We start from the raw sequence: 72,089 nt of genomic DNA on the forward strand, positions 1-72,089 counted from the left end.
GATTTTCGCGCATGGTTTTGGATGTGATGGTTTTCGGTCCATGGTATTGGATGGTTCGGCATGTATAAATATGTATTTAACATTGAAAAGGAAATAATGAAAAATCAAGCTAGTAGTCCTGGTTTTGTGATCCAGGGGAAAATCTATGTGTATATGTGTTTTATGTGTTATGCTCTCGCATTGTTTATTTTCTATGTTTTAGAATTTGTATCCAGGTAATTTCTGTATGGGGTTAGAACCTACATTTGGTATCAGAGTTGTTTTGGCTTCAAGGGGATGCCTTTGTTGCTGAGGGGTTTTGCTCGAGCCTATGGTAGACCCTGTTCAGTGGGAGATCTGTGAAATTGATTCTAGTGGTGAAAGAAGATGGCAAGCAATGGAAAGATAGAGATCGAGAAATTTAATGGTCAAAGTTTTGAGTTATGGAAACTCAAGATGGAGGATCTGTTGGTGGATAATGATCAGTGGATCACAATAGATCCAAGTACTAAACCAACGGGAGTGTCCGATGAAGAATGGAAGAAGTTGGATCGAAAGGAAAAGAGCACAATATGATTATGTGTCTCAGATTCAGTATTGATGAATGTATCAGGGGAAGCTACGGCTAAGGCTTTGTGGGACAAGTTAGGGACTTTGTACCAATCTAAGTCTCTGGTGAATAAACTGTTCCTGCGAAAAATCTTGTATAACCTAAGAAAGAAAGATGGAGACTCAGTGACAGAGCATCTGAATGCATTTAATACTGTGGTAAGTCAGTTATCGTCTGTTGATATCAAAATTTTAGATGGAGATAAGTGCATTAGTTTTTTGTGTTCTCTACCATATTCATGGGATAGTCTGGTTATTGCAATAGGTAGCAATGCAACTGCCTTACAGTTTGATGAAATAGTCTCATCCTTGCTGATGGAGGAGATGAAACGAAAAAATATGGAGAGCTAGAATGGTGATGCCTTGTCTGTATGAGGACGGTCCCAAAATAGAAACAAAAATAAGTCATCGAGTGGGAGATCTAAATCTAGAGGGAGATATAAATCTCCAGGAAAACGTGTAAAGTTGTTGTGCTGGAAATGCAGAAAAGAAGGGCACTACAAAAGGGACTGTAAATCTAAAGCTCCTGAAAAATGAAAGGGATCTGATGATGCTCCTTCTGCAGAGGTGAAAACCACCTCAGATAAAGGTGGGGATGTGTACTTGGCTTCTTCAAGCACACATGTAGATCATGAGACATGGTTTATTGACTCAGGTGCATCCTTCCACTTCACTCCCCATAGAGAGTGGTTCTGGGAGTATGAGAAATACGATGGTGGTGATGTCTTCTTAGGGGAAGATAAGAAGGCTAGAATCATTGATTGTGGAAAGGTAAAGTTGAAGTTGCAAGGTGGAAGGGTTAGAACACTTCCGGGTGTTCTACATATTCCTTCATTGGCCAGAAATCTAATTTCTATAAGCAAGCTGGATGATGTAGGTGTAAAACAGTGTTTGAGAAGGATACCTGCAAGGTGGTTCAGGGAGCACTAGTGTTGATGCGGGGAGTTCTGTTTGGAACTCTATACAAGTTGCAAAGTAGCACTATTGTTGATGGGTGCAACAGTTCTGTGGTTCCTAATAGAGGAGCATAAAATCTAGTGGTCTCTGGAGAGAAGACCGTGCTCTGGCATCAAAGACTTGGACATATTGGAGAGAAGGTCCTTCGAATACTTCATCGTAAAGGCATTGTAGAAGGTATGAGTAATCGCTCTCTGGATTTTTATTTCTGTGAAAATTTTGTATATGGGAAGAATAATTGGGTGAGTTTCCCCTCTGGTAGTAAGAGGGAGAAACATATATTAGAGCTGGTGCACAGTGATGTGTTTGGACCTGTGAAGGTTCCATCGCTGGGTAAATCTGTGTACTATGTATCATTTATGGATGACTTCTCAAGGAATACATGGATATATTTCCTTAAGAAGAAATCTGAAGTCTTTGATAGGTTTAAAGAATTTAAGGCTCTGGTGGAATACCAGTCAGAGAAGAAGATAAAGGTGCTGAGGATAGATAACAGTGAAGAATTTTTTAGTAAGGAATTTGAAGAATTCTGTAAGAAGTGTGGTATAGCATGGCAGAAGAATACTCCATATACACCTCAGAAAAATGGAGTTGTAGAAAGAATGAACAAGACGTTGATGGAAAGGGCAAGAATCATGCTCAGTGGTGCCAGGTTAGGACAGGAATTTTGGGCAGAGGCAGTGGAGACAGGATGTTACCTGGTCAATAGATCACCTTCATCAGTGTTGGAGGATAAGACTCCACAAGAGGTATGGATTGGTAAGAAACCCTCTATTTCACATCTGATGGTATTTGGATGTGATGCATATGTACATGTTCCAAAGGAGAAATGAACCAAGTTAGATAGTAAATCTGAAAAGTGCATCTTTATTGGGTTTAAGGATGGTTTAAAGGGTTATAAGCTTTGGAACCCAGTAACAAGGAAGGTTGTGTACAACCGAGATGTTGTGTTCAGGGAGGTGAAAGATGTTATTAAACATGAAGTCCAACCAAAGGAACCTAAGAAGATAGAGTTTGAGCTAAAGGAGAAAGAATCAGACTCTACAGTAGAGGAGGAATCAGAGGATGAGGAGCCACAAACTCTAGGTGTGAGAAGATCAATTCGAGGAAGAAGGCAGCCAGAAAGTTATAGTCCATTTGCTTTCTGTTCAAATTTTGCTTCATCTATTACTGATGATGATCCCAGAACTGTAAAGGAAGTAGTAGATTCAAAGGATGGAAAACTCTGGAAAGAGGCCATGGTTGATGAAATGGCATCCTTGCACAAAAATGAGGCTTGAGATCTGGTGGAGTTGTCGGCTGGAAGGAAACCCATTGGAAAAAAGTGGGTGTTCAAGAAGAAGACAAATGCATAAGGAAAGGTGGAGAAATACAAAGCTTGGTTGGTAGCAAAAGGTTATTCCCCGATGCTGGGAATTGATTTTGGTGACATTTTTTCTCCTGTTGCCAAGGTAGCTTCTATTAGATTAGTTTTATCTGTTTCTGTTGCTTTTGATTTTGAGGTAGAACAGATGGATGTCAAGACAAAATTTCTTCATGGGGATCTGGAAGAGGAGATCTATATGAAGCAACCTGGAGGCTTTGCAGTGAAGGATAAGAAAGAACTGGTATGCAAGCTAAAGAAATCTCTGTATGGGTTAAAACAGTCACCAAGGATGTGGTATCAGAAATTAGATACATTTATATGGGGACTTGGCTTCACAAGAAGCAAAGAAAATCACTGTATGTATTTTGAATTAATTGGTGACCGTGTTATTTATCTGATCCTCTATGTGGATGATATGTTGCTGGTTGGAAATGACAAAGAAATTATCTAGGATTTGAAGACCCAATCGTCCTCCAAATTCGACATGAAAGATCTTTGTGCTTCAAACTATATTTTGGGCATGGAAATTAAAAGAGATCGGGAAAAGAGGAAGCTCTAGTTAAACCAGAGGAAGTATGTCGAGATAATATTGCAGAGGTTTAATATGCAGGATATTAAACCGATGAAGGTTCATATTCCTGTAGGTGTAAAGTTATTTGCTGAACAGTGTCCCAAGAAACAAGAAGAGTAAGAGGATATGTCTTGTGTTCCATATGCAAGTGCAGCCGGTAGCCTGATGTAAGCGATGGTCTATACTAGACTAGACATTACACATGTAGTGGGAGTATTGAGCAAGTTTATTTCAAAACCAGGGAAGGAACATTGGACAGTAGTGAAGTGGGTTTTTAGGTATTTGCGTGGCACTAGTGATTATGGTTTGTGCTACCAAGGAAGACCAGGATTGGACAGAGTTTTGGACATCTGTGGCTTTGTTGATGTGGATTGGGCTGGAGATCTGAATCAGAGAAGATCTACAAGTGGGTATGTGTTTAACCTATTTGGAGGTGCAGTCAGTTGGATGAGTAAGAAACAATCTGTAGTGGCACTATAGACTACAGAGGTAGAATGCATGGCAGCCACTCATGCAAGCAAGGGAGCAGTTTGGTTGCAAAGATTGTGTTCAAGTATGGGGTTAGTACAAAGAGCTATAAGGATAGACTGTGATAGCCAATGTGCAATTTTCTTGGCAAAGAACCTGGCCTACCATTCAAAGACAAAGCACATTGATGTTCACTATCACTTTGTGAGGGATATGATAGAAGACAAAAAGGTGTTGCTGGTAAAGGTGGACACTTTGAAGAATACTGCAGATGCATTAACAAAATCTGTGAGCTCTGAGAAGTTCTCTTGGTGTAGAGAAACAATGGGCATTGTAGGGCTAGATAAATGACTAAGCTCTCTTGTGGCCCCCTGTGGAAAGAAAACAATAAGTGGCAGAATGTTGGGTTGTGTTATATTCTTTCCACGATTAGCTCACGTAGTTAACTAAGGGGTTAGAAGGGGGGCGGAGCCCCCCTTCGTTGCGCCGATTGCGTACTAGGAGGAGTCATAGGGAGTTTGTGGGGTGCAAGTAATCCCACTCTATGGGGTCTGGGGCAGTGCCCTGGAAAATTTTGGTTTTGGGCCCAATGTTAGGTTGGGCAGACCTACCTATGGTTGTGTGCATGATTTTCGCAAATGGTTTTGGACGCGATGGTTCTCGGTCGATGGTTTTGGATGCGATGGTTTTCGGTCCATGGTGTTGGATGCTTCAGCATGTATAAATATGTATTTTAATATTGAAAGGAAAATAATGAAAAATCAAGCTGGTAGTCCCAGCTTTGGGATCTAGGGGAAAATCTCTGTGTATGTGTTTTATGTGTTATGCTCTCACATTGTTTATTTTCTGTGTTTTAGAATTCATATGTAGGTAATTTCTGTATGGGGTTAAAACCTACATGGAAAGGCCTTCCACATCATTTTCCAACCTTCTGCTACCTTTTTCCACCATTTGGACACCTCTAAAACCTTCAAAACACCTTTACATGAGAACTAGGACATCTTGTAGTAATTCCTATACTAACTACAAGAAACCCTATAGCAGTTCTTATAGTAGTAATTCTTGTACTAACTATAGGAAACCCTGTAGCGGTTCTTATCGTACCACAAGAAACCCTGTAGTAGTTCCTATAGTACTATAGGAAACCTTGTTTAAACCTGTTTTGAGCAGAAATGATAGTCTGAGCCTAGGGTAGGCCCTCAGCTTGACTTCCATGCATTTCTCCCATTTCTATAAATCTTTTAGTCCTTACAAAAAAGCTAGAAAGAGATTAGAGACCTCTTGTAAAGCCTATTTTCACCACTACAGTTTGATTTCTATTTTGATGTTGAATGCCTTCTTTCCTTCTGTTGTCTTCTTCTTCTTTTTTCTAGCCTAGATGATTTCCTAATGGCCTTGGAGTTCTATGTTCTGATTAGGTCTCTCTTAGGCACTGCCATTTTTTGTTTTAGCACAATTTGTTCCTTTATTCTTTCTTGTAGCAACATTTTTCCTTTCTGTAGTAGTCATTCCCTCTGTTTCAGGGTCTTCTAACTGTATGGGAGTGATGAGAAATGATGTAGAGGGGTTGGAGGATGATGCTAGGGCTCAGAGGGAGTAGTGTAGGTTTGTGAAAATGGAGAGGCTATGCTCCATGTGTTTTTTCAAGAAATTTTTAGGGTGAGACAAAGCGTAGGCTTTGTTCATGAAAAATATTAATTTTTTTCTTAGGAAATTGGATGGATGAATGATGGATAGATAGTAGATATGAGGTGGATGGAGGGCTTGGAGTGTTGTGGTGACTTGACCTTTGCAGAAATTTCTTCTTTTAACTACTGTCGCCATTCCTTGAAAGCATCACCCTTCCTAATTCGGATTTTCCACATTGCATGACTAAAGGAGTGAGCTGCAATTAACTAGTTGAAGGTGGCTGAGACTTCTGACACATCCTTAGCTTATAAAGCCTCATCTCTCGTGCATTGACAACAAATTTCTACCTATAATATGCTCAATAGAAGAGGTCAAGAATATTGCATATTGTACCTACCTGATTGTTGTTGGAGAGACATGTATATTGCTGCTGAGATGATCAATCCATGGTCCTCTGGAGTTGATAAGTTTATTTGTTTGCTTCTGCACAGGTCTTCATAGCTTGGTGATTATAAACCTTTGTTTTCTGGTTACCATGAGTGTTGGGTTTTGTTATATTCTTTCCATGTAGTTAACAGGGGGTTTGAGAAAATTTTGGTTTTGGACCTTATGTTAGGTTGGGCGGACCCACCTATGTTTTTGTGCATGATTTTTGCACATGTTTTTTGGACGCGATGGTTTTCGGTCCATGGTATTGGATGCTTTGGCATGTATAAATATGTATTATAACATTGAAAGGAACATAATGAAAAATCAAGCTAGTAGTTCAAGTTTTGGGATCCAGGGGAAAATCTTTGTGTATATGTGTTTTATGTGTTCTGCTCTTGCATTATTTATTTTCTGTGTTTTAGAATTCGTATGCAGGTAATTTTTGTACGGGGTTAAAACCTACATTTGGTATCAGAGTAGATTTGGCTTCAAGGGGACGCCTTTGCTACTGAGGGGTTTCGCTCGAGCCTGTGGCAGACCCTATTCAGTGGGAGATCTGCGAGATCAATTTTGGTGGTGAAAGAAGATGGCGAGCAGTGGAAAGATAGAGATCGAGAAATTTAATGGTCATAGTTTTGAGTTGTGGAAACTCAAGATGGAGGATTTGTTGGTCGATAAAGATTAGTGGATCACGGTAGATCCAAGTACTAAACCAACGGGAGTGTCCAATGAAGAATGGAAGAAGTTGGATCAGAAGGCAAAGAGCACAATACGATTGTGTGTCTCAGATTCAGTATTACTGAATGTATCAGGGGAAGCTACAGCAAAGGTTTTGTGGGACAAGTTAGGGACTTTGTACTAATCTAAGTCTCTGGTGAATAAACTATTCTTGCAGAAAAATTTGTATAACCTGAGGATGAAAGACGAAGACTCGGTGCTAGAGCATCTGAACGCATTTAATACTATGGTAAGTCAATTAGCATCTGCTGATATTAAAATTTCAGATGAAGATAAGTGCATCAGTTTGTTGTGTTCTCTACCAGATTCGTGGGATAGTCTAGTTATTGCAATAGGTAGCAATGCAACTGCCTTATAGTTTGATGAAGTAGTGTCATCCTTGCTGACGGAGGAGATGAGATGGAAAAATATGGAGAGCCAAAATGGTGATGCCTTGTCTGTACAAGGACAGTCCCAGAACAGAAACAAAAATAAGTCATCGAGTGGGAGATCTAAATCCAGAGGGAGATCTAAATCTTCAGGAAAACCTATAAAGGTGGTGTGTTGGAAATGCAGAAAGGAAGGCCACTTCAAAAGAGACTGTAAATCTAAAGCTCCTGACAAAGGAAAGGGATCTGATTAGGCTCCTTCTGCAGAGGCAAAAACCACCTCAGATGAAGGTGGGGATGTGTACTTGGCTTCTTCAAGTACACATGTAGATCATGAGGCATGGTTGATTGACTCAGTTGCATCCTTTCACTTCACTCCCCATAGAGAGTGGTTCTGTGAGTATGAGAAATGTGATGGTGGTGATATCTTCTTGGGGGATGACAGGAAGGCTAGAATCATTGGTCGTGGAAAAGTCAAGTTGAAACTGCAAGGTGGAAGGGTTAGAACACTTCTAGGTGTTCTGCATCTTCCTGCATTAGCCAGAAATCTGATTTTTGTTAGTAAGATGGATGATGCAGGTGTAAAAACTGTGTTCAAGAAGGATACCTGCAAGATGGTTTGGGGAGCACTGGTATTGATGCGAGGAGTTTGGATTGGAACTCTGTACAAGCTGCAAGGTAGCACTTTTGTTGATGGGTGAAACAGTTCCGTGGTTCCTAAAAGTTGAGCAGAAAATTTAGTGGTGTCTGGAGAAAAGACCATGCGGTGGCATCAAAGGCTTGGACATATTGGAGAGAAGGGCCTTCGGATACTGCATGGTAAAAGTATGGTAGAAGGTATGAGTAATAGCTCTTGGGATTTTGATTTCTGTGAAAGTTGTGTATATGGGAAGCAGAATCAAGTGAGTTTCCCCTCTCGTAGTAAGAGGGTGGAACAGATATTAGAACTTGTGCACAATGGTGTGTTTAGACCTATGAAGGTTCCATCACTGTGTAAGTCTGTGTACTATGTATCATTTATAGATGACTTCTCAAGGAATACATGGATATATTTCCTTAAGAAGAAATCTGAAGCCTTTGAGAGGTTTAAATAATTTAAGGCTCTTGTGGAAAATCAGATAGAGAAGAAGATAAAGGTGTTGAGGACAGATAATGGTGGAGAGTTTTACAGCAAGGAATTTGAAGAATTCTGTAAGAAGTGTGGTATAGTACGATAGAAGACTACTCCATATACACTTCAGCAAAATGGATTTGCAGAAAGAATGAATAAGATGTTGATGGAAAGGGCAAGAAGCATGCTTAGTAGTGCCAGGTTAGGATAGGAATTCTAGGCAGAGGTGATGGATACTGCATGTTACCTGGTCAACAGGTCACCTTCATCAACATTGGAGGATAAGACTCCACAAGAGGTATGGACTGGTAAGAAACCCTCTCTTTCGCATCTGAGGGTATTTGGATGTGATGCATATGTACATGTTCCAAAGGAGAAAAGAACCAAGTTGGATAGTAAATTTGAAAAGTGCATCTTAATTGGGTATAAGTATGGTTTAAAGGGTTATAAGCATTGGAACCCAGTAATAAGGAAGGTTATGTACAGTCAAGATGTGGTGTTCAAAGAGGTGAAAGATGTTATTAAACATGAAGTCCAGCCAAAGGAACCTGAGAAGATAGAGTTTGAGCTAAAGGAGGAAGAATCAGACTCTACAGTAGATGAGGAGTCAGAAGATGAAGAGCCACAAACTCCGACTGTGAGAAGATCAGTTCGAGAAAGAAGGCAGCCAAAAGGTATAGTCCATCTACTTTCTATTCAAATTTTGCTTTGTATGTTACTAATGATGATCCCAAAACTGTGAAGGAAGTAGTGGATTCAGAGGATGGAAAACACTGGAAAGAGGCCATGGTGGATGAAATGGCATCTTTGCACAAAAATGAGCCTTGGGATCTGGTGGAGTTTCCAGCTAGAAGGAAACCCATTAGCAGCAAATGGGTGTTCAAAAAGAAGACAAATGTAGAAGGAAAAGTGGAGAAATACAAAGCTCGGTTAGTAGCAAAAGGTTATTCCCAGGTGCCGGGAATTAATTTTGGTGATATTTTTTCTCCTGTTGCCAAGGTAACTTCTATTAGATTACTTTTATCTGTTGTTGCTGCTTTTGATTTTGAGGTAGAATAGATGGATGTGAAGACAACATTTCTTCATGGGGATATAGAAGAGGAGATCTACATGAAGCAACCTAAAGGCTTTGCGGTGAAAGGTAAGAAAGAACTGGTATGTAAGTTAAAGAAGTCTCTATATGGGTTAAAACAGTCACCAACGATGTGGTATCAGAAATTTGATACATTTATACGTGGACTTGGCTTCACTAGAAGCAAAGCAGATCACTGTGTGTATTTTAAATTAATTGGTGATCGTGTTATTTATCTGATCTTGTATGTGGATGATATGTTGTTGGTTGGAAATGATAGAGAAGTTATCGAGGATTTGAAGACCCAATTGTCCTCTAAATTCGACATGAAAGATCTTGGTGCTACAAACTATATTTTGGGCATGGAAATTAAAAGATATCGAGCAAAGAGGAAGCTCTGGCTAAACTAGAGGAAGTATGTCGAGACAATATTATAAAGGTTTAATATGCAGGATAGTAAACTGATGAAGGTTCCTATTCCTGTAGGTGTGAGGTTATCTGCTGAACAGTGTCCCAAGACACAAGAAGAGGAAGAGGACATGTCCCATGTTCCATATGCAAGTGCAATCGGTAGCCTGATGTATGCAATGGTCTATACTAGACCAAACATTGCACATGCAGTGGGAGTATTGAGCAAGTTTATGTCAAAACCAAGGAAGGAGCACTGGACAGCAATGAAGTTGGTTTTCAGGTATTTGCGTGGCACTAGTGATTAGGGTTTGTGCTACCAAGAAAGACCAGGATTGGACAAAGTGTTGGATATTCATGGCTTTGTTGATGTAGACTGGGCTGGAGATCTGGATCAAAGAAGATCTACAAGTGGGTATGTGTTTAACATGTTTGGAGGTGTAGTCAGTTGGATGAGTAAGAAACAATCTGTAGTGGCACTGTCAACTACAGAGGCAGAATACATGGCAGCCACTCATGCAAGCAAGGAAGCAGTTTGGTTGCAGAGATTGTGTTCAAGTATGGGGTTAGTACAGGAAGCTATAAGGATAGACTGTGACAGCCAAAGTGCAATTTTCTTGGCAAAGAACCCTGCATATCATTCAAAGACAAAGCACATTGATGTTCAGTATCACTTTGTGAGGAATATGATAGAAGACAAAAAGGTGTTGCTGGTAAAGGTGGACACTTTGAAGAATATTGTAGATGCATTGAAAAAATCTATGAGCTCTGACAAGTTATCTTGGTGTAGAGAGACAATGGGCATTTCAGGGCTGGAAAAATGACTATGCTTTCTTGTGGCCCCTATGGAAAGAAAACAACAAGTGGGAGAATATTGGGTTTTGTTATATTCTTTCCACGTAGTTAACAGGGGGTTTGAGGGGCACTCGTAACCCCACTTTATGGGGTCCGAGGCAGCGCCGTGGAAAATTTTAGTTTTGGACCCTATGTTAGGTTTGGCAGACCCACCTATGGTTTTGTGCATGATTTTTGCACATTTTTTTTGGATGCGATGGTTTTCGGTCCATGGTATTGGACGCGATGGTTTTCGGTCCATGGTATTGGATGCTTCGACATGTATAAATATGTATTATAACATTGAAAGGAACATAATGAAAAATCAAGCTGGTAGTCCCAGTTTTGAGATCCAGGGGAAAATCTCTGTGTATATGTGTTTTATGTGTTCTGCTCTCACATTATTTATTTTCTGTGTTTTAGAATTTGTATGTTGAATTCATATGCAGGTAATTTCTATACGGGGTTAAAACCTACAATGAGGAAGCTATCTTAGTCAAATCCGACCTTCTTGGAGTGTTGGGCTTGTCCATGGGCTATGTTCACCTTCCCTATACTATATTCCACCATTAGGCACATTTCCCACACTTTATTTCACCTTCTATAGCTTCCTATAGCTTTCAGCCTGTTACCTGTAGTAAAATAGGACTCCTGTAGTACTACAGGAAACCCTGTAGCAGCCTTGTTTTTTCCATATATCCCAAATGGTAGAATGGATTGACCTGAAATTTTCTAAGCATGTTTCCCTCATCCTTATGCACCTCCCCATAAAACAAATTTGGCCAATGGATGCACGAATCTCGAGAAAAAATAAAAATGGCTGAAGTTAATGGAGGTCAATGTCTTGGAAACCATGCACTGGAATTTGCTAAAATTTCTTGGGCATGTTACCATCATCCAGATACATCTCCCCATGAAACAACTTTGTAAATGGATGAACGCATATCCAAAAAATTCAAAAATGGTTGTAGGTGATGGAGGTCGATTTATCGATAACTATGCACTAGAATTTGCTAAAATTTCTTGAGCATGTTACTATCATCCATATGCATCTCCACCTGAAACAGATTGACAAATGGATCCATGGTTTTCAAGATATGACAAAAATAATTTTTTGCTCTATGTATCTATGTTTCGTGTAGTAAAACAGAGCATTCCTATAGTATTTTAGGACAACACGGAAATTGAATGGGAAAAGCTTGGGAATGATGGGTGGATGGTGGAAATAGATGAGGGTGATGGATTGACATGGCCCTGGTCCTTCCGAAGAATCTCAGCAAAGGAGGATAAAGTCCAAGTTTGACTTCCTTTGACTAGAATTTTGACCATTTTTTTTTGTGTCAACTTGTTTTTGTTGCTTGCAGATGTTGGAGAGTCAATACATTCATCAGAGCGATACATGGAGCAAAGATTTTTTATTTTTTCCTCTTTTTTTTCTAGGCCTACTTGCCGCCTCAATGAGGTTTTCAACTAGTAGATCTACCTAGGCACCTCAAAGGAGGTTTTCACCTAGAATATTTTATTTTTCTCTTTTTTTCTCTTTTTTCCAACTCATTGACTGTCTCATGGAGGTTTTCAATCAATGAGCCAATATCAGGTGCCTCAAAGGAGGTTTTGACATGAGATTTTAGTTTTTCTCTTATTTTTCATTTTTCATTTCTTTTCCTATCCTACTCTACTTGAAAAAAAAAATCATTTTCAAGTGTAGGAATACTTCCAATGGAGCCACTTGCATAATTGGATAATAGATAAAATCATATGTAGGCTTGAACATATTCTTTGACATGTACTTGAATGTAAGAGACCAAATTCTTTGACTTTGATGAAACTTAGTATTGGTGAAACTTAGTGACTGTCTGGAACCATATTTCAATATAATTGTGATGCCCCTAGTCCACTTGTTGATTTGGATAACCTTGGATGTCTTCTTCTTCCATCAAATTCAGATCTTCTTCTTTTTGCTAATTATTCTCTTGAACACATGGAGGATTTTGTGGTAACCATGAGGGAGCTTTCTCAATCTCTGATTTTGATGTCTACTCTTCATCAAGTTCAACCCATGATTCTTTGGTCTTCTCTTCTGAATCTTATTCTTCTAGATGTGGTCCTTCAATGATATCAAGAGAATCTCTTTTTTGTAATACTCTTCCTATGTTAAGATGAATACCATTTAGATCAAGAGGACATGTTTGGAAGTGTTGTACCTCAACATTGTAAGTGAGCTGAGCTACTTCATTATGTGGGTTTGGAAATGGTGGTAATGGTAGTTGAGGGGGAGTGGATATTTGAGATGGATGTGGTTGGGATTGTGGTTGGGATTGTGGTTGTGGTGTAGGTGGATGGTAAGGAGAACATGGAGTTGAGTATGTAGGATATTGAGGAAAATATTGAGGATATTTTGGATGGCTTCCATAAGTTCCTTGCCAACCTTGTTGCCAAGATTAGTTTTTGGGTTGAGATGGACAAGGCTGCCAAGGAAAGGGTGTGTTCTAATTACTTTGAGATAGATATGCATAAGATTGAAATTGTGAATTAGGGTCTTGCTTGATATTAGGTTGGATAGATTGCCATAGTCCTCTTGGAGCTATATAACATAGTTTCATTAGCAATTGACTTGCTCCATTGTCCTTCAATGTTTCTGGAAACAATCTCAAATTTTGAGCGTTTATTAACCATAAGATCTACAAAGGATTTCAAATTCAAAGAGGAAGGTTTCCAGATCCTTTGACCTTAGACCATGAAATTTGGTCAGAAAAGATGGAGGGATGTTCTTCATATGCACACCGACATTAGTATGTTGAATGGGGAATCCAAGAAGATCTTCTTCATTTTCATCATCTCCATCCATTTATTCTACCTCCTTTGTCACCTCTTCTTCTTCTACCTGCAAAAATGAACGGTGATTTGGCTCTTTATTTTTTGAAAATAATGCTAATGAAATTCAATTTTATGTGTTTGAAATGAAATATGCCTAATGTAAATTTTTTGTTTATGTAGAAAGTAAAAGAAAAGAATCAACTAGGGAAGAAAAAAATGCATACTTTGACACCTCCCCGGCAACAACGCCAAAATGTTACCAGCCTCGGTATTGCAACAAGAATGTTGCAACTCCTAAGGCTACCAACTTTAATTATAAACTCGGGGTTTGTACAAAATTAAGAGGTATCAAAACTATATGTGCAGCATACAATGTGTCTTTATTTCACTGTCATGATGTAATGGAGTGCATGTAATGAAATCAAATCCTAAACTAATTACAGAAAATGAAATGCTCGAAATGGAAACCTTAACCTATTGCAAGAAAGAAAATACAAGGAAAGAAAACTATTCTAATTGCATAAAGTTAAATGCAACCATTACATATCAAAGAGTTTATATCCATTAACATTGTTCATTGGATGTGGAAATCAAGAAAATCATCATTGTATTATCCATTTCATAAATTTGTCCATTAACCCAAATCGTTGAAATGTTTTGCATGGGTAAAGAGCCAAGTCCTAAGCGGTCTTTACTCTTTCCTAATAATCGATTTAGAGCCTAGGGGTCTTGACTCAATCATAAGGGACAATAACCAAGCTTCTTGAGAGAATATAGGAAAGTATATACATGTTGGAAAGCTGCTACAAGGTTTCTTGTCATTTACTACAAGAAACAACATATTTTCTATAGGGATTTATAATTTGCCGAATGAAAAACCAAATCAAATCAAAATTGGATAGGAATTTTTTTTTTGTTGACTAGGATGTCTTAGGTCTCCATTCCAAGTTGAATCACTAAAAAGTACCTTTGTCAACCCATGCTAAAAAATGGAAGAAAATTACTAGTCTAAAATCTCGAAATTTGAGACCTAGTGAGCTAGTAAATCTATCAAATTCCTAACCTAATCAAGTGAAAATGTAATGGGGTATTTTTCTATTATATAGAATTTTTTCGTGATCTAATTCAAGTGGAATAAACTCGATTGAAGCTCATTACCATGCTCTAAAAAATAACAGAAATTTATTGTTATTTCTCACAAGGGACTTTAAGAAATCTAGATTTGGGAATAAATAAACTAATCCAAGTATCTCAATGATTACTATGACCTTGAAAAGCTGTTCAAATTATTAAATGATGTTTGTGATCATACAAATAAATTACCTCAACCATTTAACCCAATCCTAAAACAAGAAATCATTAATACTAAATGAAAAAAAAAAAACAAGAACAAGAGATGCATGTGAATAAGAAGTGAAAAGAAGAAAAGTAAATGAATCAAAAGGGTTCTCAGGCTCCTGGGATGGCCAAGCCCAAGGAAACTCAGATTCTTATGAAGGAGACCAAGATTTAGAAGCTGATCATTTCAGAAATCTTCATTATTTCCATCAATACAATTACATCCCTACAAGAAGTGACAGTGGAGCTGCAAAAATACGAGTTCTCTCCATAAGAAGACTAATAAAAATATATCCCTAGAGAAAAATTCGACTTGGTACTTATAAAAAATGATTAGGAATCATTCCCCATGAAAGGAGGAAGCCTTCCCCACTAAAATCCCTTGATTAGTGGATCTGGTTCCCAATACTAGGAATCTACATTAAATGACAGGGAACACATTCCTAAATTTTCTCAATCATTGGAGCTCCACAATATGTGGTATAATTCCATAATATATTGTTGATTTATTATTTAATATTGATCCTCCTGTAGTAGGGAGCAGGTCCCTAGATTATCTCCTACTCCAAATCCATAATCCGTCTATATTCTCACAATATTCCACAAAAATAAATAATATTAGGCACAAATATGCAATTATCCATATAACTTCCTAATGCACATATTAAAGTTAAAAATACATTATCTAATGCAAAAAGAGAGGTTTAATGTGTTGAAGGATGGTCAGATGGCCCTTAATTTATGTCCAATTTAGAGGCATGGCCTTAATTTGTGTCTAATTTAGAGGCCCATCAGTAGGTTCTCCCCATCATAATTAAAGTTCCCTGGAGGTTTGCTCTAGTTTTCTTCCAAAGCCTTAGCATAAGGTGTGCATCGTTGGTATTATATCACATTCATTTTGTAAGAAATATTAAGATTTTCTCTATTAAACTTATAAACTTCTTTGCCATGAATTGTGTCTTCAATGGGTGCTTCAAAAGTATCTCGCAAACCTTCTACATTATATCCAATTGGTCTTTAGTTCATGTAATACGCTGAAAATTGAAGAGAATACATTGAGGTAGGCTATAGTGCCAACATTGGCTTTGTCAGGTGGGAAGCTAAATACATATACAGTTATTTTCTTGTCATCGTGCAAACATGCAAGCAATAATATATCGCATCAATGAAAATTGTCATTATACTTAACTTCAATTATCTCAATTAGGTTGTAACATGTAAAAAATATTGAAATGACATTTTGACATGATCACATTTGTTATTTTGTTTATCTAATCCCACTTGATATCCCTTGTTGTTCAAAACACTTATGAAGTGCATGGGACTTTCCTACACATCAATATAAGGAAGTTAGAAATATTTTTTTATGGCCACTTCAAAAGAACCTTACAATGGCTCAAGAGAAACTTTTATCCTACATATGTGTATGGTAACATGACCCCTATTTTGGTATTTTGACATCGATGTAATGATAATTTGAGTTTCACAACAAGGTTAACAATTTTAGATAGATTATATTGTTAGCATATTATCTAATTCATGAACTTGTTGAAACAATGTTCAGAAAAACAAAGAAACCTACCCATTCTTGCATCACAACTTGAGAAAAAAATCGGCTCGAAACCACCATCAAGCTTAGGAAGAGAAACATACCAAGCAACCTGAATTGGATGCAATCCTAAAGTTTTGATAAGTCATTCTTCTATAGTCTAGAACACTAGTGGCAAGGCCACAATGCAGGGAACATCAATCTTGGACAAAGTTTGTATAGCACAAGGATGAAGCTGCCTAGCAAGTCCACCCACAAGTGTAAAACTGATCAAGGAAACCAAAGCATATACAAGATAATTCTTTATTATTGGATCATACAAGAAATGCTCCACAGGGGTGGAAAAATCTAATCCACCTAAAAATATTGGCACAACCTTTGCACCTCTAGCTTCCAATTCCATCACAACAACCACATAGTGACTATCGTCACCAATAATAATGTGGCTTCATTGCAAGGTGATACCAATGACTGGTGCATTTAGGTTTTTGAGTTTCTCATTTGCATCCTTTCTAGTGTCATACCAATTCAAATACTCTTTAACATCATCATACATGCAAGGAGCCAGAGGGTGCCATATTCCTGTGTCCAAATAGATGACTAGATCAACAAACTCCAATTGTGTTTTATTGAGAGCAGGCACATACAACCCAAAAATCATCTTAAAGAAGTTTTCAATATTCTCTAGGGATCCACCTAACCAAAACTACAAACTCATGATATAGGCTCTAGCATCTTGAGCCTTGTTGCTTGGAAATACTTGAGGACTTTGGTTAGGGTCCTAACAAGCTTGAACATGCTTTACTCAAAGTCCAATGACTTCTTATTTATTTTCAACATTTGAAAGAAAGGACTTTTGGAAAATCTAATACTCGAGACCCATGTTCTAGTCTCTTATTGCAACAACTCATGCAAATGTATCTAAGTGAGGCATATATACTTGAAGAGGTATTTTATGTTTCAAGTAGCAAGAAAAATCATTAATCATAAACTCCTCACTTGGAAGTGAAAATAGCTTCTGGAATGTTGAATTTTTTTGAGGTGGGTGTTAGGCAATCTACATAGAATTCTTTCTCATTCTCATGATGTCCAAACAAATAGAGAAATCCATTGAACTATATGTATGCCAAGGAAAAGACAAGTATCTACTTGAGATTTAATATTGAAAGATGAATACCTTTTCACCAACTTCTTTTTACATCTTTTTTATGTATTGATTAACCACATGAGGACCCTTTTTATTTGTTAGAAATATCTTAAGCTGAAACTTCAATTAGGAAGCTTGTGCCAGTCTTCCTTGAAGTGGGATCCACAAATCAGCCAGTTCCTGTGAAGTAAATTTCAGAAAATTGATCTCAATGTACCCTAGAGGTTGTTGGCTAGTTGAATTGTTTATTGATTAAACAATCAAGTACCACATTAATTGTCAACCTGGGAAAGTCTTTTTATTCCAAAGGCTACCGCGTACTATATGTACTTAATTCTAAAAGCATTAAAAAGATGTAGTATACGTGATTCTTACGCTAAGTTATCACAGTACAAATAATTTAATTAAAATTACAAATCTAAAAAGCAAAGTGATGGACGCTCTGTTGGCAGAGGATCAGGACCCTATCCTCCAAGTGAGGATGTTCAGCACCTGCCCCTGTAACCAGATTGCTAACACATACTGCACTCTAATTCACCGGTGAAATATTCTTGCACAACTTCAAGCAATTAATGAAACAGAGTACTAGCAAAACGGAAATACCAGAGGTAATGCTACAGAATCCAAACAGAGTACCAGCAGAAAGAAACTATCACACACTTACACACTTGACAGAAAAGTAAATGGGTGGATCTTGTGAGGAAGGTGGGCCCAGTCCCTCTCACAAGATTCCCCAGAACACAAAGGCTAGATTAAGTGCTCAGAAAAATCTTCTATTCATCTGCCAAAAGATTCAAGTAGATTAAATTTCAGACTTGCTGATGTCTCTCAAAATCTCACTTACAGATCACACATTCCCCCTTCTAATGTAGATGTCTCCTCTTTATAGAGGAGACATCTATTACAATAGATTATTACAGTTCATTCAGTTATCCCATTCTATCAAAAATAAGAATTACAGAACGTTGTTACAACAGTATAATAATATATTCTTTCTTAGGTTCTGGCTGTTACACAGCTGATAACCGACTTCGATTGTCTTCTTGGGATCCTCGCATTCCTTTATCGTTTCCCCATGTTGTTCTTGATTTAGGCAATGGTAGCTGTGTTCTACCCGCTTTAGACAGCTACGTGATCATGCCGCGTCAGCGTTCTTCAGATAGTTGCCGTTTGTTATTCCCAGCTATTGCAAAATAGCCTGCTTTAGATGGTTGTTGTTGCTGACTGTAGCAACTGCGTAGTTGCTGCTTCCGGTGTTGCAGCGACTGCGTAGTTGTTGTTTCTGGTGTTGCGGAAACTGTGTAGTTGCTGTTTCTGGTGTTACAGCAACTATAAATTATAATTCCTGCAGGCTTAAGACAATTACTTGGCAACTTAGTCAGCTTTTCAAGGATAAATATAAAGATACTCACGAATATGCAATGAACAATTAAACATATAGATATGTGGAAAGTTACTTCGTACCTTGGGGTGATTAAGTCATTATGTAATCAAAGCTTACAACTTATGACTGAAAAGGATAATATTATGGCAAAAATATAGGGTCAAAATTGGTCAATTCTGAGTCCTAACATCCCCCCCAACTGAAGAGATTGCATGTCCCTATGCAATGCCTACTCTGAGTCTGAGTCGGAGTACTGGGATGAACAATGTAGATTACTGAGACAATAGTTATAGGAAGTGGCATCAAACTTCTTCTTGAATCCACAGACAGTCTGTATTTTCCTCCATGTTGCTGCTTCTTCCCTGTTGGATAATCCAAACTGTCCTTTGTATTGTTCACCAGATAGCCATAAAAGTGGAAATCTAAATCTGTAACCCATCCAATTTTCAGCACAGTGTTGCATGAAATTAACATAATGAGGTACCCTTGAGAGTGCTACCTGCAAATTAGGTGGATTATAAGGATGATATTCCTGCCACTCCTTGGGGCAGTTTTCCCAAAACAGTTTGTTTGCCTTGACAGCCAAGGATGCCTTAGTCTTTACATAATGCTGACAGTCTTTCAGGACCATTGCTTGCAGTTGCTTAACATGGTCCTTCATTTCAGGATCACTTACCATTCTCAGGTGTTGTGCAATGAAGGTGGCTGCGTTCTGTGGTTCATCTCTAATCCACAGAAGACAATTCTGTTCATTATGTTGAGCTGAAGCAAAGGCGTTCTGCCATGTAAGTTGATTAGCTAAAAAGGAGATAAAGGCTCTCAGCTGTATGACGCCAACTACAGGTATCATATTCATATTTCTTTCTTCGGACATGGCTTCATTATGGAGATAGAGCTCGCATAACAAATTTTTATCATTTTTAGGTACCTCTGCAAAGGTTTGCATAAACTGCTCTGATGTAACCACCTGATGAGGTCTACCTTCTTTGACAGCCTTTATCTGTAAAAATGTGAGTCTTTCCCTCAAAAATGTTGCATAATTAAAAGAGGGTTTCCTTGTAGAAAGTAATCTTTAGAACAACTCAAACATCTGGGTCAATCTGGCTTTTAGTTCCTTGATTTCTTTGTACTGGGCTCTGCACTGCTCAAGTGCTTCCCAGTTCTTGTATGCATGACTAAACCAGATCCCTTTTTGCTGTTGGAATGCCTTGCCTTATGACTGCTCATATTCTCTCCACCACTCTCCCTTTAATGCTTGAAAACTATCTGTTTCTGTGCATACATCACTAACAGAGGGAAGCTCTGTTTGTGTAAAGGCATCCACAAGGATAATCTGCTCTGTAGGAGTAGGCTAGGATGATCCAACATCTTTTTCTTCATTTTTGGCTAGTGTCTCTTGTTCCTGTTGTACTGATTCATTTTGTTCCATGGTGATTAGGGTGGGCTGGGGTAAGTCTGTGCCTTTTTCCTCATTTCCTTCTTCTTCTTCTCGTTCCTTGGCAATTTGAATAGGGCTGGGTGAGTCCAATTTTTCTTCATTTCCTCCTGAAACTATTTCTTCTTCCTCCATAATAGTTTGGGTAGGCTGGGGTGTGTCTATACCTTTTTCCTTATTTTCTTCTATTTCTTCCTCTCGTTCCATGACACTTTGAGCGGGCCGAGATGAGTCTGTGTTTTCTTCTTCATTTCTTGATTCTTGTGTAACTACTTCTTCCATAGCAATTTGGGTAGGCCAGGTTGAATCTGTATTCTCCTATTTCTCATTCCTTGTTTCTTCCTGCATAGTTTCTGGGGAACTTGCTGGTTCTTGTGTGTCAGCAAGCTCTTCTGTTTGTTCTTGCGTAATCTCTGGAGAACTTACTGGTTCTTGTGTGTCAGTAAGCTCTTCTATTCGGACCTGTGTAGTTTCTGGAGAGCCTGTTGGTTCTTGTGTGACAACAGGTTCTCTTATTTCAGCAGAGGATTGTGGCATTTCCGTCTGTGTAACAACAGGCTCTTTTGTTTCATCTACAACATCGGAGGCTTCCTTCATTGGTTCTGCCACTACCTTATATCCTGCCTGAGTATATATTTCACCACAATTGGTACACACATATTCATTATCCTTACTTTTCTCTGCTGCAGACGCTACTCGTGCTAAAACATGCAGGCTGAATTCATTCTGATATGCTTCCTTAACCCTTATTATTTCCTCCTGATAGTCCTGAATCTGAGATTTCAGAAATTCAATTTCTTCCTGTACGGCAGGTATGGTAGGCTGGTCTTGAGGAGCAGTAGATTCCAGTGGAGGCAGAGGTTTTGTTTCATCATTTTGATCAGTATTCCCCGCAGGTGGTTCTTGTGTGTCACCTGGGGTAGTGGCTGTTTCTTGTGTTGCAGCCACTTGGTCACTATTACCTTGGGTGTCGGCAGCTGGTTCTTGTGTGTCAGCTGTCTTAAAATATGATGTCACGAAGCTATGAACACTCTGCATCTCAGCTTCCGAGGGTGAGGGAGAGGAGTTTTGAGGACTGGTGGGAGTGCAGATCCTTATAGTGATGGGCGGTGAATTGGGGGAATTATGAGATTCAGCTACTACCGATGACCGGGTTTTTCACTTTGGTAGAGAAGCAGGGAATTCAGGCGTTTTTCTCTTCAGGCTAGCTTTCTTTAGGATGGGGACAGTAGCCGGAGTAGCAGGTGCCTTAGCTAAAACCCTAGTTCTTCTTCTTTTCGATGGGGTTTTCTTTTCCTGCTGCCTTTTTCATTTAAGCAGGGTAATATGGATATTGTCATCGGAGTCATCAGTAGAAATACCAAGTATGGGAATGGAAGGATTGGTTCTTTTGGGAGATGGGGTTGTTCTCGTGGTTATTTCTACTGCTGCTTGTTCATTCTCAGCAACTTGCGTGGGTGTTTGCTGGAGTTGTTCAGGAATGTGCTCTGCTTGCTGAGGGTTTTCTAAAGGGATTTGTTCAGGTATGTCCTCCATTTGCTGAGGAATTTCTTCATCTTACTGAGGTGTGTCCTCAGCTTGGTGAAGAATTTCCTCTTCTTGATGAGGAATTTCATGTTCTGGCTATGGAATTTCTGCCTCCTGATGGGGATTAATGGGGGGTGGAGGGTTATTTAGAGCGAGGGCTCTATTAATCAGCAATTGGGCTAAGCGGTGGTGTTTTAAGGAAAGAAGTGGGCGCTTCGCGTTAACAGCATATCGTGACATGTTTTTGAGACAACCCAATAGATAATATGGTATGTTTATTAACTGACCATTTCTCAAATGATTTAACAGGACGAAGTCGTGCTGGTAAATTACCTGGTAGCAGCCTTCGCACGTCAGATATTGCTTGACAAATTCAGCGACTTTCGGCCACGGTTGAGGTAACAACCGAAGTGCTACGCCTCTGCCTTTGGGCTCTACCTGCTCGCCTGGTCGGAGAAAATCCTGCTGCGCATTAAGAATCAGGTGCTTTCTGCTGAACCACCGTGTGCCATTAGCTGGTAGCCCGGTAACTTGGGCTATAATTTCCTCCGTGACTGGAATTTGAACTCCCTGGACGACAGAGAATCCTTCTGTTAAATTGCATGCAAATTCAAGGACTTGCTGCTCGTCAAAGTCCGGAAGTCTCCTGAAGTACTCTATCCATCCCGCTTGCAAGAAAATTTGATAAATCTCCGGATAGAGTTCAAGGACTACTGTCGTGCCAGGCTCATGTGTAATGAGGGTTCCTCCCATAGCTGTTGTTTCAGTAAATTTCAGAGTTCAGAGCTGAGCTTCCAATTTCAGTTCAAAGTAAAACGTCGCAAATGGTAACATGCCGTGATAGGGTGGCTTTTACATATTACCGGGAGAGTTAAGGGTGGTGGTAGTTGGCGTAGTATGTCATTATGAGAGTTGCCTTGGTAATCTGCCCCCCTCCTACGTGTAAATGATATGATTGGAAGTACAATTATTTGATAGTCCTATCAACTTCTCCGCATTATCTATTATTTAATGTCCATACATAATCATGCGTACCTTCGTATTTTACCTTTTTTATTGTTGCGTCAAAAAGTCTTGTCTCGTCTTCTGCTAGATCATAATGATTACCGCGGATCTAAAAGCATGGGAATACCGGCGATTTGTAATGATAATGACGGGAAGTGATAGTAGGGTGCTGTAATCATCACAAGAAGTGGTATATTTTATCAAAATTTGTTCCTTGGGGCTGAAGTGGTAAGACTGGTGTTTTCGTATGTGAGGGAATTTGCTGGGAAGGGTATTCCTTGATCGGGAAGCGATGTTGTAGCACCGGGATTGGTGTTGCAGCAACGGAAAATTGTTGTTGTGGCAACAGGGAATGATGTTAGACGTTTGTAAAAACGGGAAATGTGCTGGAGCAATAGGAATGGTGTTGTAGCAACAAAGAATGGTGTTGCAGCAACGGGAATGGTGTTGCAGCAACAGAGAATGGTGTTGCAGCAACGGGAGTGGTGTTGTAGCAACGGGGAATGGTGTTGCAGCAACAGGAAATGGTGTTGCAGCAATAGGGAAATGGTGTTGCAGCAACAGGGAAATGGTGTTGCAGCAACAGGAGTTCCGAGTCCGCAAAGTAATTCCTTTGAAACTTTTGTTCTCAGCTACTTCCCAGGCTAAAATCTGCAAAATACTGAAATGTAATATCGCAATCCTTGGCAGGATTTATTAGTTTCTTAAAAAAAAGAATATCTAAACTAAAAAAAATATAAATAATAGAAACTCAAGTGCTTTGAGGGACAGCAAGTTCCCCTGGAAAAGAATATTGTTTTATTGCCATGCAAGTGGCTTTAAAATCTTCATTGGAAATCGGCCGCTGATATAACCGAAGTCGGTAGCCATTCACTAACAGTGATGTTCTGCTTCCATCAATTGTTAAAAGTCTAACTATTCCATTTGGAAAAACAACATCCACTTCATACGGCCCTAACCACCTTGTTCTTAGCTTCCCTTGGAAATTCTCGAAACGGGAATCATAAAGTAGAGCCCAGTTACCTTTCTGGAACTGCTTTTGCTTGATGGTTCTGTCATGCCATCTGCTTCTTTGTTGCTGTATCATAGTTGTTTGATGGACGGCATCCAGTCTTTTCTCATCTAATTCCTGAAGCTGCTGCAACCTGGCTGTATGTGCATCAGTTAAATCAAGGTTAACAGCTAAGGTAGTTCTTAAGGTTTTAATCTCAAACTCTACAGGGAAAATAGCATTCTTTCCAAAAACTAATTCATAGGGTGAAAAGCCTGTTGTATTCCTCCAAGTGGTTCTATAGGCCCATAGAGCCTCGGGCAACCTCTGAAACCAGTCCCTTCTATTCTCCTTTATCGTTTTTGTTAAGATGGCTTCTATGAACTTGTTGGTACTTTCCACCTGCCCATTTTCTTGGGGGTGGTACGGTGTAGTCATTTTTGTGCTTGATATGATATTTTTGGAGCGTATTTTTGAAGCCATGAGAATTAAAAGGAGGTCCTCCATCAGTGACTAATTCTCTAGGTAGTCCAAATCTAACAAAGATTTCTTCAAATAAAAATGTTAGTACTGCTTCTTCATTAGCTTTAATGAGTGCTTTGGCTTCTACCCATTTAGTCATATAATCTGTGCATACTAGTATGTGCACTCTTTGATTAGATGGAGGATTAATGGGACCTATAAAATCTAATGCCCATTTCTCAAAAGGTTCAAGAGTTACCTGGGGATTAAGTGGCATTTCATCCCTATGGTTAGGCTGGCCCATTCTTTGATAGCTGTCACAAGCCTTCACATATTTTCTAGCATCTTTAAAAAGTGATGGTCAATAATAACCCATTCTAAGTACCTTGTGTGCTGTTCTTTTGTCTGCAAAATGTCCTCCACAAGGGCCATCGTGACAAGCTTTTAGTATATCATAAATCTCGTCTTCCCCAATGCATCTCCGGATTTCTTCATCTATTCCTGTGTGGAACAGACACCCGCTTATCCAGCTGTACCTAGCACTTTGCTGGATGATCTTTCTTCTTTCCCTGTGTGATAGGTGTGATGGTAATTTTCCTGCAACTAGATAATTGGCAATGTCTGCATACCAAGGTGAGTGAGCAGATACTGCAAATAAATACTCATCAGGAAAAGAATCATCTACTGGAGCATTTTCATCAGTTTTTAAACGAGAAAGGAAATCAGCAACTACATTTTCTTTTCCTGGCCTATCTACAATTGTGATATGAAATTCTTGTAATAGTAATAACCATCTAGTGACTCGGGCATTTGTAACTGATTTATTCATTAAATACTTAATGGCCGAGTGATCAGTATGCACAAAAGTAGTGTAGCCAGTAATATAATGTCGAAATTTATTAATAGCATAAATAACTGCTAGAAATTCCTTCTTAGTAACTGTGTAATTTAGCTCAGCTGGTGTCATGTTCTTGCTAATAAAATAGATGGCATAGGGGAGACTGTTTTCTTCCTGACCCAGGACGGCTCCAATTGCTGTGTCTGAGGCATCAGAGGAGATATGAAAGGGTAATGCCCAATCAGGTCCTCTCAAAATGGGAGCTGCGGATAACTGATGTTTAAGTTTATTGAATGCATTTTCACAATCATCAGTCCACTTAAATTCAGCATTTTTCATTAACAACACAAATAGAGGAGAAGCTATCTTGGAAAAATCCTTAATGAGTCGTCTATAGTATCCGGCATGTCCTAAAAAGCTTCTTACATCAGTTTGTGTTTTGGGGATAGGAAGGTTCTGAATTACCTGTATTTTAGCTGGATCGACTTGAATTCCTAGAAATGAAACAAAGTGACCCAATACAATACCTTGATTCATCATCATATGGCACTTTTCAGTGCTTAAGGCAAGGTGTGCTTCTATACACCGCTTAAGTACTTTTTCAAGATTCTGCAGTGCATCCTCAAAAGTCACTCCATAAGGGGTAAAGTCATCCATAAATATTTCTAATGAATCATTTAACATATCAGAAAAGATCCCTATCACCGCTCTTTGGAATGTTGCTGGAGCGTTACATAGCCCAAATGGAAGTACTCTGTAAGCAAAGGTCCCCCATGGGCTAGTAAATGTGGTCTTTTCCTGGTCCTGGGGTGCAATCTTAATCTGATTATATCCACTAAACCCATCCAAGAATGAAAAGAATTTCTTACCTGCTAAATTATCCAATACCTGATCAATAAATGGTAAAGGGAAATGGTCTTTTTGGGTGGCTTTATTCAATGCTCTGTAATCCACACATACTCTCCATTTCCCATTTTTCTTGGGTACAATTACAAGTGGGGAAACCCACTCACTATCAGATATAGGGTATATAAATCCTGCATTCAAGAGTTTTTGAAGTTCCTCCTTCACAATTTCTCTAAGGTTGGGGTTCATTCTTCCCTGGGGTTGGCAGACTGGCCGAGATCCCTCCTTAATATAAATACGGTGAGTGCATAGTTCAGGAGAGATCCCTTTCATGTCTGTGTAGTCCCATGCAAATGCCTCTTTATTTTCTTGGAGTAACTTTATTAATTGTTGTTTTTCATTATCAGTCAAGTCAGTATTTATATTTAATGTTTTGCCAGGCTCAATTTCAGTTGTTGTACTTTTGGAAGGGATGCCTACTGCTGTCTGAAATAAGTTTTCATCTTTCATGTTCTGCTGGGATTCAGATTCTAAGATTGCAGTGAAGTGATTATATGTTTCAGGGCTAACCGAAGAGGGTTTAGAAATAAAGCTGCTGATTAATTCATCTTCGGTGGAGTCCTTAAAAGTCAAGGCTTGTCCAATAGTCAATATAGGTTGGGTTTCTTCATCCTCATAGTCTACCCATACAGAATTGTCATTATTAATCATGGGTGTAGCATGAGGATAGAGGGTAAGCTGTTTAGTTTCCTGCCCATTAGAGATGGTCATTGATCCTGATCTACAGCTGATGAACGCATCTGCTGTAGCCAGCCAAGGTCTCCCTAGAATCAACGGATGACCCCCCAACTTTGTTTTAGTTTGTAACACCACAAAGTCAGCCGGGTAATTCCAATATTCTATAGAAATTATAAGATCTTCAATGACCCCTTCGGGTTTAATTGTAGAGCAGTCAGCCAACTCTAAGATAGTTGGAGTTTCCCTAATGAAGTTTTTTAACTGAAGCAATTGTGCTGTTTCGAGTGTCATAATATTTATTGCAACTCCTAAATCTACTAGAACTTTAGAGATAGAGGTTTTTCCAACCTGGACTGTTACTGTAGGGTGACCAGGGTCACCATACTTCACAGGGTAATCTTTTTCGGTCATTAAAGCAGTTAATTCTCCCATCACATGAACTGTGAGGGGATCCTTAGCCTTTCTTCCCGGTTTTTTTATACAAATGTCTCTAATATTTCTAGCATAAATAGGAACATCCCTTAATGCTTGCAATAATGGGATTTTAACATACAAATTTTGTAGCCCTCCTAAAAGGTTAAAGGTAGGTTGCTCAAGTGTTTTAGTGAGAGCCAGCCGTTCAGGGAATGGCGGATCTATTGTTTGATCATTATTATTAGGTGCTGATTCTGCTGTTTCAGCATTATTGTTAGCTGGTTTTTCTTTTCTAACTTCTTCTTTGTCAGAGTCAGTGATATCATCTATAATGGGTTCAACAATTCTCCCTGAGCGAAGATGGATATCGTTACATTGCAGGGGAGAAACAGGCTGATTTTGAATGTCAATTACTTGCAGGGCTTTATTGTTATTTGGATTGGGGTTAGGTTGTACAGGCAGCTGTGGTCTCATTGCCTGGTTATTTGGAGGAGTATTGGATGGTAAGGAAAGAGACTGTTGTTGTTGAGGAAATGGTATCTGTTGGGCTGCCCAGTTTGGATTCCATTGATTAAAATACGGTTGCTGGGGAGCCCAAGGATTCCACACAGTAGGATCAAGAAAAGGAAGATTTGGTTGCTGCATAAGTGAAAAATTCATTGTATTAAAGGGTGGGTACTGCATTTGGTTCATGGGTGGGTAGTTTTTTTGAAAAGGAGAGTTATTATTCCAACGACTGAATGTTGTGTTAGAGTTCATACCTTGTCTTTGTGGCCATTGCCTCCTTTGTTTCATCAGGTACACTGCTTCAGCCTCTTCTTCAGTTGACTATAATGCTGCTTTCATTCCAGGCAGAGAGGGGCATTGCTGGGTTTCATGGTCCTTCTCGCAGATTGTGCAGATAGGTATCTTATCCAGTGGGCATTCCCTGAGTGGGTGTTTTTCTCTGCATTTGGAACAGAAAATAGCTAGAGCAGCTTCTGCTTCCGCCTGTTTCTTCTTAACCTGCAGAGCATCAATTTGTGAAGCAAAAGAGCTTAACATCTCAGTTTTAAATTCTTCTAATAAATTACCTATTTCAGCCCTCGTTGCTCCTCCGCTTGCTGACTTCTGAACTCTTGAATATACATTATCTCTGCTTTTTGATCTGCCTACTGCTCCCCTTGAATATCTCATGCAGAGATTGATAATTTCATCAAAGGGTTCTTTGGAAATGTCCCCTTTTCCCAACATGTTTAACATGTCCAGGCAGTCATCTCGTACTCCTTTCAGCAATATAGTCTTCAGAATATCTTTACTCATATTAGGATGATCAGACCGCTGCAGATTATACTGTAGTCTTTCCACAAAATCTTCCAAATTCTTGTCCTCTTTCTGAACCATTTTAAACAATTCTTCCTTCCTTTCTCTCGTCCGGCAGTAGTCTTGATACTTAGCCAGAAAGCTCTCTTTCATCTGATCCCAGGTAGTGATTGCCTGGGTTCCTAGGCTCATAAACCATCTTAACGCATTCCCTTTCAGTGTTGCTGGAAATAGTTTTAGTTTCTGATTAGCGCTCACATAATCATAACTCCTACATAGTATGTCGAATTCGAAGAGGAATTCATCCGGGTCTTCAGAGGATAACCCATGAAAGTTGGGTAATGCTGAGAGTGGAATGTTTTTCATGGGGGTTGTTCCTCTCGGGAGCTCCCCAATAGGGAATTCCAGGGTAGAGAGCGAATTTTCCCCTCTTCCTTCTGTTCTGTTATCCTCCATTGGTCTTTTTCCTGAATCACTTGCTTTATCTTCTATGTCTTATGTTTCTTCAGGTTCTTCTACCGGTTCCTCGGTGTATTCTGGTACTTCCAGCTTCCTTTCAGGTCCTATTACTTCCTCCGTCTGTCGGTCTGTTTGTGAGGAATACTGGATCTGAGGTGTCCGGGAACTTGTCCTCTGTGATGTTTCAACCTTTGAGATGATTTCATCAATATAAGTTTTTCTTCCTCCTTTGCCGCCTGTGAAATTAGGTTTCTTGCGTCCTCTCATGCATCTGTTATTCTCGAAAAGAAATCATTAATGCCTTTAGAAATCTCTAGTTGCCTTCCCCGGCAACGGCGCCAAAATGTTGGCTAGTTGAATTGTTTATTGAGTAGACAATCAAGTACCACATTAATTGTCAACCTGGGAAAGTCTTTTTATTCCAAAGGCTACCGCGTACTGTATGTACTTAATTCTAAAAGCATTAAAAAGCTGTAGTATACGTGATTCTTACGCTAAGTTATCACAGTACAAATAATTAATTAAAATTACAAATCTGAAAAGCAAAGTGATGGATGCTCTGTTGGCAGAGGATCAGGACCCTATCCTCCAAGTAAGGACGTTCAGCACCTGCCCCTGTAACCAGATTGCTAACATATACTGCACTCTAATTCACCGGTGAAATATTCTTGCACAACTTCAAGCAATTAATGAAACAGAGTACTAGCAAAACGGAAATACCAGAGGTAATGCTACAGAATCCAAACAGAGTACCAACAGAAAGAAACTATCACACACTTACACACTTGACAGAAAAGTAAATGGGTGAATCTTGTGAGGATGGTGGTCCCAGTCCCTCTCACAAGATTCCCCAGAACACAAAGGCTAGATTAAGTGCTTAGAAAAATCTTCTATTCATCTGCCAAAAGATTCAAGTACAATAAAGTTCAGACTTGCTGATGTCTCTCAAAATCTCACTTACAGATCACACATTCCCCCTTCTAATGTAGATGTCTCCTCTTTATAGAGGAGACATCTATTACAATAGATTATTACAGTTCATTCAGTTATCCCATTCTATCAAAAATAAGAATTACAGAACGTTGTTACAAAAGTATAATAATATATTCTTTCTTAGGTTCTAGCTGTTACACAGCTGATAACCGACTTCGACCATCTTCTTGGGATCCTCGCATTCCTTTATCGTTTCCCCATGCTGTTCCTGATTTAGGCAATGGTAACTATGTTCTACCTGCTTTAGACACCTGCGTGATCATGCCGCGTCAGCGTTCTTCAGATAGTTGTCGTTTGTTATTCCTAGCTGTTGCAAAATAGCCTGCTTTAGATGGTTGTTGTTGCTGACTGTAGCAACTGCGTAGTTGTTGCTTCTGGTGTTGCATCAACTGTGTAGTTGTTGTTTCTGGTGTTGCGGCAACTGCGTAGTTGTTGTTTCTGGTGTTACAGCAACTATAAATTATAATTCCTGCAGGCTCAAGACAATTACTTGGCAACTTAGTTAGCTTTTCAAGGATAAATATAAAGATACTCACGAATATGCAATGAACAATTAAACATATAGATATGCGAAAAGTTAATTTGTACCTTGGGGTGATTAAGTCATTATGTAATCAAAGCTTACAACTTGTGACTGAAAAGGATAATATTAGGGCAAAAATATAGGGTCAAAATTGGTCAATTCTGAGTCCTAACAGAGGTGTAGCCTCATAAAAAGGCCCTTCAAAGTCAAATACTTCTACATCCATCATAGAAGGAGGCTCTTCTATCACATCATATTTGAATATTTCTGCAGAATTATTTGGAGAATGAAAGTCACAATGGAAATCATGAACAAAAACATGGAGAAGCATAGAATCTCAAGCACAAAATATCTAGATAGTTTTATGACATTTTACCATGCCATTGAGGATCTAGTGTCTGTATTTTGATTGAACTTGTTCGGGGTTTCCCATTACAAGCGAATACCACATATGGATATGAATAACCAGTAGAATCTAGAATAGAGAAAATATTTCCTTAAATTAGGGAAACTGTCAATATCCATCCATCTCTCTGTGCTTTAATTCCATGATCACTAGTTGTAATCAAGCCATGAATATGTTTGAGAAACCAAAATGTTTTTTAACAATTTCCAATCTTACTTTTATCTAAATAAGAGCTCTAGGAACTGAAACAACTCAGAGCACGAATGACATATTGTCTTACCCTTTTGGAATCATGCATGCATGAAATGTGAAATCATCTTGAAAATATGCTCCACTTGGAGAACAAGTAACCCACATGTAATAACTTCTCCCAAAGAATCAGGTAAATCTAGCCCACCAAATTCCAAGCCCTGCATCACACTGGGATTGGCTAGGAAGATGTGCAAAAGGAGATATGCCAAAGAAAATAATGTAGATACCAAGGTAAAAACCCCAACGTAACTAATAATAAGCTTCCATTCTGATTGGGGATCCATCTACAAATCTAATCTTGGTTATTCTTGCTCAGAGGCCAAGGATGAAACATCCAGTGGTGTAGCATACTGAGAAAGAAACTTGGAAACTATTGGTAGTTGTCCTTCAGTCCTTGTCTTGCACCACCTTCAATCATGCTTTTCATCATTGTACTTTGAATAAAATTCATTCTCCAGGAAACAGAAAGATGAGAGGATTCCTCTTTGGTTGGTACTTCTGGCCCTAGTGTGATGTAGAAAAGAAATTCACACCTAAATGAACTTCCATATGGAACATCTGGTGTACTTATACTTGCTAATACTACAATAACCTTCTCATTTTCTATGAGATAAATTTGTTCTTTTATAGCTTTGACAACCTTCACTAGTTTAGTTGTAGCTTTGGTTTATGTGACCACTCTTTTCATGGGTTCCCCCACTGCTTTTCTCCAAGGTCCTTCAACAAGGTCATTTTCCCCCTCTAGTTGTGCTAACTCATGCTTGAAATCACTGTTGGGCCCAAAGAGAATGGCATTTAGATTTCTAGGACTAGTAGCATAGGTTTGGTCTAAAAAAATTCCTCCTCGCAGAGGGCTAGGAACTTCCTGTTTGCCTGAATCTATGCTATCAAAGCCTTCTTCAAAAAAACCATATGATTGTTCTGCCTCTGAGTTATCTTCACAATCATGGTAATTTTCTAACGATTCTAACTTGGCCCTTTCAATCTGGTTGGTATTTTCGGTAGTTTTGTTGGTAGTTTCGATAATTTGGTTGGTATTTTATGTACTTTTGTTCGTGAACATTGCAAAGGATCTTCCTATGAGGGATGGGGAATTCATTTTATCTTCTTGTACAGTTGATTCTTATTCTGACGCTCCATATCCAAAGGAGGATAATGTACTATTGGAAATTATTGTTAGTGTTTCCATTGGTTCCATTGATTCCCTTGTAGTAAGGCTTTTTGCATTAACATATCTGGTCAACCCAGACTCTTAATGAAGAAATTTATTGTAATTCTCTCTACCATATAGAGATACAATGAGAAGAATCTCCCCTGAATTGCAAACATCACTGAGTGTTAGTTTTTGAGTTTTGGTAATGAAGTATCTGACTAGGTAATCAAATGCATTCTTGAGTTTGCCCCCTTACAATCAACTCTATTCCAAACTACAACTAAAAGAGAAAAATTAGGGGGCAGAGAAGAATGGATTCAAAAAAACCCTTTCAATTTTAGGAGTCAAATCAAATCATGGGTGAATGATAGCCTTAGTCAAATTGCTGCAAGTGCAAATTATCTTAGTTTTTTCCTTAAAGGGGTATAGAATGCATGGATAGGAAAACCTAGAAATTCTGCCATCCCTAATTCAGTAGCCTATCAATTTGAAGAATGATATAAGACATGTTTTAAGTACTCAAGTTCAGTGACTAATAATGCAAATGCTTCCAATTTAGAAGCTAGTTTTTAAGCCAAACAAACATTAAAAGAGTGGATACACAGATGTCAACTAGTAAAGTGAACTAAAAAATGTTTCCTTCCTTGACCTTTGGAGAAGATAGCAACATGCATCAAGCTCAAGTTCTTAGTGAAGATTTTTTTTATCATAGTGTTCATTCATTTTTTGATATTCTTGGGGAGAGATGCATGTCTGAAATCCAAGACATTAGATAATTCTTTTATTGAAACTGAAGGTAGAATAATTAGACATCAAGGTGGAGATTTAGAGATATATTCATGGAAATATGTTGGTTTACCTCTACAATATATCTCATTAGGTGGTCAAAGGGATGAGGAATGGGTTTTTGAAGTTGGATTGGAAATGGTGTCTCAAGAATTAAACTGGATGTTAAAACACATGCCAAGGTTGGAAATTTAGGATCAGAGGTATAGCTTCCCTGAAGATCCTGAATTGTCTGAGAATTATGGGTGTGAATTTTTTTGACAAGGACATGGTTAATGCAGTAATAGAATCATTTTCATGACTACCTCAATAAGAAAAAGTGTGCAGACTCGACGATGAATATTTTGTTACAATTGGAATGGGGAATTTTGTACAAGCTTCAGTTATTCTTGAAATGTCAAATGAGTATACAAGAAAAAAATAAAGTGAGCTGTGTGACTACAAAAACGAAGTGAAATTAATTCCAAAATTGAGCATGTATCATTGAGTTTCAATCTAAAAAATTGGGGACAGATACACAACTTTGTGCAACATCAAAAGGGTGGAAGAGTAATGATACAAATACTTAACATCTTCTTCCAGAATGTGACAAGGCCCAATAGGCTCATGTTTTTCAAGGTATGCCTTGGTTTTTGTTTATCTTTAACTGCTTAAAATGTTTTTAGACCATTCTAACATCCAATTATTTTATTTTCATTCATGTTGTTTTGCAATGACAACAAAAATTATACCAATTTGTAGCCTCAGAATCCAAACAAAAAATCAGGTTGACAGATCACAAGAATAAGTCTTCTTGAAAAATAAAAACCATTTTTTAGCTTGTACATGGACTTTCATGCACCATAAAGTGACTCTGTAGTAGTACTAGCCACATCAAAGTCCTTTTCTTGTTCCCTGTGAACTAAACACTGTCAGCAAGATCTAGAAAATGCATCCAAATCCAACATTCACTATTTTATGAATCAAGAGCATATATCTCTCAATAGCAAAAAGTAATCTCCTATGTGTTTCCAATAGATCCAAAGGTTACTTCATTTAACCCCCTAAATTTAATAAAAATAAATGAAAGTATAGAATCAAAGTCAACAATTCACAGATAAGGAAATAATTTCTTAACAAGGATATCCAGGTTCGATTTGTAATTATCATGAAAGAAATTTACTTGGGAATTGTACCTTTTCAAAGAAGAGTAAATTTTATTCAAATAAGCACCTATTCGGTAATGAGATGCATGAAATATCTCAAACAATGAAATTAGTTGTTCAAAAATGTTTCATCATTTCTAGTATATATTCTATTGGAATCACTAATTGCCTTACAGCTGGGAATGATATTTGTAATGGAGTAAAATAGATGACCAATCACAACAAGTGCCAATAGATTGCCATAAGAATTTAGTAGGAAGAAATAGACATTCCCCTGATAGCCCCTCTCCTGCTCAATAAAAAGTTTTGTATGCTCCATTAGATAGCCCCTAGCTATAGATGTTACAATTACAAGCACATTTGTCATCATCAAGAAGAATATTGATGAAATTTGTCCATGGGGATCAATATTTCAGCATAGAATGTTAAGGGAACCACTAGTGATGATAGATAGACCAATGTTAGAAGTTATAACCCTCATGTACAATATGTTGCCTACATACAGATGTGCTCTTCCTTCAAGAGGTAAAATGTCTTGGCTTCAAGTTGCCCTTGTGTTATAAGATTGGAATGTTGAATATGTTGCTGCTACTTATGAGGAAGGTCATGTATGTGTGTGTGTGGGAAGATGGGAGCTAATTTTTGCACAATTGGCTCTAGACTAGTTCCTTATATTCTAGATAATTAGGAGCAAGATCCCATGTCTTGGTATTGCAATAATCATACTAGTTGGCACGGTTAATGTTTTGCTAAGAGCATGCCCAAAATGATCCCATTGGTATAAAACACCTCTAGCAATGGATGGCCCGATCTCTACCTAATGGTGAGAGGATCTTTGGAGGAGACCTTCAACATGCTTGAGTGGGAAGAGGATCGTATGGGAAAGGGTGAAATGTCTCTCCACTCAGATGAACAAAAAAATTGGAATGATTGCAAATGGATGCTCAGTGTGTCTCGCTGAGTGTGGGGAAAATAAGAATGATACTTTTGCAAGGTGGAAAACTAGGTCAAAAATAAAAATGCCTCTCTACTTGGACAAACAACAAACTTGGAATGATTGAAAATGTATGCTTGGTGTGTTTGACATAGTGTGTAGAAATAAGAACCATGCTGCAGTAAGGTGGTACACTCGGTCAAATAGAAAATGTGGCAATCATAGGATCGAGGCTAGGCTTGATCTGTCTGTGGCATTAAAATGTAACCCTAACTTGAGAACATGCAATCTAACACTACTCATAATGCAATGACACAAATTAATAAAACCATAAATAGTAAGTGATGACAAGGAGCATTTTTCACCTGCAACAAGGAACACCTCCAACCATCAATATGTCTAGTGACATAACTATTGTCTTATCAGCCAACATTCTGAATGCAACTGCCACAAAGAGGAAATGTTAAATAAAACAAGAATTTAGAATATAAGAATCATGTAAAAAACCTAGACTAGAGTGCAAAATCAATGTTCTTTTGTTTGTTGTTATCCTAGTTGTAGATGACATTTTCATATTGAATTTGCAACCGGTTATGGAAAGATAAATGAGAGTGACACTAGTATGATAATTATAACAACTTGCTAGTTATGATAATTATAACAACTTGCTTGGTGAAAATAATATGAAAGATGCAAATGACTGGATATATTTTAAGCAAGAGTAGGTTCCAGATAAAATTTCTCTTCATGACTAGCAGATGCAACATAAACCACCGCATTCTTGGCTTCTGAACTAAGTGATCCCACATCATCACATTTTCGATTGGGAACTACCAAAACCTTCACAAGAGTCACATGGAATGATCATATTGCATATGAAACCTTATTCATAATATCAAATTGTAGGAGATTAGGTGGCTTCCTTGTGATTTTATGGGCTTGATATGTTTCATCTACACTTAGAGAACCTCCAATGTCAACCTCTGATCCATCTACATGTCACCCAAGTTAACCAAGACACATTCTTGAAATCCCTTCGATACCATGGTCCCTTCTTCTATGTCGATGAAGTCTTGTTTGTATAACAGAAAGATATTCATGTTCAATGGACCAATGAGAAGCAATTCCATTCCCCATAGACATTGGGTCAACATACCAAACAACTAAAACTATGTTATTGTCACTAACAGCTTCTATACCTACTACATTTGGTGCCAAATTTCTAGTTGCAGGTCCTTGTTCAACCTCTTTCTTCACATCTACTTTTGAATCACTAACAACAGATATCTGGCAAACCATTTCTTTGTACACCTTCCCTACATCCTTTAGTATATCTACATCCCCAACACCAATTTTAGGCATAATTATTGTTGTGCTTTTTAGAAAATGTGTTGAAAAGGATAAAATACCATCTAGCCTTGAAAGGCATCTCAAAATTCTCATGCATTGTGCTACGTCAATATCTACTAGCTTTGTTCCAGCCAAAAAATACATGAATTCAATTGTAGGTTTCATGTGTCCTCTCAGAGTAGTAAAAACAACCCTTGTGAGAGGAGATGAGTGTTGCAGTGAAAATCCTTAATTGTAACAAAAAATTTCTGGCCACCTACAAATGACAATGGTAAGAAGGATAAATCAATCAGCCGCAACACAAACTTTATACCTTTTTTCTCAAAACAACACCCTACATTCTATATTATGCATAATAATCTCTAAGAGATGTGTAGCATTGCTTATCAAATATGGGAGAGAGGATTCCATGTTTGAAGACAAATTTTCAGCAGAAGCATCAATCCGCAACTTATATGTTTCTCTTGATGGTTCATCTCCATCCACTGAACTAATTGTTTTCTATTCTAAATCAGTATCAATGGGAACATGCATAGAAGAGCTGGAAAATTCTTGCAATAGGGAAGACACTTCATTGTAAGATCCAAGTTTTGCAATAGCATTTAAGATTTCAATGAATACATCCAACCCAGCCCCCCTAAAAGTGGCATGAGTTCTATACACTGATGATTCACAGTTTATGTTTATGAAATAAATAAGAAAAGATTATGATTTATCTTTGAAGTTTAACGAAACAATTGGGAAATGTGGCCAGTTAGTTACCCTCCATTTTTATAGAAATATGACTCATATCATAATGAGGGTGGGACCTTCGAAAATCTTTCTCATGTTATGCAACCTTTTCCATGACAAAGTCAAATATGATAGAATTCATTTGGCGAATAGCTTTCAGGGAATCAAGATAGTGAAAGTATGTAGGATAGAGGACCTCAATGAAGGTTGTGAGAGGTATGTGTAGTAACAAACATGTTTTATTAGAAAAGAATGTTATATTAGACAAACAAAATGGACGACATCATATTTTTCGTATTTATAAGGAAGGCCAAAGTTAGGTGAGAGGTATTTTCAAACTTACTTACCTGGGTATCAAATTGAATCTTGATGGAAAATACTCATAACCTTCATAATTTCTTGAAAACTTCACCATTTCCAAGAAAAACTACCGAGAAAAATGTGTCTCGTCAAAATTAAAATTCTCTTCACCATAAAATTGATGACTTAATGATATAAACACCATGATATGCATAAAAAATGTGATCACACACATGTTATTTTTGTCTTTGCCAATGAATATAAGTTTCGTCGCCTATCATTATTGTCAAGGCTTCCAACATAGAATATAATAGGCACCATGAACAACCCATTTCTATTAAGTAGGGAAGTTCTTGAAGGGAAAATTGTTAAATCACTAAAGATTTTGTTTATCTGAGATTCTACAATAGGGGAGTACCTTTCCATCAAAATCACTCAGGATTTTCACCTAGTGCCAATTTCTTATTCAAGGCTCCAAAGGAAATGAACCTTGACAGATGGTCTGGGATGCTACTGTCTTCCTAGTAAATGAAAAAATCCAATAGAAAATGTACTCTCTCCACTTTTGACCCAAGTGAAGCTCGATGCACTCTTGCTTTATCCCCTCAATGATTATCATCTGAAGTCGGAAATATAGTAGAAAAAGGAAACTCAAGTTCTGACATGTCAAGCTCAAGTGCCTTGAAAATGCATACCAGAAACATTAAAATTACATATATTTCTAATGGCTTGAAATGGATGAACAATTTTGGGTGAAAAGATTTGTTGCAACATGATAGAATCATAATCTGCACAATTGAGGAAAATATATATTTGCTTGATCATACCTTTGAGCATTAGCCCATAATATTTCTGACATTTCCCTTGTCACTTTCACCCAAGTAATGGATTAAAATATTCTCTTCTTGATGTTGTGGCAGGTGTTGATCCAACTCTAGTTGCATATCCTACACTCTTTACCCCCATACTAAAGGTTTTGGTGGTTCCATTCCCTTGGAAATTGAGGGTAGGAGGTGTTGAAGCATTAGTTGTTTCTTTCCCACGTAGAAACATTGATTTTGTAGGTTTACCTCCAAAAACCCCAATGAAAGGTGGAGGAGGGGGGGCTCCTCGACTACCTAGAGGTGGTGAAGCTCCCTCACCACTTGAAGGCGGTGGAGGTGAATCCCCCTTACCTCGAGGAGGAGGAGGAGGTGGTGGAGTCCCCTTACCCCTAGGAGGATGAGGAGGTGGAGGTGGAGCTCCCTTACCCCTAGGAGGATGAGGAGGTGGAGGTGGGGCCATCATACCCCCCCAGAGGAGGAGGTAGAGGTGGAGGTGGGGACCCTTTATCCCTAGGAGTAGTAGGTGGAGACGTAGGTGTAGGTGGAACCCTCGTACCCCTAGGAGGAGGAGGAGCATGAGCGGGTGGGTTTCCATGAACCCCAACTGGTGGTAGAGGAGGAGGAGGAGGTAAGAGTGGTGATCCCTTACTTGGAGGAGGAGGAGGAGGAGGGGTAGGGGGAGCTCCCATACCATTGAGAGGAAGAAAAGGGGGAGGGGGGGGGGGGGGGGGGGGGGAAGAGGGCGAGGTTCTTGAGGCACACCTTGTCCATATGGAGGTAATTTTGGTGTTGGGGGTAGTGGATCTTGAGGATGACTAGGTTGTGGGGATGATATAGCATAGAATGTTGAAGGATGTTCAAACAAAAAAAACATTAGTAGATTATGGGATTAAAGGATAAACTATAAGCATTATTGTTGCACTCTAATGTCTATATTATATTCTACAGTTTCTTCTGATGTGACAACTATTCCAAGAGCCTTAGGTGCACTATGGAATCTTGATTATTTTATAGTTGGATGAGTAGTTAGAAATGAAGGTTTGAACATCAAAGGTGAAGGGGAATGTAGTCTTGGGGCTAGAATTCTCTTTGCATAATTTTTTTATTCTCCATTAGTTGAAAATGTGAACAACTGACCTTTAGAAGGAAAATGAGACTAGCTATTTGTAGTATCTGGTCTGACTATATTTGAGTTCTCTTGCAGATCATTTGATTTTATAATCCTTTGAATGAGATGGATTGCAACCTCATCCCCCTAATTGACATTGTTGAATATCTCTTGAACCTTTGAAAATTCTTCAAATGGAAATCCTTCTTTTTCCTCTCTACCAAGTGTTGTAAAATTGAGTAGAGGAGAACATGGCGCATCCATGTCAGAGAAAATCATTTGTTCAATTCGACAGATAGAATACTTCAACAACAAACTGAAGTTTTATTCAAAAATTTTCTAAAAAATTATAACAAATTCAAACAATGTCTACTTTTGTAGTGTGCTTCTATGCCATTATAAAATCCGAAGAAGATAAAATATATAAAAGATATCTATTGCAACTATTGACAACTAAAAAACTCAAAAGTAGGGAAGCTAACATATATCCTAGATTAAAATGTAAAACTGGTAATACTAGCAATTCAAGCACTATCCACTTGAATTTCTTGATATAATAACGAGTTTGAAAACAAAATATGGCATTCAATTAAGCCCCATGGAAGAGAGGGTATTCAAAGAGACTTCTGCTATGAAATTCTTTGGAAAATGGTCTTTGGCATTCCAAAGAATATCAATGTCATTTCGATTTAACATCAAAATATTGGATCATACAAATGATGTATTGAACATTATCCTAAACATCATCTCTTCTCGAGCCAGATATAAATCAACATCTATGCACTCAAGCACTATATCACCTTGAATTTTACACACGATGTCAATTTTAGCAACATCACAATATGCTTACAATGGGAAGATATAAAAATCAATTGAAATGTTTGGATCATCTTTTACCGATAACATTAACTATAAGTGTTGAAATGTTTGAGATATTCCTTGATATGAAAATTCTACTGCTATAAAATCCAGTTGGTCAATACAATTGGAAAAAAATAATAAATTTTCTAAAAAATTTAACTTGTCTATAATGCCTAACATTCTTTCTTTTCTTTGGCATAGAAAACATCATCTTGGGTGTCACATTCTTGCTTTTCTTTGGCATAGAAAAATGTTGGCTTAGGGGGGCCTGACCTAGGATTAAAGTTAGTTGTGCCAACCAACAAATCCTTACACTACTGGCCCTTTCGGCAACAACCCACATAGCGCAGGCTGCAGTCTCACCTAAAGCAATAAGGGGGGGTGCAAGAACCATGTTTCTGCATCCAGAGACTAGTGTGATGTCTTTTAGCGCCTTAGATATGCCTTCATGCAGATCTATATAATCCTAGGGCACACAAATGAAACTCTATCAAAATGGCCTTTAGACCTTCCCGAAGGTCTACGATTAGTATTTTCGAATGATTAACAATCAATCTATCTACTTACGCACATCAAAAAGTAGTCTTAAATTAAGGTTTGCACAAATTTACTTAAGTTATTAGTAAATATTAGAGAATTCATCAGATTCTTCAGGAAATATATAAACATGCTTTGCGTACATCATTAAAAATTATTCAACACAATTGCGCAACATTCATTCAATATTCCCTAAAACGCATTATTCATAGAAAACATATAGCATTAGCAGAAACAAAGATAAATCAAATATACACAATAATTCTTCTGTAATTGCCTTTATTTATCTTTACTTCAAGATTACAAAATCAAAACTACCCTGCGTACTCAGTTGCAGGGGTCTATGCACTCAGCTGCCGACTCTACCTAGGCCTCTACGTACTCAACAATAGAGCCTTTCTTCTCCTATCTGACCCACTTCTCTTCGCTATCACTTCTCTTCTATCTACATAATTCTTATAAAAAACATGCCTTAGACTCTCTAAGACACACCTATTTATAGCCTTTTTCATACAATGCCATGGTCCGTGGACCATGGGTGGATCTCAAAACTGACTCAAACTTTACATAAAACAAGGGTGCAAACCCTTTTGACTCCTAATCATCTATGCACTCCGCATCCAAAAATCATAGAGAATTTACATTAATTACAAAATGTACCAAAGCTTGGGTTATCTTAACCCCAAAACTGACCGAGGTAATCCCATCCCAACAAGACCCCAACACAAAGACCATGACAGACCCTCAAGTCACTCCGCTGGCACTGCGATCTTACTGCAAAGATCCCCCAGCTCCACCTGGATCACTGCAACTTCAGAAATGCTTTAAGTGGCTGCCTACTTGACTTCCTCACCTAATTTTTTGTTGTTGGTCCTTCTACGGCTGGCCTCATTATCTGTTGTGTTTGTTGCAACCCTTTAAGCTTATCCTGGATGGTTTTCATGACTTGATAAGCCTCTTCCAACCATGGTTGCACCCTGGCCTTCATCATGACCTCCTTTTTCAACACTTCGTCCACCTATGCTAGGAGTTGCTTTCCTTCTTGCAGTTTAGCAAGGCGTTGCAATGGTGTAATGGAGCACGTGGTTGCCCTAACTTCATCGTATTGTCACTGCAACTCCCATACTTCTGTATTCAGTGTCTGCAGGTTTGGATCCTCCTACAAATTGGTCACTAAATCCGTTTCTTTCTCAAAAAATTCCATATAGTCAATGACTATGGCATCTAGGGTGGCCACTCCTTCCTTTATCACGGCTCCGCACTACTCCTGGATGTCTCGTGGAGTCGTGGACTACAACTTTAACTGCAGCTTGATGATCTTCATATTGAGCTCAAACTAAACTCAACCAACCTCAGCTTTAGCTTTGCACACACCAGCGACTAATTTTTTGATCTTTGCTTCTAGCTGTGCATCTCTGGGATGTGAAGTTTAGGAACTGACTTGTAGGCCTTCACTACCACTGACTCCAGTTGTGAAATATGCGCTTGTAGTGTTTCCTTTTCTTTCAGAACCTACATCATTTTAGCAAACAATTGTTGATTATTGACTTTGATTTGACTAACAACACTAAGTGCTTGTTGTTCCTTGATCTAATGCTCTTCCACGACTCACTATGGTAATGCACAGAGTGACTCAAGTGATATCCCAGCAAGGTTCAGGCCCATTTTTGTGACCTTATCAAGGAGGGCATGCTGCTCATCAATTTCAACATTGATTAAACCTTCAGGTAAGGGGAAGCCTCTCACATCCTGTAGCCAGGTCATCTCCATGATTGTACTCTTACTCCATGCCAAAATGCCTTGTGCGCCACTTACTTTCCTGACATCTTCTTGGATCTTGGTTGCTTGGAGCTATAAGTCTAAAAAATCCTTCTTAACACCTCCCAACTTCTGCATGTACCGTTGCTCAAACTGTTGCAGCACTTCTATTGTGGTGTCCCTGAATTTATCACCGATCTCATCAAGAGATCACTTTCTATTAACACCATGGGATCAACCTATGTTTTCTGCACTTTCTTCTTTTTCCATGATGCACCTTGCTGCTCTAGGTCACACATTTTCAAAATGAAGGAGGTGCACTACCCTTCATCGCCTCCGCTGCCTTGTCTTGTAACCTCTTATGTCTCTGTTTCTGGTGAAGGTGACTTGTCACCGTTCAGGACTCACACTGATCTTTTTCTGCCTGCTCCTTATCAGCGCATTCCTTCTTAACACGAGCCTTCTCTGTGGCTTCCTTCTTTTTCTGCGTGGCTAGGTTACATGCAGCTGGCTTAGCTACCTCCTTCCTTTTCTTCACGGTAGAACTATCTACACCCATGCTTGGTCCCGCAGCTAAGTCTAACACGCCACTCTATAGGCCATCGCGTTACCACCTCTTGCACATCTATTTCTATTACCAAATATGGCAAGTCATGCCATTTCTGCTCTGGATCCATCCGTGCCTAGATATATACCCTATGGAAGTCAGCCTTGAATGTCGCGTAGTCTGACAACTGCGTGAACAAGGTTGGGGACAACCTCAGATGTTGGTTAATGGCCATGTCGAGACTTCATTTCATAAGGACCCAAAATATCTTCATTTTCGTAATTTGTGCGGGATCCTTTGTACCCCATAAGGAAGCGAATTAAGCTGCCTCTGGCAATCCTTCCTTAAGAGGAGGAAATTGGTTGTCTCTCTTCATTCTTTCTACAAGGTCCTTTTCCGTAGTCTTTCCTCCAAAATCCTTATCTGGGTTCAGGCCTTCGTACGGTAGGTGCATGATTATGTGAATTAGCATGTTTGTAATGGGTATAGGTACTCTTAGCCATAGACAACCATTGTGCACCAATGTGAGCAGCTAGCGCAAATAGATTGTGTTCATGAGGGTATGGTGATAATGTGGCGCCCATAACAAATTGAGAAACCCTGATTGCTTGACACTGCGGACCCATTCCTTTATTTCCAACATTGTAACAGTTGTTTATTCATAATAAACCCTCCTCATATATTTATCTATTGCCAAGTGTGGGAACTTAGCATGATCTGCAAGGTCCCAATCCTCCATTTTCAATAGTGGGATCTGCGTGAGCCAGGGACCTTCAAATGGGACTTGATCAAGTAGTAGGGGCATGGAAATGGTAAACTTTTTAGAATCTAGGTCCTTCGTGACCTTCATTTTTCCCTTCTATAGAGGGATATACTCAGGGAGCCTTGTCATGGGCTCCTCTCCTTCAGCGTCGCTGTCTTCTATTCCCTAGCCTTCCTCGCCTCTAGCTCAACTAATTTCTGTGGCTTCTTATCTTTCTTCTGCATCTGTGTCATGGTATGCTTCCTTGGGGAGGCACATACCTACACCAACGTTTTCTACTTTTCATTTCTTGCAGATGGCTTCTCTTTCATGGCTGGTTGTTTGTCTTTTTCCATGGTCTGTTTCAGCCTTGGCGACCTCGATGTCATGGGCATCGCAAGCGTAGCTTTAACACTTGATACTTTTGGTCCTAGAGTGTCGAATACAGCTACTTTCGAACTCAGGGCTTCGGCAGGGTTGGTGGTAGTTATCCTCTTCATAAACAACTCACAGGCGTCAAGAGAAATGTTTGTGTGTGCCAGGAATTCTTCCCAAAACACTTGCCTCATAGGTAGAAGACAAATAAATTTAGCAACAACTTTGAGAACTTAAATTGTTCTCTCTTGGATCAGCACACATAATTTATATCGATTTTTGAATTCAAATCCGACCATTCCCCCCAATTTCTGATAATAAATGTTGTTTTGGTGGCAAATCTTCGAAGATTTCTTTCCTTAAATGTCGCCATTCTTCTCCTCTTAACTGTCTTCTAGCCATCAATTCATGAATAGTCACTCCAATGATCACTTTCCTACTATGTTGCACGGCACCTCCCTTCATGGGGAAACTTCCTGCGAGCAACTTCATAGGTTGCAACTTTGTCACTTTCTGCATAGCCTGCTTGCTACATTGTCCTCCAAACTGCGTAGTGTAGTGTATAGTCTCGTGCTCCCTTGCAACTTCCTGGAGCACTAAAACTATCCTACCACCATATAGTCATTGTGCATGATCCCCTGTACACAAATTCAGTCTGCTACCATTCACTCTTCCCAGAAAAGTTTCCCCGTTCAACTTCGTGAGCTGAAATGTGCCTCCATCGTAATTTCTTTGATAACATATGGCCCTAGCCAATGCATCTGGAGTTTCCCCGTAAAGTTAGTGAATTTCCTATCATATAACAGGACAAGATCATTTAGCTTGAACCTATGAAGCTTGATGTGGTGATCATGCCATGCCTTTTCATGTTCCTTTTGGACTTGCTAATGAAATCCTACCAAAAATCGATCCTCTTCGAGCTCCATTAGCTATGCGAGCCATTCCTCACAAGCCTCACGACCTGCCATACTTGTGAGAGCTGTTATGCATAGACAAGGCACAATATACTCCATCATCATTATGGCTTCAATCCCATATACCAGTCTGAATGATGTTTGTCTTGTTAGCTTCTTACAAGTAGTCCTATAAGCCCATAATATTGTAGTTACGCACACATCCCAGTCATTCTGTTGTGCGTTGCAGCTGTTCGTCGGCGCATTCTCCAAAATCTTATTGAAATATTCAACAGTCCCATTGGCCTATGGGTAATATGATGTGGTCTTCTGATGGTAGGCCTGGAATTCTTCAGTGAGCGCACTGATCATTTTGTTCAGAAAGTGTGTACCTCTCTCACTCATCAACACTTTCAGGTAGCCAAATCTGGTTAAGACATATTCAAACAAAAAATTGTCATCATTTCCCCTATACAATCCTTAACTGGCCGTGTTTCCTCCCATCTGGTTAGATACTCTGTCGCGGTGATGATATAGCACACACCTATTTTCTTTCCTAGGGGCTAAATTGGCCCAAAAAAATCAATCGCCCATTTCTCAAAAGGCTACAAAGATACTTGAGGATGTAGTGGCAATTCATCTCTTCGTGATGGTCTGCCAATTCTTTGACATGCATTGCATTCCTTACAATACACCTTGGAATCCTTATGCAACGTTAGCCGCCATAGTCATGCACGTAAAATATTCTGCGCAATTTCCTTGCCTACATAATGAACTTTTGCAGCTCCCCCATGAGCTTCAACAAGAATGTTATTCCTCTTAAAATCTACCACATATCTTCGCAATATTTCATCTGCACCCATCTTATATAGATTTCTCGCAATTACTGAAAAATTTACCGTGTGCACTACTAATTCCTTCTTTTGCTGACTTGTATACCCTTCCGGTACCATCCCCATAGTCAAGAAGTGAATAATATCTGCAAAATTATTATCTACTATGTGCACCGCAAAGAGCTATGCATCTAGAAACCCTTCCTCCAGATTATTAGGTTCCTCGCCTATCTCGATCTGCGACAGATGGTCAGGTCCTGCGTTAACCTCCCTGGATCCACAATGACTTCAAAGTCATACTCTTGGAATAGTAGCAACCATCTACAGACCTCACCCCCCCCCACAACACAAGCTTATTGATCAGGTATTTCAAAGCAGAATGATCCTTGTACATCTTGAAATGTCCTCCTAATAGATAGTGCCTAAATTTTTGTAGTGCGTACACCATGGCCAATCCTTCGTGCTCAGTTGTTGAATAATTATTCTCGGCCTTTGATAGTTACCTACTTGCAAAGGCTATAGGATGGTCCATTTCTTCTTCATCGGCATGTGTTAACAATGCACCCAACGCAATGCAAGAGGCATCCACATGTACGTGAAACTCCTTTTTCTAATCAAGGAATACCAATATCGGCGCAGTGACCATGTTTTCTTTCAATACATCTAAGTTGTGTTGACATTCTTCATCCCAATATAATGTTGCATCCTTCTTCAACAGTTTCTCCATTGGCGCAGTAATCTCAGCATATGCTTTGATAAATTTTCTATAATATCCCATATGTCCTAGCATCACACGTAGCTGCTTGACGTTCCTAGGGCCTCCAAGTTCACTATTACTTCAATCTTCATAGGGTCCACCATTAATCCTTGCTTTCACACCACGTGACCCAGCAAGATCCCAAAGGGAGCACAGAATATGCATTTCTTCAAGTTCAATGTGATCTGGTATTTGCGACACATATCTAACATCAAGCGCAAACTTGTTGCATGGTGCTTTACTAACCCAAACATCATCCAGTCATCAAAGTATACTTCTAAGAACTTATTAACGAACTCCTTAAATGCCACTATGACTATGCGAGAAAATATCGCAGGCGCATTCTTGAGTCCAAATGACATCATAGTGTACTAAAAACAGCCCCATTCCTTCACGAAGGTCATTTTGGTCCTATCCTTAGGCACGATATTAATCTGATGATACCCCGAAAAACTGTTAGTGAATGAGTAGGCCTCCTATCCTCCAACATTGTCTAATAATTCATTAGTAAATAGTGTTGGGAATGGGTCATGGAAACATACATCATTAAGATTCCACAAGTCTACATAAATCCTTATCTCACCCTTTTGTTTCTTTTCCTGATCCACTATTGGGCTCACCCAATCAGATTCTTCAACTAGTTCTATGATTCTTGATTCCATCATCTTATCCAACTCTAGGTGAACCATTTCCTTTTATTTGGAATTAAGAAAATACGAGCTTTGCTTAATAAGTTTCACGTCCGACTTCAAAGTGATCTTCATAATGCCCAAATTGCCAACTATGCCCTTCAAATCTAAAAACTTTGTAGGGAAGAGATCCTGATATTTGTGGAGTAACTCAACAACTTTATCCACAGTAGCATCGTCCCAATAATATCCAATCTTTGGAAACTTCGGTTTTGCTTCAGCACCAATGTTTACTTTCTTTGTCTTCAACGACGTGGTGATATCTGAGTTGTCTATTTGTGGCCCTTCGACTTTGCAATGCCCTTTTGCCTCTTGAATATTAACGCTTATAGGATCTTCATCCTCCTCTTCTGCGGTCACATTATAACATTCTAGCCCATGGTGCAGTTGGGTGCTCCAATTCGGTTAGGTCCACTACATAGGTTCCGTCAGTGTCTTGAAGATAACTACATTAATCTCTTGTAGAGCTTTATCGATGCTAGTGAAGTCATCTTCAAAGTTGAAGGTCAATAAGAACCCTTCCCTCAACATATCCCATGATGCGATGCCATGGAGGAGTTTCATTTCGAGATACCAGTTCATGGGAATTGTATCCAAAGAATGGAAAAATATGTGTACCCACTCTGGCTGCGGCTCTATCCCCTATTATTTAGTCCATTTCTCTAGGTGGTCATGCGGATCATCCCTTCCGTTATAGTTGTCAATCAATCTAGTATTAGGATGCCCAAACCGTAACCTCATCATTCTTCTGTAGTCTCTCCATTCATCAAAACTATCCTTATGCATACCCCACCATTGTGTGGACGTAGCATGTAGGGCTAAGTCTAATGCTTGGAAGTAGTGATCCTTAGGGACTTTGCACTCGAATTCATCCAAAAAATTACCTACATTAGTTAAACCATCATAATGGGGCAATTTCCTTACCTCCGAAGAAACACAGTGCAATGATTTTGTCATCATATTGCATCGTAGTGTGGATACTTCATGCAAGTGATTTTTCCAATGCTCCAACACTTCATCTGAATCAGAGGTTCAAGATCTCTCCCATCCCATGCAATTTGTCCATCTATGTCGGATTGATCCAGTCCTGGTCTTGCGTTGTTAACTTGTAGATTTGATCTAGTTCATCCTCACTTTCTTCATAATCATGGATTGGTTCAGTATAGAGCACCCCTTCTACAGGGTCCAATGGTACTACAACCCGAAGCAATTTATTTTCAAACGACATTGTCCTCTTTTTTAGATTGATGACCCAGTTCATGTCAATGGCCCAATCAATTCCCAGGAGCACAGGGTATAGATTACTGTCATCAATGATCTTTATAACCTCAAAATCTTCCATCGCACTCGCACCTTATATATCAATTGTTACTCCGTATAATCATCCCATAGGGATGATTTTCTGTTGGTTTTCCATTTTGAGCTAAATCAAAGACCACTACAGTGCAGGTCTCCCCATTCTTTCCCATGTTTGTTTTGGCAAAACTTTCGCATCAAACCCAAAATCCAAGGTGACCTTGTCCATCTTGTAATCACATATATGCGCGGTGAGCCTCATCTTGTGCCCTGTTCATGCCTTATGTTTACCAATTTTTCTTACTACCTAGTGCCCATCAGGGACCTTCTCCTTGTTGTGGCATTTGTTTATCAACTCCTACAGGCCTTCCACAACTTTTCTATCATGCAACAACGTTATTCATGTCTTCAAAAATGTAGTAAGCACAGAGGGATCAACCTCTATAGGCATGCTGGTTTCTTGCACCTTGTCCTGGCTTCCTGAGGTGGAGACCTCAACAAAGCTCTTCTTGGCTTCCATAAATGTTTCCTTAGTGCAATTCAGATCAAATCCAACTTCCTTTTCTGGGGCCTTGCACAACCATCCATCTTCTTCAGGTTGTTTACCCTTGTCATTGCTAGATATTATTCCACTTCTCAGCACTATATTCATGATTTGATCCTCCTCGTGGTGCTCATCTCTCATCATCTGTAATTTCTACATAGGCTGTTGAGGTTTCTTTCTTCTCTTGAATTTTAGCTATCATCACTAGGCATTCTTCTATAGTATGGTCAAACTGGCTCCAGTATTGACATGACTAGTGTGTCTGATTCTGACACTCCTGCATGTAGCACCCTAGCTATCCACAGTTGTAGTAGATGACTTGACCACGGCCTCTACCAGGCCCTCCTCCTCCACGGCCCCCTCCTCTTTCCTGATAACCTCCGCATGCTCCTAGGGTGACCTGTTATGGAGGTCAAGTTTCTTCCAGCATTTGGTACGTAGGTGTTTGTTCCGTCATCAACTCATAGCTGTGATAGTAGCGCTCATTGTGGCCCACCGATTTACAAAAGTTACAGAACAACTGTTGGGGTGTCTACACAAAATTTTGAAGCAAATGACAATTATCCGTCGCATGTTGTCCAACAACCTGAAAAATAGTGCACCATAGCGCGACCACCATGCTCAACCTTGTTGGGGCTTCTGGCTTCAGGGGAATTGGTCCCCCTCCTATAATATAATTCCCATACACTAGACAGTGGTCCTTATCATGCCCTTGGCCCTTGCACTTTAAACACAAGAATTTTTCGTACACTTCTGGTTTAGTCTCTTTATCTTTCTTCAAAGTCTGTATTTCTAGGTGTAGGTTCTGCAACTGAGAGTGGATCTGTTGTACTCCCAAGGTGGCATCCTGAATAGGCATTTCATGGAACCTCATCATGATTTCCAAAGATTCTACCTGCGTTCCTATCTTCTGTTGCGACAGAGTAATTCTCAGGTGGAGCAGAAGTGAAGTTATAAACCATTCGTGATGTTGACTATCTGTGAGCCGCATGTTAGCTACTCGGATCTAACACTTCAATCTTTGATCTAATTCCCAAGGCGTCTCATCAAACCTCATCATGATTTCTTTGAATCCAATTACTGACTGTGAATCAGAATTAGGCTTACTAAATTCCTTGCTTAACATTGCCCTAGTCTCTACCAGCGATGCCAAGGTATTATTTGAACAATACTTAATATACCAAGTTAGCGTGAGATCCTGCAGAGCGGAAACCAATTGTGCCTTCTTTATATTGTCATCATTAATATGTTGCACAATCTAAATAGCATTCACAAAAAACGAGAACTACTTTGTATCTTCACTCCCGATGACCTTAAAAATATGGCAGCTTTATTGTGTTCACCATGTTGAATGGAACTGGTGGAGGTGGAGGTGTGGGCGAAGGTGTATGTGGTGGAGGTGGAGGGGGAGGCGGAGTGGATGGATGATGTGTTCATGGAAAGCCCTGCATTATTAGCTAGAAAACACTTCGTGGTGAAGCTTGTACTGCTCCTTCGTTGTCACTCGAAGGAGGTCCGATCAACGAACTATATTTTGGACCTGATCTCTCTCGATATCTAAAGAGTCTTCCACTTCATGTAGCTCCGAACATCAAGGTAATGGCATAACCCTTTTTTCACTTAAAAACATTTTAATCCAAGTATTCAAAGATCTTAAATACTTACCTCGCAGTCCTTTGAAAGATCATCACTCCACTTCATTATAGCTGACCAAGGTATCTACTAGAAACTCTGTAACAAATCCTCCCAAAATCTTATCGAGCCAATGTAAAATAGCCCGCACGCTTTTTTTTTTTAGAAGATTCTAATCGTCACGCTAATTCTAGAGTCCACACTATTAGATTATCGAGCTTCAACCATCCTTGACTATCTGTCAATTTAGCCAACCATTCATAAAACTCAATGGGGAAGGTACAAAAGAAGATCTCGTGTATCTCTATGCATAGGTACTTTTTCAACCACTCTTCTTTTGACAGGCGTGGATTCTTATTTTCCTGCACCATGAATTCATGAATCTTTCAATCAAACCACTTTTCAATTTCCGTCTTAGTCAGATTCTAGTGATGCAACATCACACATCTCTTTCAAGCAGATCTCGGTCCCGACAATGGAACCATTCGTTGGCTTAAGGGGTCCTGACCTAAGCTTAGAGTTAGTTGTGCCAACCAACAAATCCCTATACTAGTAGCTTTTTCGACAACAATCCACATAGCACAGGCTGCAGTCTCACCCAAAGCAGTAAGGGTGGATGTAAGAACCAAGTTTATGCATCCAGAGACTAGTTCGATGTCTTTTAGTGCCTCAAATATGCGTTCACACAGATCTATACACTCCTAGGTCACACAACTGGAGCTCTATTGAAATGGCCTTTAGACCTTCGCAAAGGTCTACGATTAGTCTTTGTGGACCTTTAACAATCAATCTATCTACTTACGTGCATTAGAAAGCAGTCCTAAATTAGGGTTCGCGTAGATTTACTTCAGTTATTAGTAAACATCATAGAATTCATCAAATTCTTCACGAAAATACATAAACATGCTTTATGTACATCATTAACAGTTATTCAACAGAATCACACAACATTCAGTCAATATTCCCTAAAACATATTATTCATAGAGAGCATATAGCATTAGCGGAAATAGAGATAAAACAAATATACACGATAATTCTTCGCTAACTGTCTTTATTTATCTTCAATTCAGGATTACATACTCAAAACTACCCTGCACACTTAGTTGCAGGGGTCTGCAGACTCTACTTAGGCCTCTGTGAACTCAGCTGCAGAGCCTTTCTTCTCCTATATAACCCACTTCTATTCACTATCACTTCTCTTGTATCTACCCATTGCTTATCAAAACAATGCCTTAGACTCTCTAAGACACCCCTATTTATAGCCTTTTGCATACAATTCAAAACCAGCTCAAACCTTACATAAAACAAGGGGGTAAACCCTTTTGACTCCTAATCATCTACGTGCTCCGCATCAACAAATTGTAGAGACTTTACATTAATTACAAAAATGTAGCAAAACTTGGGTTATCTTAACCCCAAAACTGACCGAGGGGACCCCAACCCAACAAAAAGAGCACCTTGGGTGTCCTATCCTCAGTACTAAAGCGTGCCTACACAAATATTCAAAAAAATATTTTTCATCATCCCTCGCCATCGGAGTTTGGAACAATTCTAAGAATAACAAAATCAAGGGTCAAAGCCCTTTGTGGTAGAGGCCACATGTACCTAGTTTTTCTCCTATCTATCTATATCTATATATATATACTAAATATATCGTATCTAAGGTGGGCTTAGACTTAGAGGAGATAATAGATGTAGAAGCTCCTTAGTGTCTTTCCTGTGAATCATTTCCAAATTCTTCTACCCGCATGTATTTTTCTTCCCGTAAATGAGAAGGGCACATAGCATGAAGGCAAGAACAACCCATCCTCCCCTCTCACAATGCATCTAAATTACATTGTGTTGCCCTTCCCATGTCAGCAAACTCTCACCCAACTGCAAAAAATGATGGACCATTTCTACAGGAAGCAAAGGGCACCCCTTGAACTATCTGGGGTATTCCATGACAATCATCATGTTGTACTAAGTCGAAATGTATGTCACTTAACTCTTCCTCTTGCCCTCTCTGAAGTTGAACACTAGAAATGAGGCATCAAGGAATTACTTTGTTAATTGGGTCACAATGTTTTTCATATAAATATGATAATCTTCCTACTCCAAAGAATCTATTGTGAAACAGGAATTGAACACTGTATAATGCATTCCACAAATTCCATCTCCTTGGACAACACATCATCATAAAACTAAAATAGAAAAATTCAGTTAAAAAAAAATTAAAAATTATATGAAAAACTAAATAGAAATATCTTAGTTAGGTTATCAAGAAATCTTTATAGACAATTCAAATGATTTATTTGGGTTAATCGCTTAGGTTATCCAAAATTGAGTCAATGAGAAAAAAATCCCCGTCAAAAAATGCAAACATAGAAAAATTAGCAAGGAACGTGTGATGCATACCATAGAATCGCTCTGATATTTCAAGTAGCCCATTTGGGTTTTTTTAGATGACTTTCTTGAAGAGGGTCATGCTCCCATACGTTGCAACAGTCTCCCTCTCACTAAAAATTTAATCTCCAAAAAGGTATGACATCGTGATCCTCTACCCCAAATTTACAACCACTAATACAATCTACTCCAAATTTACAATAAGTCAATATAATACAAGGGATGGAAAAAGTTGACGACTGCTAGAAAACACAGAGTTACAATAGACAAACAGATGGGTCAAGGCTAGTAAATGCAAAGGTAAAAATAGCAAAAGAATAGGAGACACCAACACCATTTTGAGGTAGACAAGGAGAAAAATGGAAAACATGTCCAAGCAGCAAGAGAAATGCAAGAAGAGGCCCAATCAATGATTTGATCTACTCGATAATTGTTGAAGCCCTCGAACTATGTAATACATTTTTCTTTTCGAACTTAGTTCCAACAGAGTTTATGAAATATAGGTTATAAGTTTTGTCGCCACTAAAATATTATCTAATTCTAAAATTATGAACCCTTAAATTTAAAGATAATAAATATAAATTCAAAAACAATAATTTTAGCACTAGACTGATGAAAAAACATAAAGAAGCAAAGGAGATAAAAGGTCTTGTAGATGAGAGAGATTATTGTAATTTGAACAAAATTAATATGAATTGAAAAACAACAATTTTAGGACTAGATTGATGAATGCACATAAATGAGTAAAGGAGATAAAAGGTATTTTAGATGAGAGAGATTATTGTAACTTACATCATTTGACATGTATTAAATTTCTCATTTAAAATTTTTGTGATACATTTTGTTTTTGTGATTGTCTTTCTGGATTAATTACATATTAGTGCATTTGGTCAAAATTTCAAACCAATTACTGTGGTTCATCCTCAGTGTAAATATGAAAATGAAATATATCCACAGGTTTAAATAGTCGAGATGCAACATGTTTAAAAAATAAACAATGGAGAAAGTAAAATAAATTACAAATATTAAATATTAAATTAATATATAAATGTTACGTTATAAAGTATTTGGTAGATTTTTACTAAGAATTTAATGATTCTATTTTAACAGAAAATATTTAATAATTAACTAACACTTCTCCTTGCATGTATTCTTAATAATTTATTTGACCCAGCTATAAGCCCACTTCCATTTTGGATAATATGTTAACCTTTGAATTTAATTCCCTATGAATGTTATCAAAGGATATAACCTTTAAGATTCTAATAAACTCCATAAAAGTACATAACTCTAATCATCCATTGAAGTATAACCTTTCAACCAATTTATAATAGCCTTTGAATCCCATATCACTTGTAACTTTAAATTGTTGAAGTGAGACAATTAAAATGACTAACATAAATGACTCATTCGTATTATTGTATTACTCGTTAGGTAGTTGTATTTTTGTTCCTAAACTAAATTATTCATTCACATTAGTCATTTTAGTTGTATCACTAAGTTAGCTAGTCATGTATTTTAACCTGGGACTAAATTAGTTGTTTATGTTAGTCATTTTAAGTTGGGTCACATAAGATTTCTCAATTTGTAGTACTTCGCTTGGAAAAACTGCAGTGACTAACTTTCTTAGTCACCTAGTCACTAATTTCAACATTTTCTACTAGTGATAGCTCAACGGGCCACAAACCCTTTCAGGTAGGGTTGGGATTTCATCCATTATGTGGAATTGATGTGGCCATACCATTTGTAGCTACAAAGGCAGATTTGGCTCACATCCAGTCTAAAGCCAACTGGGCTAACAACTTCATTGAGCGCATTCGACACATCTACTAGCAGGTCCATGATATATTACACAAATCCAATGCTAAGTACAAGCAGTACCATGATCAACATCAAGTGTTGCACAAGTTCCAAGTGGGCGACAAAGTTTGGCTACATTTACAGAAGGAGTGCCTCGTTGGACCCAACTGCAAGCTTCGCCCACTCCGTCATCGCCATACACCATCACCAAGGTTGCTGGGGAAAATTCCTTTCAGTTCAACATTCCACCATTCCTTGGTCTGTACCTAGTGTTCAATGTAGACCGCCTTCGTCTATACTTTCCACCAATATTGTTTACATCCGACATTGCAAAACAAATCACACCAATAGAGCTAAACCCAAACTGCATGGAGAACCCCACAATTAAGCATATCATGGAAACAAAGATCGAGAACACTTGCCAATAAAGGATCCATCTATATAGATTTGTCAAAGCAAGGAAACTCCTTCACTAGGGAAAGTGGTTCACTAGGTACCAGATTCAATAGAAATTTCCTCACCTCACTGAGGCTCTGCATGCAATAGGGACCATTTATTCCTGAGGGAGGACTAAACCAAGTGGATATTGGTGGCCACCTACCTATTCCACGTAGATCTCCAGTCGGTCTCATCTGTTTCCTTGTTTATTGCAACATTTACTATTTTTAGCAATATTTCGGGTCCTGAACTTCCAAATCAGTTTTGAGCCCCTAAACGACATCTTTTTGAGGTCGGAAGGATTCCTACATCCATAGGTAGGGGGCTGCCTGAAATCCTATAATACTCAAAGGGACCTTTCCAAAAAGGTATCATACGCGCCAAACAGTGATAATATGACCAAGTTATGACCCTCAGAAGTTGGCTGCCCAACTAACCCCAACAGGGCCCACAAACTCTTCGGGTTCCATCTCTTGGGAATAGGGTTTTTTTTTTTAGGTCTTTCCCTTGTTATTCACTAATAAATAGGCCCTTGAGACTCATTATAACACAGTTCAGAGGCACGTAGCCACCACATCTCTTCTCAAAGGTAAGTTGGATGATGGGCTTCTAAATTAGACACAAATTAAGGTCCATCTAACCTTTCTTAGGCACATGAAGGCTATAATAAACCTATCCTTCTACACTTAATAATTTTTTTTTAGCTTTAATATGTTCATTAGGAAGGTTTAAACATAATTGCATATTTGTGCCTAATATTATTTATTTTTGTAGAATATTGTGAGAATATTGGGCAGATTATGAATATTTGGAGGAGGAGATAATCTAGGGACTTGTTCGCTACTATAGGAGGATCAAGACTAGACAATAAATCAATAGGATATTATGAAATTATTTCACAAATTCTGAAGCTCCAGTGATTGAGAAAATCTAGGAATGTGTTCCCTGCCATTTAATGCAGATTCCCAGTGTTGGGAACCAAATCCACTATTTGAGGGGTTTTAGAGGGGAAAGCTTCCTTGTTTCAAGGAGAATGATTCCTCATCATTTTGTATAAGTACCAATTCTAATTTTCCTCTAGAGGCATGTTTTTCATAGTATTATTGTGGAGAAAACTTGAATTTTTGTAGCTCCACTTTCATTTCTAGCAGGGATGTAATTGGATTGATTCAAATAATGAAGTTTGGTGCCATTTTTAGCTTTTAAAGGTTGGTATCCTCCATAGGACTCTGATTATCCTTGGGTTTGGCCATCCTAAGAGCCTCAAAACCATTTTATATAATTTAATTTTCTTCTTTTCACTTCTTATTCATATCTATTGTTCTCGTTTTTCCTATTTTTGCATTTAGTATTGATGATTTTTTGTTGTAGGATTGATTTAAATGGTTGAAATGAGTTCTTTTGCAGGTTATTTATAGATTCAAAAACATGATTCCACACTTGGAATAGTTTTGGAAGTTCATAGTCATAATTGAGCTACTTGGATTAGTTTACTTATTCATAAATCTAAAATTTTTGGAAGTCCCTTGTGGCAAATTGTAGTAATTTTCTTCTATTTCTTAGAACATGTTAATGAGTTTCATTTGAGTTTATTCCACTTGTATTATGTAATAAAAACATTCAAGTTAATAAAAACATTTATCCCATTTCATTTTCACTTGATTAAGTTAGGCATTTGATAGGTTAACTAGCTCACTAGTTCTAGAATTTCTAGATTTTAGACTAGTAATTTTCTGTTATTTTTTAGCATGTGTGAATAAAGGTATTTTGGAGTGATTTCACTTGGAATGGAGACCTAAGAAATCCTAGGTAGATGGCACATGCAATTCAAGTTATTGATTTACAAGAAAGCAAGTTATTGATTTACAAGAAAGTGTGAACTAGGTAGATGGCACATGCAATTCTGATTGGTATTTTGATGAATTATGAAAGATAAAATAACTTTCTTTCTGCAAGTAGATTAAACTTTTTCTTTTCATGAATTGATTAGTTAGCATTTACAAGTTGAGCAAGTAGCATTTACATTTCTTGAAAATAGAGTAACAACTCCATTTTTGCAATTAGTTTAGGCTTTGATTTCATGACATTCACTCCATTACATCATATCAACAAAAGAATAACACATTGTATGCTACACATATAGTGTTGATACCTCTTAATTTTGTACGAACCCGGGTTGATAATTAAAGTTGATAGCTTTTGGAGTTGTAGCATTCTTGTTGCAATACTGAGGCTCATCACTTTAAGGCGTCATTGTCGGGGAGGTGTCAAAACATGCATTGTTTCCTTCCCTAGTTGATTCATTTATTTTACTTTATGAAAAATAAAAAAAGATTTACATTGGGAATATTTCATTTCAAAAACAGAAAATTGCATGGCATTAGCATTCTTATTAAAAAAAAAAAAATATTCTCCAACACCAACCCCCCCATTCGATCACGTGGTGCACTAAGATCCACATCATGATCCACTTTTGCAGGTAGAAGAAGAGGAGGTGAAAGATAAATTAGAAGAAATGGACGGAGATGATGACAATGAAAATGATCATCTTGGATTTCCAATTCAAGATATTGATATCAGTGTGCATATGAAGAACATCACTCCATCTTTCCTTCCCAACTTCCATGGTATGAGGTCAGAGGATCTGGAAACCTTTCTCTTTGAATTTGAAATTTTTTGTAGATCTTATGGCTACTTATTAAACACTCAAAAATTGAGATTGTTTCCAACAACATTGAAGGATAGAGTTCTTAAATGGTTCATGAGTTTAGGGACTAATTCAATAAAATAATGGAATGATATGCAAAAGATATTTCTAGAAAAATATAAAGATCATGATCTTAAAGAAGAAATCTTTAGAATGAAACAAAAAGAAGATGAGAGCCTTGATTATCTAATAGAGAGGTTCATGTATAATGTTAAGAGGGGAAAATTACAGCATTTAGGATCTGACACACTAAAAAACCTCTTACTTAGAACAATTAGGGATGAGTGGATTCATCTCCTTGATATTATGAGTAGAGGTGATGTATACCAATTATCATCTGAACAAATTTGTTAAACATGCAAGTGCATATCAATAGGAAGGGAAAATGTAAGTAAATCAATATCGAGATTGGTAAATCAAGCTAAACTTGGAAATTTGTTTCATGTCTTTAAAATAGAAATTATTAGCAATCTAAGTGAACAAGTATAAATGTTAAGAATGCAACATGAGGAAAAAAAGATGTTGATATTCGTGTTGTCCATGCAGAATCACATGTTGTTAAATATTTCCCATCATTACCATGGTTGAAGGAAGTTTACCAGGAGGACAATGGAGCAAGTCAATCACCAAATAAGCTATGTTATTTATCTTCAAGAGGACCATGGAAGCCTAGTCAACCTAGTATGATGCAAGAATATAATTTATAATTTCAAAGTTATGCATATGCATCTCAAAGTAATTGGAACACACCCTTTCCTTGGCAAACTTGGCCACCTCAACCCCAAAACCAATCTTGGCAACAACGTTGGCAAGGACCTCATGGGAGAAATCCACAATATCCTCAATATTTTCCTCAATATCTTCCATACCAAACTCCATGTTATCCCTACCATCCACCTCCACCACAAGCACAACGTCAACTAATAAGACTAGATCTTCATCATGTCCAACTTGTCACCCTGATTGGGGGGGATGTCACGAAATTTGAACCCAAGACTTCTAGTTTGGTGAGACTTCATTTCCACGGTCATTGCCAATTGAGCGAATAGCACCAGATTTGAACCCAAGACTTCTAGTTTGGTGATATTTCATTTCCACGACCATTACCAATTGAACTACCCCAAGCGGACAATTTTTGGAATAATATTAATATAAAGGCCTTTTTTAATTGATATTAAATTAACTTTTTTTTAATGAGGTTATTTGATTTCCAACTTCATGGTCTTTTTATAAATTTGCATTCTTAAATCAATTAATGTTAAATATAATTATCATGTAATATATCACAAAACTATTTTATTGCTTTATTTGATTATAGAATTAATATGAATATAAAATTGTGATACATAATATTTAAAATATTTTTTTATACAAATAAAAAAACATTTATTGAATTAAAAAGGAAGGGGAAAAACTTCCAAGTGTCTAGATAATGAGTAATATATAGAATATTTGGGCTAATTAAATATGTGTCATATAATTTTTGTCACTTTTAGGAAAAAAATATATTTAATATAAGATAAAAATTGATTATGAAATCTCTCAATAGTGAGGTAGTTTTAATAGCATGAGCTCAATCAATTAAACTAACTCTCAAATTTAGCAAAACAAAATTAATTAATTATATATATAACTTAAAAGTATGTTTATCTTAAAATCTATTAAATAATTCTCATAACATAATAAAATAATTATAAAATACTAAATCAAACTATATTAAAAAAAAGAATTATTAAAAAAATGTTAAAATTAAAATATATTTATGTTGTAAGGTGTTCGGAAAAACTCCCCTAATTTCCACTCTGCACTCTTCTACACTGTTAGATTCAATGTTAGACGATTGAAAGTTCTTCCACCATTAAATCTCATAACTTTAATTGTCAACTAAATCTTGATTTTTGCAACCATTCAACTTATTGATCTTTATTATAATCATGAACATATTGTAGATACTCAAATTTGTGTAAATAATCAGCATCAAATACTGTGCAAGAGTGCCTAAGAACAAAAGCTGCAAGCGTACAAATAATTTCCTTTCCATTGCTTATCCTACAATGGCCATAGCCCACGATGATCTCTAGTTCAAACCCAAACCGAGTGGATTCGTACAATTTATTTTTTTTACAGTAGTGTTTCTTGTATTCATCTAATAATTTTTCATTCTATTTATTTAATGATTACTTTGGTGTAAAGATAATTCAATCCTTCATAAATGTGCTTATGCGCTGCATCAACGACCTCTTTAGAAACCCAAATAATATCGTAAGTTTCTTATCATTCTCCATTTTGTGTGCTTATTGTGCTCGAATAAATAAATCATTTGTCATCCATGTCTCACCCCTGCGTCAACTGCATTTGAAAAATCTAGAATAGAAGTTCAAGATTCAGCCAAGCTTCACTCGCAATTTTGAATTCATAGGTAATCTTTCAGCCCAACAATCCTTTAATAGGAAGAGTACTACAAATCAAGAGGTTTAATGTCTATTATCATCGCTTCTTTAAGGCTTTAAAGAATCAAAATATTTACGGGAATTAGTAGAAAATTTTTAAACATGAGATCATTGTACCTAAGCTGATTCCTTTGAGCTAAAATTCAGTTTCTTTGGTGTCGATGTTTGGAAGATAAATACAATCTATGTAACTCTTTCATACTTTCTTTTATCGTTGTCATTGGATCTGGAGCAGGGTAAGTTGTGTTCACCGCTCTCGCTTTAGGCTCTTCCTTAGATGAACTGGACCTGAAACGTGCCAATCCCCCTTCCTGATAAGCTATCTAATTATTTTCAACCTTGAACGCCATCTCCTAGGCCTCACGGTCTCTTATAAGTTGGTATCAGGACAAGATTAGGATTAAACAACCTTACCCTCACTTTCTTAACCACTGTGTACCCCCTTCTTCCACACATTATCCTATTTTATCTTTTATATACATAATTACCGACGAATTAGGAAAGAAAGAAAGCATTTACACCACCCTAGATAGCTTTGTTCAATGCTTCTTGAATCCACTATGTCTCTAGTATGAAATAAATAAGGATAGTCGATTGACCCATTCTGTTTTTAGCCTCAATAAGCGCAGTAGTGTAGGAAGGATTAAGGAATTCTTCGATAAGAATAATTGGTTTCATAGCGAAGTGGAATCTATTTGTGACACTAGGTTAAACAAAAATTGATATAGATTTTGTGCTTGAATAATTGATTTCCAATTTTGAATCCGTTGTTTAGGCCAAGCAGACCCTCTTTTTAAAATAGGTTTACTTGTCATCGATGTCATTGCATTCAAAAAGTAGTTACTTATTCCCAAACTATTTGGCTACAAGATGGTATTATTCGATATTTCTTCTTTACATTTTAACATTTAAAATAATTAGATAAGTAGTTGATCTAAGCACATGACTAATGTCATTCTCCGGTTCGAATTCCTGGTGTGCGGGTAGGAGTTTTTACTTTGCCATGTCTTATGCTTTATTTTGCCATGTCTTATTGCTCATATAATCTCGTTGTATCATTCACCACTTATGACATGAGATCATAATTTCTACGTCATACTATAGACCCATCGATGTGCCAAACAAGTAAAAGGATCTGAGTAAACGAATTCCTTTTTATTGAAATTCGCCCCTTACTTAGATGATCACAAAGATTTAGATTCTGAAAATCTAATCCTTTTCCTTGAAAGTGGAATCTTGAACCTAAAAATTTTCTCTGGAAAGTAAAAGTGTTTCCATAGTTGACGAAGTAGTAGGCTATAATACGGTCTGGTGATCATTTGAGAAAATATTCCCTTTGAATGCAATTTTTTTTCTTATTTTTTGGTTTTGGCTCGATGTGATTTAGTATACAGATCGTTACTACCAATCTTTCTACCATACAACCAATGAATTATATACCTAAATCTAGCAAGACACCTACCTCCAATACTTCCAAGTTTCTTATTTAATAGTGCATGTTTCAGAAACATCCTGACAAATCTATTTGATGTGATTTTGGATTTGCGCAGAGTCGAAAATTTTGTGTTAGTTTGCAGATTTAATTAGTGTTTTCAAGTTGTTGTCCTTTTATTTACGGACAATTTTTAATGTTATAGCTAATCTAACTGGCTGGAATAGCAATTTGTTATTAGAATAATTTTTTTTTATGATTATGTTCTTAAGTATTTGGATGTTTTAAAAATTGCATATACAATTTAATTCCAAAATATCTAAAATGTAGGGTAAAAGATGATATTGAGTTTCTGTTATTATGTATATTGTTTCTCTTATCTTCATTGTGATTCTGGAGTTTTGTAGGGTCTAAAGATTTTAATTAATTTATTGTAGATTTATTTACTCAACAATTTCAATTTATTCAACATTCATATTCATATACTTATCAGTTTGGACAATTTTTAATGCTATAGTTAATCTAATTGGTTAGAATGGGAATTTGTTAGAGTATATAAGTTTTCTTAGATTATCATCATGTTGTAGAGCTATTTTAATACCATCATAGATCCATCTTAAATATAAGACTAACATGAGCCAAAAGTGATCCAATTTCTTGAGGTGTAAATTTTTTTATGAGCCGACATTATTTAAATGTTTTGTATAGTTATTTGATTTTTTGATTTTTAGATTTTTTTAAATTTTTATTTTGGCCAACATGAGAAAAACTTCAATAAAATTTCAATTAAATTTTCATGATGGACGGACAACATTACATATCATACTCAGTTGCAGAATGAGCATCTCGCTCAATGAGCCTCTCATAATTTTTAAAATTTTGATTAAATCAAATTACTATTAGATAAAATTAAAATAAAAAAATAAAATTAAATAAAAAGATTAATGCAATGTAATGTAAACATTTTAATTTCGTGAAAATAAAATAAAATTTAAACATAAAAAAAAAAATAACCTTATAAAAATAAAAATAAAAATGGTCTATGTTATTGATATATGGTATTGAGAACCATAATGTTCATGTAGCAAATCTAAAAAAAGAAATTAAACTAACCTATATCAATCTTAACTCTAAATCTACCAAATTTTAAAAAAACGACGATAAATAAAACAATAACCTACCTTTTAATTTAAAATGTCTAACTTTTAACAATAATATCGTACGTATGTGGGTCCCTTTTAACTTTGAAGCTAAAGAGAATGGAAGTTTTCCCAACCTACAACTTAATCTAAGAAGTGTACAACTCACTTTTCTGGTGGGTTTATTTTTCATTGATTCATTCGTTTTAAAAATTCTGATCGATGTTTCATGATTAAACATAAAACTTGATCGTGAAAACTTGTAAAGATAGTTTCATAGTTTCATGATCAAACATAAAAAACGCTTAGGAAGAAATCATTGTCTAACCCCTCATTAAACTTACTCTTTCTTATGTTGATTAATTTCTACTATGAATTCAATGGCGAACAGTTCTAGAACCTATGTAACAATGAAATGGCTAGATTTCTTTGTCAATCCAATTAGAAATCAAATTCTGATGATTATATTATTCTTTTGAAACTGGGTGTCAAATATTATCTATCTGGATTCCCCATCTGGAGTTGGCTATTCATATTTTTAAAAAGTTGGTGATTATGACACTAGTGATAATGATTATGACACTGGTGATATACAAACAACTTCAGATAAACATAATTTTATTTTGAAGGTCTTTCATCTTTTCCTTGAAAATCAACTGTACTATTGTTTCCAAATTCACTGGTATTAGAGGCAATTAATATGCTTGGCATTGATTAGAGTTTTTTGATTGAATATCCAGAGAATCATATGTAGGAATCTACGTTCCAACTCTAGCTTCGGAAGTGGAGTTCATTTCAAATCCGCTCCATATTACCGAAGAATTATGTGTAGGAATCTACGATCCAACTCTAGCTTCAGAAGTGGTTAATGGTGCGGTAATATGGTTTTCACTTAACAAGACATTCTATCTAAGTTTCTATAGATGAAGTATTGACTCACCTTTTGGACCTTCTATGATTATGTTTGGTTACAAGAATTGGATATCAAGTAATTTCTATGTTTTTATTTTTTTTTTCAAAAGAGGAATTTTATAGATGACCTAAGTATTTTATTTTATCAATTATAAATATTAATTATTTCTTTTTGCAATTTATTATTATGAACAACATTTTATTAAATATTTTATTTTTTTTCACCATTTTTTAAAATATTAAACTATATAAAGAATTAATTAGTAATGGTATATTTTTAAAATCTATTCACAATAAATAAGATCTTTATTTTTTTTATCACAAATGATTTATTTCGATATTTAGTATTGAAATTGCTAATAATTTTATCTTACATATGTTCTATAAAAGTTAAGATAGTTTGGTTGTTACTGATGTTGAGTTTTCAAGGTTACACAATAGGATTTGCTCATGGAATGACACAATTAATATCAAATAATTTCTTTATTCTAAATTTCTTTTTCATTCTATGGATAAAATTTGGTGTCAGATGATCTACTTAAGTATTTTACTTTATTAATTATAGATATTATACGTTAATTAATTTTTTTATAATTTTTTCAAAAAAATCATATTGTTATGAGACAATAATTTATTAAATATTTTAGTTTTTTATTTGTCTTTTTTTTAAATATTAAACCATACTAATAATTAATTAGTATTTCTATATTCTTATAAATTATTCTGAAAAATTAAACAACATTATTTAAAGTAGTGAATATCCGATAACCAATAGCATGGACTACAACAAATCATAAACATAAGAAGACGATCGAGAAAACTTTGAAAGGGATTACATTTTAGAATTTTCCAATCACACAAATCTATTCATAATAATAGATAAGATCCTTATCCTTATTTTTTATCATACTTTATTAATTATAGATATTATACTTTAATTATCCTTATTTTTTATCATACTTTATTAATTATAGATATTATACTTTAATTATTATTTTTTTACAGTTTTAACAAAAAAATCATATTGTTATGAGACAATACTTTATTAATTATTTTAATTATTTTAATTTTTTTTAAATATTAAACCATACAAAGAATTAGTTAGTAATTTTATTTTCTTATAAATTATTCTGAAAAATTAAACAACATTATTCGAAGCAATGAATATCTGATAACCGATAGTATGGACTACAACAAATCATAAACATATAAGACAATCCATAAAAATTTGAAAGGGATTACTTTTTAGAATTTATCCATCACACAAATCTATTCATAGTAATAGATAAGATCCTTATGCTTATTTTTTATCATACAGTGACATCCTTAGCTATACAATGACATCCATAGCTTCCTCTTATTGGACGATGAACCACAAAGTAACTTTGTAATTTTGGCATCTCGATTAACTTTGACAATTCAAAATACATATCTCTTATGCATAAACATAAAAAGACAATTGATAAAACTTTGAAAGGGACGACATCTTTAATTTTAGAATCTTCCAATCACACAAATCTATTCATAGTAATAGATAAGATCCTTATCCTTATTTTATATCATACAGTGACTTCTTTAGATTCCTCCTAATGGAGGATCAACCACAAAGTTGATTAACTTAATAATTTTGGCATCTAGATTAACTATGACAATTCAAAATACATATTTCATATGCATAAACATAAGAATACATCCGATAAAACTTTGAAAGGGATTACATTTTAGAATTTGTCAAGCACACAAATTTATTCATAGTAATAGATAAGCTCCTTATCCTTATTTTGACATCATTAGATTCCTCCTATTGGAGGATCAACCACAAAGTTGATTAACTTTGTAATTTTGGCATCTATATTAACTTTGAAATTTCAAAATACATATCTATTATGGTATCCATATTACCTATAGACCATCCAACTTTCCCATATTATACAACAATTTCTAACAATAACCACTCAAGTTTCTCCCTAATTTCTGAAACCCCCATGTTGGGGAGATCACAGTGTAAATTCAAATGTTCCTATGGTTTTTTTAAAGGGTTCATATAGAGAAAAAACAATGATAAAGTAAATATTTAGATATAATAGTTGAGTTTTGAATCTTGTGACAAACAAATCATCACATTAGCTCATAGATATATCCATTGTTGCAATGATTTGAGATGATGATTGAGTTTTTAATCATGATAACTAGGTGAAAAGCAAAATTAAGTTGTAGCCATAAGATGTCTAGAGTGGATGCCAAGGTGGGTGGTACAAGAATTGAGGATGATTTTTAAATGGTAAGGGAATTTAGATTCTTTGTTTATTATAAATCACAATGATGCTCTCATTAGGCATAAATTACTATTAAGGGAGAAAAATAAGCGAAATATCGTTACAGAAGCAAGAACCCAGAAGACGCGGTTCATTTGGATATGTTAAAACTAAGCATACTAAACATGCTTCTCAAGGCATTCCATCGATTCCAAGTTGCAGGATTGCTGCTGAGTTGGAAAATGAAAAGCTTCATGGTCATTTTCCAAGGTCAAGTCTAGATGTCCAGGAGAAGGGAACTCCTACAATATGGAGGTCTTCTCTTCCAACAACTTCTAATGGGAAACCCAATTCTATATTGCCAAGGACTCAAAGATTATTGCCACGAGTTCAATTAACTAGGGGGCGCACAAAAAGTGATCAATATCTTGGCACTGGTAGGAAGTCAATTCTCTCATGATTTGGAGATTTATCTTTGTTCATATTTCTTTGGAGAAATTTCTTTAAATGTTAACATTTTGTCCTTTTTATTTCAAAAAAGGAAATCCATGTTCAGGTTGATTGGCAAAGGTGATCGATATTTGAGCTTCTCTTGATATTTTGTTCATTTCGAGTGACCTCTCAATTAGTATGAATGTGAGTATCTGTAGATACCTTTTATATATTATGAGTTTAGATTAACTGTGTTGGATTTGATATTCACTCTAAATGACTTGTGAACCCTAAAATGCATCAAATTATGTTGTATATACAAAGAATATACCATGTTGCATATTCATGACACAACTGCCAGTGTACATTTTTATGGATTCACCTGGGACAACTTATTCATTGACTGTAAACTATCCGATTGTAGATTTTGTTTAGCTTCAAAAATGTTTTGAGAATGGTTTGGATATTATGCATGCTTTGAGTTAATATCTGCTTGATTTTATGATGTATAGTAATATGGGTTTGACTACAAACATAATTACTTCTACTTGAGAAAGAACAACTACATTTTTCTTCGTAAGGCATCGATGGATGTCATAAAATATTTTGGACTTGCCAATCACTAAATTTTCATGGGACCACAAAGGTCACTATGTGCAATTTCCACATGCATGTTTTCTCTTCATCAATTTTTTTTTGTCAAATTTATCCCTATGTTTCTTGTCTAAAATGTGAAATTCACAATAACTCTTTCATGTTTTTATGAGTCAGATAGACGAGGAGTTTATATATATTTTGGGGCCATTATTTTAAAGCCAAGATGAGGTGTGGTCTTTTGATGTAAAAAACAATATTTTCATTGTGATGCTTATGGACCACACTTTTCCATATAAAATGGATTAAATGTTATTGAATGGTCTCCATATTATTTTTAAGTGCATCATGTAGGTTATATTTTCTTAAGCAAAATCTATTGGATTAAAACAAGAACATGGTAGACACCAAGGAGATTAGTGGTAAAGAGAAATGTGATCGTGCTTATGGACCACACTTGCTTGATTTTCAAGATAAAATGGTTTAAATGTTGTTGAATGGTCTCCATATTATTTTTAAGTGTATGACATGGGTTAGATTTTGTTAAGAAAAATATGTTAGATTAAAACAACAACATGGTAGACACCAAGGAGATTAGTGGTAAAGAGCAATGTGATCTTTTGAATAGTTTCAAGGATCATGAAGGAAATAATACAAAGGTGACTCAACATTCAGAAGAGAAACACAGACAATTTTCTCAAGAAGAGGTGTAGTTGGTGCTATTCTTGGGTTCAATTTCGAGATTGCAGATATGTGCAATTTTATTCAAGGGTAGATCTTAATTCACATAGAAATTCAAAATTTATTTAAAAAATTGTTATAGTCCTTTGTAGACACATGTTTCAAACTATAAAAAAATTATTTGTACTTATTAAGGTTGTCTATAGCAAGAGGAAGTGATCAAGAAGAAATATGGAGGAATTGTACCAAAACAACCTTTGATTTTGAAGGTAGAAAATCACAATCTATTTCTTTATTTATGAGGCATTCATGTTGGCATTATCAGACAAGGTATTTAACTTCAAAATAGGCCTCATGATTTGTAAGGATCAAGGAAGCAATATTGCAGTAAGATTTCATTGTAGCATGGTCAATGGATGTCATAAAATAATTTGGACTTTCCAATGACTAAATTCTCATGGGACCACAAAGGTCACTATGTGCAATTTCCACATGCATGTTTTTTCTTCATCCAACTTTCTTTGTCAAATTTATCCCTATGTTTCTTGTCGAAAATGAAAATTTCACAATAACTCTTTCATGTTTTTACCAGTTAGATAGACGAGTAGGTTATATAAGTTTTGGGGCCATTATTTTAAAACCAAGGTGAGGTGTGGTTTTTTGATGTAAAAAAACACTATTTTCATTGTGGTTCTTATGGACCACACTTGCTTGATTTTCAAGATAAAATGGTTAAATGTTGTTGAATGATCTCTACATTATTTTCAACTCCATGACATGGGTTAGATTTACTTAACCAAAATCTGTTGGATTAAAACAAGAACATGACAGACACCAAGGATATTAGTGGTAAAGAGCAATGTGATATTTTTAATAGTTTCAAGGATCATGAAAGAAATAACACAGAGGTGAGTCAACATTCAAAAGAGAAATACAAGCATTTTTCTCAAGAAAAGGTGTAGTTCATGTTATTCTTAGGTTCAATTTTTTATATTAGAGATATGTGCATTTTTATGCAATGGCGGATCTTAATTCACATAGAAATTCAAAATTTATTTACAAAATTGTTATAGTCATTTGTAGACATATGTTTCAAACTATAAAAAAAAAAAATTCTTTGTACTCATTAAGGTTAAAAAGTTCTTTGTACTCATTAAGGTTGTCCATAGTAGGAGGAAGTGATCAAGAAGAAATATGGAGGAATTGTACCAAAATGACCTTTGATTTTGAAGGTAGAAAATTACGATCTATTTCTTTATTTACGAGGCATTCATGTTGGCATAATCAAACAAGGTATTTAACTTCAACACATTTGTAAGGCTCAAGGAAGTAGTATTGTAGTAAGATTTCATTGTAGCATGTCCTTGCCTTTTGTTGATATTTCTGTATCTTTCAACAGTTGTCAAAAAAGCATTAATTAGTGCTATATGCTATTGCCTTACAATATTTCCTTTGCAACATTTGATGCAATTGCTAATTTATATTTATTTTAAATATATATAATTTTATAGATATAAGTAAAGATTCTTATTCGAAATTTTATATATGCATTTATTAGACATATAACTCAATAGATAATATGACATGTATTATGAAAATGAAATAGGTATGCAACTCAATATATAATCATCACATCTATTATTCTTATAGTTATCCATCTTAAAAGAATCTTGTAAATACATTAAAGTGACATGTTCTTTATTCAGACCTTTGTACATTTACAATGTTTTGTAGTGAATAAATCTATTACATTTTGGTGAGAGTGAATGCTTTTATTATATGATAACCATCTTTACTGAATATTATTAAAATTTTATCTTTTTATTTTATGGTTATGGTGTAGATTGTGGGACAAGGAACCCACCTCCAAACTGATTCGACTCTTAAGTCTATACATACATACATACTCTACCTCTTTGGTTTTAAACTTGTAACCTCTTAGAAAGAAACACATACTCTTAACCATTAGATCCACTCAAACTATATTTTAAAAGTAATATAAATTTTTATTTTCCAATAAAAAAATATTATAATTTTTATAAACTAATGGGAATTAATTTTAATATATATATATATATAAATAATTGTATACGTATTAGCATTGCCATCCTAGAATCATCTTGGTCATGAAATAACACCATAACTTATTAAAACTTTACCCGGATCGAGTTTTTGTTACCCTTTTCACCATTACATCATATACTTTTAATATACATTTTTTCAATATTTAAATTTTATATACCCTAGTGATGGTGATTAAAGAATTCATCCTTTTCTCGGAGTTATCAATCAATCATCACTCACTCACGTGTATTGCGTTGTACAGATTCGCACTATCGATGATACGATCACTAAAATAATAAACTTTTCTTGGGAATATCATATTCCATGTTCCAACTCTGGTTTGGCTTCACAATAAAGACATGGATCTTTTCTATATTTTAACTCTAGTTCCGAAGGTTTGCATAGCTCGTCAGTGTACCAAAACCCTTCAAAAAGCACACAACCCTACTCCAATCATGACCACGGCATTTCGGACCTTATAATGAGAGACGAAGCGGATGTACAGTACAACGAATGGCTGGACCAAATCAAAGTTGATTTCTTTTATTGGTTTTGTTCGATACCCATCCGTAATTGCTTCGCCATCCCCCATGTTTACTCCAATGAAACTACAGTATATGAAAGTAGTTGTATCTTCAGAGAGTTGCAATATGAATAAGGAGATTGCAGAGCTGTTGAGGCTGTGAGAAGAAGGGAGAGTGGTCGCTAGCATGCATTTTGAATACCTTCTCTGGAGGATTCTGTTCTATGGTGTACTCCTGGTACTCTGGAGGGAACAATCTGTCCTTCATTAACATGATGTAAAATCTTCTGATACTCCCATACCTCTCCTCTGATAGCTTCAGGATTTCCACCGAGATAGGGAATGGCGTTGGAGTTAGAAGAGACAGTGCAAGGTTCGCGTCCTGTGGTGTCAGGTAACACCGACAAAGAAACAAATATACACAAATATAAACAAATATACACAAATATACCGAAAGTAGTCAACAGCAACTTTTAAGGTCGTAGAAACAAATATACACCATTGACATATTGCAAAATTTTATTCTTACACACCCACATTATTCAGCGCTGCGCTGGAATCGAATATAGGGAAATTCAAGATTTAATACCTCATCAGGGCTGTTGTTGTAGAGATAGGACTCGACATGGTCAAGAGCCAGTGAAGCAGATGTGGGTTGCTCTGAATCAGCTTCCCTATCTAGTAAAATTACTCTATTTTCCACCAGCCTGGCAAAACTCTGCACAAACCAGAGAATTCCACACTCCAAAACAATTCAGTTATTCATTCAAAGGGACTGAGGGCCCCAAGTAATCTGCAGCATAATTGCATCTATCTTTTGGTAATAAAGTGCGAGGTTGAAAAGAAAGAAAATCGCCAACACACCTTTGGGTTAGAAGAGCTAAGGAAGCTCTGATTGTTGCGCGGAGTAAATGCAGACACGAAAATTGCCTTGGAGATCTTTGCTGGATACATCTCCATCGCATAAGATAATGGGCATCCACCTGTTATACATTTTATGCAAAGCAGTCAGTGCCTTTCAAAGGCCAGGATCAAATCAAGAATGAGAGCATGATGAAGCTCAGTGCTCTCCAAAAGTTAAATAATGTATAACAGAAGGTTTCAACTATTCTTCCAATCTCATGAACTAGGTGTAAAAGGTCTTATCTAAGGTCATCTATCCCAAGTCTTCTAAGTGGTAAGTATCAACCTTTTTAGCCCAGGTCAATCCCCAGGCCTGACCTTGAAGGGTTGCTTATTCCAATACAGTAACACCTCCTCAGTCTAACCAGAGAACATCAATGCTAATTGAATTTCGGTTCTGATCTGGTGAAATCTAGATCTCCACAGTATAACATAGAAATTTAACAATAAGAGGGGATTTATGTTGGAGCTGAACTTAATTTAATTGGGAATTTTAAGATTTCAGAATGTTCCCAAATTCTATCCATGGCTAATCCCTGATCTTTGCCATCTCTGAGAAGGCCATAACTGTTATATAGAGGCTCATTAAGAATAATAATGAGAAGCATCCTG

At 37.0% G+C, this 72,089-nt stretch overlaps 1 protein-coding gene and 1 pseudogene across 1 annotated transcript in view; both read right to left on the reverse strand.

The window, feature by feature from the left end:
• Positions 1–17,150: 17,150 nt before the first annotated feature.
• LOC149160067 (C2 and GRAM domain-containing protein At1g03370-like) lies at positions 17,151–43,012 on the reverse strand (annotated as a pseudogene).
• A 27,220-nt stretch (positions 43,013–70,232) lies between these two features.
• Positions 70,233–72,089, reverse strand: part of LOC149160068 (putative methylesterase 13, chloroplastic) — a 2,558-nt gene continuing 701 nt past the window's right edge. The window contains exons 3-5 of the mRNA XM_089433637.1: positions 71,439–71,559; positions 71,164–71,292; positions 70,233–70,956 (exon numbers count right to left, since the gene is read on the reverse strand). Coding sequence (XP_089289763.1) covers positions 70,687–70,956; positions 71,164–71,292; positions 71,439–71,559 — 520 coding nt within the window. The 3' untranslated portion in view covers positions 70,233–70,686. The remainder of the gene's footprint in view (positions 70,957–71,163; positions 71,293–71,438; positions 71,560–72,089) is intronic.

This window comes from Pinus tabuliformis, chromosome 5_2 (genome assembly GCF_031772625.1).
Source record: "Pinus tabuliformis cultivar Carrire ecotype Pingquan chromosome 5_2, CPIR1, whole genome shotgun sequence".
Taxonomy (NCBI): Eukaryota; Viridiplantae; Streptophyta; class Pinopsida; order Pinales; family Pinaceae; genus Pinus; species Pinus tabuliformis.